Below are 72,089 nucleotides of genomic sequence, written 5' to 3'. Positions count from 1 at the left end.
TAATTTTTTGGGATTAAGTGGTATGTTAATTTGAGCTTTAATGCTTTCTTAATTGATGGCTGCTTTTAGGCCTACAATGTTTTTGTAAAATTTTCATTATCCGCTAAGTAAGTTTGTTTACGTGTCAAAAGAGATGTCCCCCTTTTGATTATCATTTAAATTTAAGTTAGGTTTTCAGGTACTTTAGTTAAATTTAAAGTTGAACTTAAATTCGTTTTTTGGACAAACAGCTATCATTAAGTTCGATTAGGCTTTTCACCTCTATTGTAAAATCATCTCACTATTTTGCCACATAGACGAGTTCGTTCTGTCAACTGTTCTACAATAGCTCACTTAATTTTGGGAAATTTCTAGGATATAGTATAACACATTTAACATTTATGGGATTGCCTGCTATCTAGGGGAGAGGGTGGAGGGAAGGAGGGGAAAATTCAGAATAGAAATGAGTACAAGAGACAATGTTGTAAAAAATTATCCATGCATATGTACTATCAAAAAAAATATAACTATAAAATTAATTTAAAAAACAACATTACAAAAGAAAGAATTCTCCAATCATCTCCTAAAAGAGACCCCAAAATGAAGAATGCAAGGAACATCAGATCTAAATTTCTGAATCATTAAGTCAAGGAGAGACTATTGCAAGCCACCAGAAGCAACCAATTCAAATATTGAGAAGCCACAATCAGGATTACCCAGGACCTGGCAGCTTCCACTTTAAAAAATCAAAGACTATGGAAGCTGATATTCAGAAAGGCAAAGGAATTTGGATGCCAGCCATATCACATGTCAGGCAAAGATGTGGTCATTCAGTGAAACAGGTGAATTTCATCAATTTCTGATAAAAAACCCAAGGGTGAATAGAAATTTTATCTTGAAATACAGAACTGAAGAGAAGCATAAAAAAAGGTAAAAAGGAAAGAAAAAATAACTTTCTTTTAAAAGTGACACGGTGGATAGAACACCAGCCCTGAAGTCAGGAGGACCTGAGTCCAAATCTGGTCTCAGACACTTAATAATTCTTAGCTGTGTGACCTTGGGCATGTCACTTAATTCCAGTTGCTTCACCAAAAAAATAAAAAAATAAAATAAAATAAAATAAAATAAAAATGGCATATCCTTATATGGGAAGATGATATGTTTAACTTCAATTTTGTATCTCTGTTATGGGTATACTTAGAGGTTGCAGGTATAATATGATTTTATTGTGAAGATGTAAAAAAGAAATTAGGGGAGCAAAGATGCTTCTACTGGAAGAAAATGGAAATGGAGTTGAAATGGGGATAAATTACATCTTATAGGGAGTCAAAAAAGACCTATTACTATTTAGGGAGAGAGGGGAGCAGGATGAGCATTGCGTGGATCTTAATTTTCATCAGATTTGCCTCAAAGCTGCACAGAGAAGCTTGTTTTACCCTATAGGGAAGTAGGAGCAGAAGGAAGGAAAGGGGAAGCTAATCGAAAAAGGAGAACAGAAATAGAAGGGGGAAATATATAAAAAAGGAGGAGTGGCTTCAAAAGGGGAGGACTGTTTAAGGGAGGGGTGGTCAAAATCCCTGGGGAGGGAGAAGGAAAGGAAAGAGAAGGAGTAAAAAAGATGGCAGGAAAGACAGAGATAGTAATTTTATCTGTGAATGTGCATAGGAAGAGCTCTCCCATAAAATGGAAGTAGATAGCAGACTTGATTAAAAGCCAGACTCCTACACTTTGTTGTTTATAAGAAACTCATTTAAAGCAGAGTGATACATGCAAAGGTAAAAGATTGTAACAGAAATTTATACTTCAGATGGAATTAAAAAAAAAAAAAAAAAAAAAAAAACTAGGGGTAGTGATCCTGATCTCAGATTAAGCAAAAGCAAAAATGGATCTAATTAAAATATATAAGAAAGGAAACTATATCCTATTTAAAGATACCATAGATAATGAAGTAATATCAATACAAAACAAATATGCTGCAAGTGGTATAGCTTCCAAATTCCTAGAGAAGAAGTTAAGAGAACTTCAAGAAAAATTAGACAACAAAATTATAGTAGTGGAAGATCTCAATCTTGCTCTCTCAGAACTAGATAAATTGAACCACAAAATAAATAAGAAATAATTTAAGGAATAAATAGAATCGTAGAAAAGTTAGAGATGATAGGCCTTTGGAGAAAATTAAATGGAGATAGAAAGGATTATATCTTTTTCTCAGTTGTACATGGAACCTATATAAAAATTGACCATATATTAGGGCACAAAAAGGCATTTTTTCTCAGATAATGATGCAATAAAAGTTACATACAATAAAAGGCCAAGGAAAAATAGACCAAAAATAACTGAAAACTAAATAATCTAACCCTAAAGTTTGAATGGGTGGAACTAAAATCAGATACAATCAATAATCAATAATTAGAAAACAGTAATGAGACAGCATACCAAAATTTGTGGGATACAGCCAAAGCTTTAGATGCTTGCTTGCATACGATGAGAAATAGAAGATCAATGAATTGGTCTTACAACTAATAAAGCTATTGAATACCAAATTTCTAAACCTGAAATAAAAGGGGAGATTAATAAAATTGAAATTAAGAAAACTTGAATTAATAAATGAAACTAAGAATTGCTTTTATGAAAACAAATAAAAATAGATAACCCTTTAATTGATTTGATTAAGAAAAATGAAAGAAAATAAAATTGTTAATATAAAAAAATGAAAAGAGATAATTTTCCACTAATGAAAAGGAAATTAGAGAAATATTTCAGAATTATTTTGCTTATATGTTGATAAATCTGATAATCTAAGTGAAATGGAGGAATTCCAACAAAATATAGATTTGCTCAGAAGAGGATATAAATTATTACTCAAATAACCCCATTTGAGAAAAATAAATAGATCAAAATATTAATTAACTCACTAAAATGGATTTACATGTGAATTCTATCACACATTTAAAAACAATGAATTCCAATAGTATTGTAACTATTTGAAAGAATAGGAAAGAAGGAATCCTACCAAATTCCTTTTATGACACAGATATGTTGCTAATACATAAATCAGGTAGGGTCAAAACAGAGAAAGAAAATTGGATATCAATTTTCCTAGTGAATATTGATGTAAAAATCTTAAATAAAATATTAGCAAAGAGATTATAGAAAGTCATCCCCAATACAATACACTGTAATGTTAATTTCTAAAGTGTAATATTTTCTGGGAGCAGATTTTTTGGGGAGCTTCTGGAGGCAGCCTTCGTTTCAGTTCGGTTCAATCATCCCAAATGCATCCAGGGATTAAAGTACAAATACTTTATTGTGTCCTTCAAAGTCTTATCTCTTTTCCTGAGGCCAGTTAGCTTTGTTAGAGGCCTATCTCTCGCCTTAGCTCCAAGACCTCCCTCTGAATGTCTCCAGCCATCACAAAGGTGGAAGTTGGAATGAATCTTCCACCTCCTAGAGTGGGATTGTGGGTTTTTGACTTGTGAAACTCCAGGAAGAACAAGAGCAGGATTTTCCTTTTTGAGCTTGTCAACTCCTCCTTATATATGCTCTCTTACAGGTGTGAATCTTGTGGAATTATAGTAAGTACTAAGTACATGTAAATTAGAGAATCATTATCTCATCAATTCCACTGAGTACTATGTTTCAAGTTTTGGCCCATAACATCTCCTTGTAGGATCAGATCAATCATACTGAACCATGCTAAATTAGATAATTATTTTCTCTATCAATTTCAGTGACTTAGGACCTTGTAAGAATCCTAACAATATACCACAACCAAGTAGGATTTATATCAGAAAGGCAGAGTTGGTACAATATCAGGAAATTTTTAGCATGATTGACTATATCAATAACCAAACTAACAAAAATCATATTATTATCTCAATAGATAAAGGAAAAAAACCATTTGATAAAATCCAACATCCATCCTAATTAAAACATTTGAGAGACTAGGAATTGATGGAGTTTTCCTTAAAATTATCAGTAGCATCTACTTAAAACTATCAACAAGCATCATATTGAACTGGGGACAAAATAGACCCATTCCCAATAAAATCAATGGTTAAACAAGGTTTCTCACTATCACTATTACTATTCAATATTGTATGAGAAATGTTAACTTTGGCAATAAGAGAAGAATAAGAGAATAAAGGAAGTAGAGTAGGTAATGAGGAAACCAAATTATTACTCTTTGTAGATGATATGATGGTGTAATTAGGGAACCCTAGAGAATCAATTAAAAAACCACTAGAAATAATTCATAACTATAGCAAAGTTGCAGAATACAAAATAAATCCATATAAATCATCAACATTTTAATATATTACCAAAAATGTCCAGCAGCAAGACGTACAAAGAGAAATTCCATTTAAAATAACTTTTGATAATGGAGTCTATCTGCCAAGACAAAGTCATCAATTATATGAACACAACTACAAAACACTTTCTACACAATTAAAGTCAGATCTAATCAAATGGAAAAAATATCAAGTGCTCTTGGGTAGTCCAAGCAAAAATGATAAAAATCACAATACTACTTAAAGTAATGTGCTTATTCAGTGTCATACCAATAAAACTACCAAAGAAATTATTTTATATATCTAGAAAAAATAATAAACAATTTTTTTTTTCTGGAAGAACAAAACTCAAGAATTTCAAAGGAATTAAAAAAAAAAAAAAGATGCCAATGAAGTTGGCTTAGCTGTGCCAGACCAAAAACAAACAAACAAACAAACAAATAAACAAACAAACAAACAAACAAACAAACAAACAAATAAATAAATAAATAAATAAATGAATTAATGAATAAATGAATATATATATATATACATATATATATATATATGTGTGTGTGTGTGTGTGTGTGTGTGTGTGCGCGTGTGTGTGTGTATGTATGTATATATGTATATTTTACAAAGCAGCACTCATCAAAACCTTTTGGCACTGACTAAGAAAGAGAGTAATGAATCAATGGAATAGGTTAAGTTCAGAGGACAAAAGAGTCAATGACTATAGTAAAGTAGTGTTTAGCAAATACAAAGATCTCAGCTTTTGGGATAAAAACTCACTATTTGATAAAAATTACTGGAAAAATTGGTAGTATTGGTAATATCTAGTATGGTAGAAAGTAGGCATTGACACCGTATATTAAAATAAGATTGAAATGTATTCATGATTTACACATAAAGAGTGATACTATAAGCATATTAGTGGAACAAAGGATGCTTTACCTCTCAGATGTATGGAGAAGTAAGGAATTTGTGTCTAAAGCTTTTTTTCTGATTTTTTTTCTGAGAGCATAATAGTACAATATCAATATTATATATATCACAATCTATTCAGCCATTCCTTAAATGATGAGCATCCCCTCAATTTCCATTTCTTTTATCCCATTAATATTTTTGTATATATAGGCCCTTTCATTTTTGTTTCTTAACTCTTTGAGGACAAATACTAGTAGAGCTATTGCTAGGTCAATATTATATGGTTTTATGGCCCTTTTGTAATAGTTCTGAATTGCTTTAAAGAATGGTTGACTCACTTTTTAATTCCCCTAATAATTCATTAATGTCCTCCACATCCAACATCTTACTTTTCTTTTCTGTCCAATTAACCTGTCTAATAGGTATGTGGTAGTATATCAGAACTATACTAATTTGCCTTTCTTTAGAAAATAGTGAGTTGGCACATTTTTTAAAGATGATAACTATCTATGATTACTTTATGTGAAAACTTTATCACTTTTGATCATTTATCATTTGAGGAATGGCTTTGATTTTTATAAATTTGACACAATTCTCTATGTGTTTTAGAAATGCCTTTATGAGACAAATTTACTTTAATGCTTTCCCAAAAATTACTCTTGCTAATTGCATTTTCCCACTATTTTTTCTATTGTCTCTCTCCTTTTATCCTATCCCTCATAAAATATTTTTGCTTTTGACCACCTCCTCCCCTAATTTTCTCTCTCTTCTATACCTCACCCAACCTTGTACCCTTCCCCTCCTACAGTCTTATAGGGTAAGATAGATTTACATGCTCAATTGAGTGTGTATGGTTTTTTTTTTTTCCATCTTTGAGCCAATTCCGATAAGAGTAAGGTTTAATCTCATCCCACGGCAATTTTGCTTGCTTCTTTTATGTATGATAATTTACCTCATTCTACCTCTCCCTTTCCTTATCTACCAGGTCATTCCTTTCTTACCTCTTAATTTTATTTTTTAGATGCTATTGCTTTCATTCAACTAATACCTGTGCCCTCTATCTAAATATATTATTTCTACCCAAACATTAACTTCTGGGATAAGAACACAATATTTGAGAAAAATTTCTGGGAACACTGGAAAACAAAATGGCAGAACCTAGACACTGGCCAACACATAATACCCTATACCAAGATAAGGTTGAAATCAGTTAATGATTTCAACATAAAGAGCTATACTATGAGCAAATTAGATGAACAAAGGATAGTCTAAATCTCAGATATGTGGATAAGAAATGAATTTATGGTCAAAGAAGAAATAGAGTGCAGTATGAAATAAAAAAATGAATAACTTTAATTATATTAAATTAAAAAAAGTTTAATACAAATAAAACCAATGCAGAAAAGATTAGAAGAGAAGTAGAAAACTGGGGAAAATATCTTTACATTTAAGGGTTCTGATAAAGAACCTGATGAAGGCTTCATTTCTAAAATATATAGAGATTTGATTCAAATTTATAAGAATACAAACCATTCTCCAATTGATAAATGGTCAAAGAATATGAACAGACAATTTTTAGAGAACAAAATAGAAACCATTTCTAGTTATATGAAAAAAGTGCTCCAAATCACTATTGACCAGAGAAATACAAATTAAGACAACTCTGAGGTACATGTACACCTCTCAGATCTGATGACAGGAAAAGATGATTATAAATGGTGATGATTATAAAAGATGGTTATAAATTATAGATGTGGAAAAACTAGGCCATTAATTCATTGTTGATGTAGTTGTCAGCTGATCCAACTATTCTAGAGAGAAATATGAAATTATGCCCCAAATCAATCAAACTGTGCATACTGTTTAAGTCAGCAGTGCCTCTAGTAGACCTGTATCCAAAAAAAAAATCATAAAAAAGGACCTCCATGTGCTAAAATGTTTGTAGCAGCACTTTCTGTAGTAGCAAGGAACTGGAACTGAGTGGATGCCCATGGGTTGGAGAATGCCTGAATAAGTTATGGTATATAAATAATAGGAATATTAATGTTTTATAAGAAATGACCAGCAGGATGATTTCAGAAAGCCCTAAAGAGGGGGCAGCTAGGTGGCCTGAGTGGATAGAGCACCAGCCTTGAATTCAGGAGGACCTGAGTTCAAATCTGGTCTCAGACATAACCCATCCTAGCTGGGTGACCCTGGGCAAGTCACTTAACCCCAGCCTCAAAAAAACAAAAACAAAAACAAAAAACAAAACAAAACAAAACAAAAAAAACAAAAACAAACAAACAAAAAAAACAAAAACAGAAAGGCCTATAGAGACTTACATTAACTAAGTGAAGTGAATAGAACCAACACAACATTATATATAAAAACAACAAGATTATGAGATGATCAATTCTGATGGAAATGGCTCTTTTCAACAATAAGGTTATTCAGGCCAATTCCAATAGTCTTGTGATGGAGAGAGCCATCTCATCCAGAAAGAAGAATATGGGAACTGAATGTGGATAACACAATGTTTTCATCCTTTTTTCTTATTTTCTTGCTTGTTTTCTTATTTTTTCCTTTTTTGATCTATTTTTTTTATAGCATGATAAATCTGGAAATAAGTATGAAAGAATTGTACATGATGAATATATATATATATATATATATATATATATATATATATATATATATATTGGATAATTTGCTGTGTAGGGGAGGGGATGGAGAAAGGAAGGGAGAAAAATTAGAAACACAATATTTTGTAAGGGCAAATGTTGAAAATTATCTTTGTATGAATTTTGAAAATAAAAATCTATTATTTAAAAATTAATAAATAAATATGTTCCTTCTAACTGCCTTAATAATGAGAAAGAGTGATGGATAACAAGTATTATCTTTTCATGTAAAAATATATTAACCTAATTATTTTTTTTTTGCTTTCTTTTTTGGGGGGGGATGTGGGGAAGCAATTATTTTTTCCATGTCCCATTTTTCTTTTTATTGAATTTATTTTGTTATTTGTTTTTCCTCAGTTATAGATAAATCATATTTTAAGAGAGGGCACCTAGGTGGCGCAATGGATAGAGCCTCAGTCAGGAGGACCTGAGTTCAGATCTGACCACAGACACTTAATACTTCATAGCTGTGCAACACTAAGCAAGTCATTTTACCCCAATTGTCCCGTCAAAAAAAAAAAAAAAAAAAGTTTTTTAAAATTTGAGTTACAAACTCTCTCCATTAGTCTTTCCTCTCTATTGTCTACAACCTTTTATTGAGAAAGTAAGCAATTCTGTATAGACCATGTTCAAATTAGTCATGTTGAGAACAAAATATAATCAAAAAAATAACGAAAAAATTTTAAAAAACAATGCTTTACAATATATTTAGACACCATCAGTTCTTTGTTTTGTGCTCTACAGAATGATTGAATCATTTCACAACTCCACCAACAATGTATTAATATGCCAGTTTTCCTACATCCCCTTCAACATTTATCTTTATCTTTTTCTGTCATCTTAGTCAATCTGAGAGATGTAAGGTACTTTCAGTTATTTTAATTTGCATTTCTCTAATCAATAGTTATTTAGAGCATTATTTCATATGACTATAGATAGCTTTAATTTTGTTACCTGAAAATATTCTGTTTATGTCCTTTGATAATTTATCAGTTGGAATGACTTTTATTCTTACAAATTTGAAATAATTCTTTACTTTAGAAATGTTTTTGGCAGTTTGATTAGTATGACACTGAACAAGTAGACCAATTTAGGAAGAATTGTAATTGTTATTATATTAACTCAGCCAACTCATGAGCAACTGATATTTTATAATTGTTTAGATCTGAATTTATTTGTGTAAAAAAGTATTGTGTAATTGTATTCAAATAGTTCATGGGTTTGTCTTGTCAAGTAGAAATACAAATATTTACTTTTTCTACAGTTACTTAAAATGGAATTTTTTTTTTTCTATCTGCTGCTGCTGAGTTTTTTCAGTTATATATAGACATACTGATGACTTGTGAGGGTTAATTATATCCCCCAACTTTGCTAAAACAATTTTTTTCAAATAGGGTTTTGTGTGATTTTCTAAAGTGTATCATCATGTCATCTACAAAGAATGATACATTTATCTCCTCATTGCTTATTCTAATTTATTTTTCTGTGTTTAGTGCTAATTCCATTGTGTCTAGTACAACACTGAATAATAGTAGTAATAATGGTCATCCTTAATTTCACTCTAGAGCTTATTGGAAATGCATAGAGTTTCTCTCCATTAAAAATAATGATTGTTATTGGTTTTAGAAAGAGACTGCTTATTATTTTAAGGAAAATTCAATTTATCTCTATGTTCTCTAGTGTATCTAATAGGATGAATAATGTTTTGTCAAAAGTTTTTTGTGCCATTTTTGAGTTTATCATATGGTTTTTGTTGGTTTTCTTGATATGGTCAATTATGGCAATAGTTTTCCTGATATTGAACCAGCCCAAATTCCTGGTATAAAACCCATTTGGTCATGGTATATTTTCTTGCAGATGAGTTGATTGATGAGAGATTCCAACTCTGTCAATATTTTATTTAAAAATTGATGTAAAATTCTTGCATTGTTATTCATTAGGAATATTGGTCTGCTATTGTCATTGTTTAGATACTTCCTAGTTTAGGAATCAGTACCATATTTGTGTTATAGAAGGAATTTGACAAAATTCTTTACCTATTTTTCCAAATAATTTACATAGTTTTAGAATTAATTGTTCTTTAAAAGTTTAGTAGAGTTCACATGTAAATCCATCTGGCCCTGGAAATTTTTTTTTAGGAAGTTCATTGATGGGTTGTTCAATTAGTTTTTCTAAAATGGAGTTTTTAAAGCAATTCATTTTCTCTTCTGATAATATGGGCAACTTATATTTTTGTAAATATTTTACAGTTTTGGCTAGATTTTCTGATTTTTTGCCATAGTCAGACAAAATAGCTCCTAATAATTATTTTAATTTATTTTTCATTGTTAGAAAGTTTACCCTTTTCATTTTTAATGCTGATCTGTTTTTTTCTTTCTTTATTCTAATCACATTAATCTAAGGTTTATTTATTTATTTATTTATTTTAGTTTTATTAATTTGTTTAATAGAATTTAATTTTCAATTGGTTTTAGCCTTTTCTTAGCCAATTTCAAATCTAATTCTTATTACACTGTGGTCTGAAAAGGAAGAATTTATTATTTCTGCCTTTTTGCATTTGATCATGAGTTTTTTATGCCCTACAATATGGCCAATTTTTGTATAGGTGTCATGTACTGTTGAGAGAAAGGTTATCCCTTTCTGTACCTATTTAATTTTCTCAAGAGGGCTGTCATAACTAGGTTTTCTATTATTCTATTAACCTTCCTTGCTTATTTTCCAAATAGATTTGTTTGATTCTGAGAGGGGAAGGTTGAAGTCCTACACTAATATAGCTTTGCTATCTATTTCTTTGTGTAACTGGCTTAATATATTCTCTAGGAATTTGGGTTTTCTACCACGTGCTGCATATATATTTAGTATCTTTATTACATTATTGTTTAAATTATCATTTAACAATATGTACTTTCCTTGCTTATCTTTTAAAATTTATTTATTTTTACTTTTCCTTTATCTAGGATCAGAAGAGGTACTCCTGCTTTTTTTTGTTTGTTTGTTTGTTTTTCTTCAGCTGAAGCACAATAAATTATTCCTCAGTCTTTTATCTTTACTCTATCTGTGTCTCTCCATTTCAAATGTTTTTTTTATTATAAACATTGTTGGCTTCCATTTTTTATCTACTCTGTTATTTGCTTATTTTATGGGAGATTTCATCCCATTCACATTCAGTTATGATTACCAGCTCTGTATTTTCCTCTATCCTACTTTCTCCCCTATATACACTTTTGTTCTCTCTTTCACCTGTCTCTACTTAGTATTGTTTTTAAACCAACTTCATCATCTACTTGCTCTATCTTCTATCACCCTTCCCCCTTCTCTTATTGCTTTCTTCTAGTGTTCCTGCCTTTCCTTTTATTCACTCCTTCCTTTTACTTTTCTCTTTCTCCTGTTACTCTTTATAGAAAAAGATAAATTTCTATACCTTACTGAATAATTGTTATTCCCACTTTGATCATAAAAAAGAAAAAAAAAATGCTCCACATGTGCAAAAATGTTTATAGCAACCCTTTTTGTAGGTGTATGGAAATGGAAATTGAGTGACTGTCCATCAGTTGGAGAATGGCTGTATAAGTTATGGTATATAAGTGTTATGGAATATTACTATTCTATAAGAAACACTCTGCAAGATGATTTCAGAAAAACCTGGAATGACTTACATGGACTGATGCTGTTAGTAAAACCAGAAGAAAATTATATACAGTAATAATAAGATTAAATAATGACCAATTATTATGAATGTCACTCTATTCAATAGCTTGGTGATTCAGGTCAGTTCCAATGGTTTTATGATGAAGGGAGCCATCTATGCTCAGAGAGAGATTATGGGAAATGAGTGTAGACTGCATAGCATTTTCACATTTTTTATTTGTATTTTGTTTTCTTTCTAATTATTTTCTTTTTTGATTTAATTTTTTTCTTGTACAGCATGATAATTGTTGAAATATGTATAGAAGAATTGGATATGTTTAACATATATTGGATTACTTGCAATCTTGGAGGGGAAAGGGAGAGAGAAAAATTTTTGAACACAGATTTTGCAAAGGTGAATGTTCATTAATATATATATGCATTTGCTTTTAAAATAAAAGTTTTTTTTAATGAAAAAGTTATTCCTTCTTTCAGCCAAAACTGACTAAATTAAGCATCAGACAATGTTTATCACACTCCCTTCTTTTTCACTTTTGTAATAGGTCTTTTATGCCTCTCCATGTGATGTGACTCTTAATATTTCCCTTTTCCTTTTCTTCCAGTATAATTCTTTTTTCACCTCTTAATGTCTTTTTCTACCAAATTCTATGGAACCCTGACTGTTGCTTCTTGATATTTGAATTGCTTTTGTCTGGTAGTTTGCTGTATTTTTTTCCTGAGATTGTAGTTCTCTAGTTTTGTAACATTGTTCCTTGGGGTTTTCCTTTTGGGATCTTTTTCAAAAAGTGATCTATAGATTCTTTAAGTGACAATTCCCCCCACCTCCACCCCTATGATTCAAATGTATCATGGCAGTTTTTTCTTGATGATCTCTTGAAGAATGTTATCTAGGCTTGATTTTGTTTGTATGTTTGTTTATTTGTTTTTTTTTTTTTTTTTTTTTGTGTGTGTGTGTGTGTGTGTGTGTGTGTGTGTGTGTGTGTGTGTATCATGGCCTTCAGGTAGAGCAATAATTTTTAAGTTGCCCCTGTATCAGTTTTCCAGATTAGCTGTTTTTCCTATGAGGTATTTTATATTCTCTTATATTTTTTCCCCTTATTTTTATTTTGTTTGACTGTTCTGTCTCATAAAATCACTAGTGTCCATTTCTCCCATTCTAGTTTTAGTGTGTGATTTTCTTGCTACATTTTATATCTTTTTTTCATTTAATTAATTCTATTTTGGAAAGTGTTTTGTTCAATGAATGCTTTTTTTTTCTTCTTTTTTTCTTTTTTTCTTTGAACAATTGTAATTTTTAAGAAATTGCCTTCCTTTTCCAAACTGTTGACTTTCTCTTGCATACCTCTCATTTCTTTTCTCATTTTCTTTTTCATCTTACGTGTCTTACTTTACTTTTTACATTGTTTTTTAATTAGAACTTCCAAGAAAACTCTGGGCTTAAGTTCAATTCATATCACTCTTTGATATTTCCTCTGTGGACATTTTATTCTCATCTCACTTGGTATTTTGGTCTTTTTTTTTAATCACCATAGTAACTTTCTATAGTCAAGGTCCTTTTCCGTTTCATACTCCAACTCTTTCCTTTTTTTAGTATCTTCTCTCTCTCTCTCTCTTTTTTTTTTTTTTTTTTTTTTTTTTTTTTTTTTTTTTTTTTTTTTTACTTTTAAGGTTGAGCTCTGCTGCTGGGATAGAGTGAATGCTGTCCAAGTTTCCTGGGCAGCTCTGTCCCTTTGATTTGAGCAAGAAACTTCTTGTGTTTAGTATTTTGCTACCAACAGGGGGTGACTTTACCTGCTCTTTCCAAGAAACACACTATTTTTTTTCAGAATTTGCTTTTTGAGCTTTTATTGGGAGCTACTCCACTGGTGTGCTGTGCTACTGAGCCAGGGCCAAGGGTACTTGCTAACCTGCTATGTTTAAGACCCTCTCACTGGCTTTCCCAAATTTTGTATGAGCTGCAATGAAAACCTTTCACCTCAGTGAGACTGCTTTTTTTTTGAAATTCTTCCAAACTATCTTGAGCTGGAGAGTGATTTCATTCCATTGGACTCTGGTTGAGAATTGTTTTTTTTGTGGTTTTTGAGAGAAACTGGGAGAGCTTAAGCAAATTCCTGGCTTCACTTTACCATCTGGGTTGCAACTCTGGAAATGCCAGCTTCAATCTGTTTTCAGACACAATAAGTTCTTTTTTCTGTGTATGGATAGCATTTTTCCCTCATAAGTCCTTTCAATTATGCTTGGATCATTGTATTTTTGAGAACAGTAAAATCATTCATAGCTGATCAGCCTACAACATTGCTATTACTTTATTTACATTACATTTTAATGTGTCTGAGCTCTTGGAGGACTTTCTAGGTTTTTATGAGAGTAATCCACTCATTGTTTCTTGTAAAACAATAGTATTCCATCATTATCATATACCACAATTTATTCAGCCATTTACCAATTGATGGATATCACCTCAATTTCAAATTATTTGCCCTGAAAATAGAGTTGATATAATTTTTTTGTGCATATACTTAATTTTCCTACTTAAAAAAACTTTTAAAATAAATGTCTATATATATATATATATATATATATATATATATATATATATATATATATATATATATATATATGTATATATATATATGTGTTACATATAAGAATTTATTGCCCTTTGAGCATAGGTCATATTTTTTGGTAATTTGTCATTTGGGCAATAGCTTTTCTTTTTTTAAATAATTTTTGACTCAGTTTCCTATTCATTTGGGAAAAGAGGGTTAAACAGAAAAACTTGCTTCAAAATTCTTTACACAGTTACTGTTGATTTTAATTTCCTACCCATTTATTCTATCCTTTCAGTCTTTCACACTGTCCCTCCTCAAAATTGTTTTTTTTTTCTGACCACCTCCTCTTGCAATATGTCCTCTCTTTTATTATTGTCCCTCCTTCTCATATCCCCTATCCCTCACATTTTCCTTCAGGTTAAAATAAATATCTACACCCAAACTGAGCATGTTGTTGTATGTTATTTCATTTTTGAGCTAATTCTCATGATAGTAAGTTTCTCTCATTTACCTACAGTGAAAGCTTTTTCTTGACTCTTTTTTTTTTGGCAAATAATTTATAACTTTTTACCTCTCCTATTCCCTTTCTCAAAGTACGAAAACCCCCTACTTTTTATTTTTGTAGATATTATCCCTTTATAGTCAACTGACAACTATATCTTCTGTCTATATATATTCCTTCTAATTAAGTTAGTAATGAGAAAGTTCTTATGACTTACATGTATCATCTTCTCCTACAGGAATGTAAACAAATTAATCTATATTAAATCCCTTATTGATTCTCTTCCCTTATTATCCCTTTATGCTTCTCCTGAGTCCTTTATTTAAAAATAAAATTTTCAAGTCTCCTCTTTTCATCAAGAATGCTTGAAAGTTCTCTGTTTATTTGAATGTCTGCATTTTCCCCAGACAGATTATATTCAGTTTTGCTGAGTAGGTGATTCTTAGTTGTAATTCTAGATCCGCTTCTCTTCAGAATATTATGTTCCAACTCCTCCATTCCTTTAATATGCTAAATCTTGTGTTATTCTGACTGTCCAAGTGTCCACTATACTTGTTTTTTGTTTTTTTTTCTGAATTTTCACAATATTTCTTCTTGAGTTATTTGGTTATAATATTTCCATGAATCTTCATTTTGCAATTTATTTCAGGGAATGATCAATATATTCTTGCCATTTCTATTTTCTCCTCATATATCACAATAGTTTTCCTTCATAATTTCTTGAAAAATGATGTCTAGGCTCCTTTTTTGTATCATGGCCCTTAAATAATCCAACTGTTTAAATTATATCTCTTGTATCTATTTTCCAGGTGAGTTGTTTTGCCAATGAGATATTTCACATTTTTTTCTCATTATTTTTATTTAATTGTTTCATGCTTTATGGAAATATGTGTAAAAGAATTGTACATGTGTAATCTATATCAGAATGCTTCTTGTCTTGTTGATGGGAAAGGGAGGGGAGAGAAAAAAATTTGAAACACAAGGTTTTGCAAAGGTGAATGCTAAAAATTATGTATTTGGAAAAACAAAATACTATTAATTGTTTCTTGATTTCTGATAAAATAATTAGCTTCTATCACCTCAATTCTAATTTTTAAGGAATAATTTCTTCAATAACCTTTTATACCCATTTTTCCATTTGGTTACTTTTACTTTTTAAGGCATTTTCTCCTCATTAGGATTTTATATTTTCTTTTGCATTACTTTAATTTTTTTTTGCACTGCTTTCATTTCTCTTCCCATTTTTTCCACCTCTCTTACTTCATTTTCAAAATCCCCTTTGAACTCTTCCATGGCTTGGGACCAATGCTTATTTTCCTTGGAGACTTTAGATGAAAGGGGGTTTTGATTTTCTTCTTCTGAGTGAATATTTTAATACTCTTTATCATCACAGCAGTTTTCTAGGGTGAGAATCTTTCTTTTTTGTTTATTCATTTTCTCAGCCTAATTCTTGTCTTTTGCCTTTTTGTTAAAATAGGTCTTTGTTTCCAGTGTGAAGGATGTGATATCCCAAGCTTCAGTGGTTTTGTGCAGCTCTTTTCAGAGATTCTTTTAGGGACCTGTACTGTGAGCTAGCATTGCAATCTGGATCTGAGTATGGGCAAAGCAATGAAACCTTGCCTCATAGCTAGGAAAGATAGCTCCATGGTCTTGTGACAAACAGTTCTCCTCCCTTACCTGTGGGCTAAAACATCATGAAGCCACTGCTATGTTGCTACTGCTATTGTTGCCACTTTTACTGCCATGCTGCTGCTGTTGACTTTGCTACTGCTGTTGATTCAATGGTTCCCAAAGCCAATTCCTGTTTTCCTGGGGGTCTATCTTAAAACTAGTGTGATTAAACCTACATAAGTCATCAGCATTCCTATATATCACTAACAAAATCCAACAGTTAGAGATACAAAGAGAAATTCCATTTAAAGTTACTACCTATAGTATAAAATATTTAGGAATCTATCTGTCAAGGGAAAATTGGAAACCATATGAGAAAAACTACAAAACACTTTCCATACAAATAAAGACAGATCTAACCAATTGGAAAAATACTAAATGCTCTTGGATAGGGCAAGCAAATATAACAAAGATCATAACACCACCTAAACTAATCTATTTATTTAGTGCTATACCAATCAGACTCCCAAAAAATCCATTTTAATGACCTAAAAAAATAACAACAAAGTTCATATGGAAAAAATAAAAGGTCAAGAATTTCAAAGAAATTAATGAATAAAAAAATCAAATGAAGGTAACTTAGCTGTACCAGATCTAAAATTATATTATAAAGCAATGCTTACCAAAACTATTTGGTATTGGCTAAGAAATAGACTAGTTGACCAGTGGAATAGGTTAGGTTCAAAGGACAAAGCAGTCAATAACTTTAATAATCTAGTTTTTGACAAATCCAAATAACCCAGATTTTGGGATAAGAACTCACTGTTTGACAAAAATTGCTGGGAAAATTGGAAATTAATATGACAGAAACTAGATATTGACCCAACTTAAATTAACACTGTACACCAAAAATAAGATCAAAATGGGTTCATGACCTAGGCATAACGAATGAGATTATATATAAATTAGAAGAACATAGGATAGTTTACCTCTCAGACCTGTGCAAGAGGAAGGAATTTATGACCAAAGAGGAACTAGAGATCATTATTGATCACAAAATAGAAAAATTTGATTACATCAAATTAAAAAGCTTTTGTATAAACAAACCTACTGCAGACAAAATTAGAAGGGAAGCAATAAACTGAGAAAACATTTTTTTACAGTTACAGATTCTGATAAAGTCCTCATTTCCAAACTATAGAGAACTGACTCTAATTTATGCTTGATTTCTTATAAATGGTCAAAGGATATGAACAGACAATTCTCAGATAAAGAAATTGAAACTATTTCTAGCCATATGAAAAAAATCCTCCAAGTTATTATTAATCAGAGAAATGCAAATTAAGACAACTCTGAGATACCACTACACACTTGTCAGATTAGCTAGAATGCAGAATATTGGAGGGAATATGGGAAAATTGGGACACTGTTACATTGTTGGTAGAATTGTGAATACATCCAGCCATTCTGGAGAATAAATTGGAACTATGCTCAAAAACTTATCAAACTGTGCATATCCTTTGATGCAGCAGTGTTATTACTGAGCTTATATCCCAAAGAGATTTTAAAGAAGGGAAAGGGACCTGTATGTGCAAGAATGTTTGTGGCAGCCCTCTTTGTAGTGGCCAGAAACTGGAAACTGTGTGGATGGCCATCAATTGGAGAATGGCTAAATAAATTGTGGTATATGAATATTATGGAATTTTATTGTTCTGTAAGAAATGACCAACAGGATGATTTCAGAAAAGCCTGCAGAGACTTGCATGAATTGATGCTGAGTGAAATGAGCAGGACCAGGAGATCATTATATACTTCAACAATACTATATGATGATCAATTCTGATGGACAACAACCTCTCCAACAATGAAATGAACCAAATCAATTCCAATAGAATAGTAATGAACTGAACCAGCTACACCCAGTGAAAGAACTCTGGGAAATTACTATGAACCATTACATAGAATTCCCAATCCCTCTATTTTTTCCACCTGCATTTTTGATTTCCGTCACAGGCTAATTGTGTACTATTTCAAAGTCCAATTCTTTTTGTACAACAAAATAATTGTATAGACAAGTATACATATATTGTATTTTACTTATACTTTTTACATATTTAACATATGTTAACCTGCATCAGGAGGAAGGGTTGGGGGGAAAGAGGGGAAAAGTTGGAACAAAAAGTTTTGCAATTGTCAATGCTGAAAAATTACCCATGCATATATCTTGTAAATAAAAAAGCTATAAAAAAATAGTGTGACAAACTTATCTTCACAACCTTCCAAGTTGTCTTTGGTGGCTGTGTGCTCAAATATTGGAAAACTGCCACTGTTGCCACTGATTCAGAGGCCCCAAGGCTTACTACTTGATTTTTGGGCTATGCTAATGGGGTTTCTCCTGAACTTTGCACCATTCTTGCACTGGTGTGAGAAACCTTTCCTGTCAACCATCCAAGTTGCCCTGAAGTGAAAAATTGTTTCAATCCATCTTTTTGCAGACTCTGATGCTCTTAAACATATTGGAAATAATTATTGAAAGGTATTTAGAGATATCTTGGGGGAGAGCTCAGATGAGTACTTGCTTTTACTGTGCCATCTTATTTCTGTCTTTGAGATGCCTTTCTTTACTTGCACAGACTGCTTGATCCAGTAACACTGTCGTGATTGAGAGTTCATGAAGAAGACAATCCATCATTCAATTCCAGGCATTTTTTCTGATTGATCCTTATACCTGGAAAACCCTTCTTTTTCCACCATCTATTAATTTCTCTAGCTTTCTTTAATACTAATTAATACTGCATTATTGCTAGAAATCTTCTCCAAACCCACCTTGCATTGCTAATTATTTCCTATTTATCCTGTATATAGCTTGCATTGCACATGTGTGCATGAGTATATATGTATGTATATATATATGCATATATTTATATATGTACATATATGTATTTGTATAGGTATATCTTATGCTATGCACATACTACGTGATTAAAGGAGGGTTATTGAATGATTGAATGATTATTTATAATATTCCAAAGTAAAGGGACCATTGCACCACCAAAGTTGTGGAGAAAAAATTTTTTAATCATGCAAACATTTTGCAGATTGACTAAAATGATTGGAAAAGATAATAATTTTTGGTGGTAATGTAAGAAAACTGGGACACTAATACATTGTTAATGGAGTTGTGAATTGATCCAACCATTATGGAAAGCAATTTGGGACTATGCTAAAGAACTATGAAACTCTACATCCTTTGATCAAACAGTGTATCTATTGGGTCTGTATCCCAAATAGATCATGAAACAGGAAAAGTACCGCATGTGCAAAAATGTTTGTAGCAGCCCTTTTTATAGTGGCAAGGTACTGTCAACTAAGTGGATGCTCATCAGTTGGGGAATGGCTGAATAAGTAATGATATATGAATGTAAGGGAATAATTATTTTTCTAAAATAAACTATCAGCAATATGATTTCAGAAATGCCTGGAGACACTTAAATGAATTAATGTTAAGTGAAATGAGTAGAACCAAGAGAACATTCTACACAGTTACAACAAGATTATGTGATGATCAACTCTGATGGATGTGGCTCTTTTCAACAATAAGGTGGAAAGAGGAATCTGCCTCCAGAAAGAGAGTTATGAGGACTAAATGGAGAGCACAACATAATATTTTTACCTTTTTGTTGTTATTTACTTACTTCTTTTCTTTATTATTTTTTTCTTTTTGATATTATTTTTCTTGTATAGCATGATAAACATTGGAAGTGTGTTTAGAAGAATTGCATATGTTTAACCTTTATTGGATTATTTGCTGTTCAGAAGAGAATGGGAAGAAAGGAGGGAGAAAAGTTCTAATGCAAGATTTTGCAAGGGTGAATGTTAAAAAAAATATCTTTACATGTATTTTGAAAATAAAAGGCTATTATTAAAAGTTTTTTTTAAATAATATAAGCAGTTTGCTTATGAATAGGATTTTTGAAGTTGCTAAGCACTTTAAGTGTTCACAGTTAAGTTGTGAGAAAGATGTTGTTAAAATTAGCCATGTTTGGCCAAGGCATCAATTAAAATTAGAGAGATTATTTCCCTAAAATCATAAAATAGAGAAATAAGAACTCAAACTAAAGCATTGTTCCTGAGGAAAGTGTTTGGGAAAAGATCATAAAAGATTAAGTATTATAAACTACCCAATAATATACTATAGTAAGTGGCTTACTTTGATGTATTCAAGTTTCAGTAGTACTTTATCATCTAGCTAACTACTCTATAGACTTTCTTTTAAACACTGCAAAGACTAAAAGATTCAAGATTCCTTTCCCCAATGAGGTATGAAATATAAAGGTAGAAAAAGAACAAAACTTTTAGAAGTTCCTTCCCCTCTCCATATTTTTTCCATTCTATTCCATTTGAACATACTCAAATGTAAATCCTTTTCCAGCAGGAAATCCACAATTTCCTTTATACTAGAGTAGTTTAGTAATATGTCATTTTCTCAGTGCTTTGAATGTTAAATAATAACCACAAAAGTGATAATCATCCATGCAATAAAGAAGAGAAATTTTGATGTACTGGAATGTGAAAAAAAAAATTTGAAAGGATAAGAGGCTTAACATCTTTACAGATGAAAAAAAGTTCCTGATTTGTTATGGGGATTTTGGGGAATGCCTTCTTTTCCTTGCCCATAATAATTAATGGAACTAATTTGCATCACCTGAATTATATGTTACTTTTGCCTGCAAAGTCTCTATAAAAGAGAAAAAAAAAATTAAAGTCAAGGTTAATTTTAGAAAAAGACAAAAAAAAAAAGCAAATTAATCTTATAAAGTAAATAATAAGTAAATTCCCAGTTTTACATTAAAAAAATCCGTCAAATGAATCAAAATGTGATATGATAATGCAATTCAATCTGAAGTAAAGACAGTATGTGATTAATTCAATCTATTACATAAAGGCTTTTCAGAAACTACGATTGTTCAGCAGACTTAAAGCAATTATTATTGTTCTCTTATTAGGAGAACAGAATCTGTTAAATGAAACTAAATGTTTATGACAAAAATAATAATTTTACCTCTTAAGATCATTTCTGAAATTATCCAAAACAAAACTCATATTCATGGATTACATGGCTTTTTTTTTTTTTTTTGAAAAGAAATGTGATTTTTGTCATTTGTACCCAAAAGACAGCTCTACCTCCCACTAAATACAAGTGGTCCCTTTATTTTTGCATATTTAATATAAACATCAAAGTGATAATATAATTAATATTTCTAGCATTTTTCATACTTATGAAACCTCTCTTATTAATTCCTCCAAGGGTGTAATTTTTAAAACCATACCTTCATACCATGAAGGTCCTGGTTGAGTAAACAGGAAACAGTGTAGTGGAGAAAGCACTGGATTTATCAGGGAAATTTACAGGTTAAAATATTCACACTTATATAGCAACTTAATGTTTATGAAGAATTTAACTTTGAGCAATTTTTTTTTCGAGATTGATAATGTAACTATTATTATCCTCATTTGTCTGATGGAAAAAAAATGAGGCTCAGAAAAGTTTAGTTCCTTGCTCCCCGATACATAGCTCATTAGAACAAAATCAGGATTTGAACACAGCTTGTAATTTTTTTTTCTTAACTATTACTTCTGTTTTTTTAAGTATTTTTTGAGTATTGACTCTGACAATAATTACTCAATTAAGTTGAACAAAACACTCAAAGTATTTAATTCAGTACTGTGAACTTAAAAAGCATTGCACACAAACATCTGAATCTTTGAATATAATAATATTTTTAAATGAGAAAGACTATAAATGTATAAGTTAAGGATTTATAATGACTGTAAATGTCGAAGATTTTAGAAACATAACTTATTTTTATCATTAAAAAGTTTTATCCCTCCAGAAAAAAAATCAGGGAATAGATAGTTAGAATATTCTTTCTTAGAGAAAAGAATTTCCCTCTTACTCTTTCTCTACTTTTGATACCCAATAGTCACACAAGTGTTACTTGTGTGATATTGGACAAGTCATTGAACCCCTTTGGTCCCTATTTTCTCTATTGGTAAGATTAGAGTATGAGAGGAGCACTAATGATTCTTCTGCATTCTATTTATGGTCTCTTCATCCCAAAATAATTTTATAAGTAATACATCCCAGACTTCAAATTCTGATCAATATTCACTGGTCTATAAAAGTACAACTTGAGATAAGATAGTATTTCATAATTTCATACTGACAGTATTAATAATAGGATATATGTTTTGATGTGACCAAATTTCAAATAATGTTTGCAAAACCTTGGATACTACTGAATTCTACTGAATCAAGGAAAATACTACTGATACTACTGAATAGGGAAATGGACTACTTTGGATGGGTCTTAGGCTACTTAACTCTCAGGGAGTTAAATATCAAGGCAATCAATAAAATCCCTTTGACAAATCCTTGATGGGTGACCAATGGAGGAAAACTGAAATACTATAAGAATGCTGAATTGCCAGGGCAGTGTGTGTGTGTGTGTGTGTGTGTGTGTGTGTGTGTGTGTGTGTGTGTGTGAAATTGGCTAGTTTTGAGGATAATGTTGATCTTTGGGAGAAATAAATAATGAGTCTCCAAAGGGATATCCATAGGGAAAAGAGGAAAATGGAGAACTTAATAATAAGAATAACAACATTAATATAGCACTCATGATACAAATTAATAATTAATAAAACTGCCCTAATATGCTAGAACCAGAGGGTAAAATAGTCATTGAAAGAAGTCACTGATCACCTCCTGAATCAGATCTTAAAAAGAAAAATCCAAGAAATATTGAATTCAAATTCTATTATTATCAGGTCAAGAAAAATCATTACAAGCATCTAGAAAGAAACAATATATCAAGGAATGAGAGTCTGGATTGTACAGGACTTACCAGCATCTATGTTAAAGAATTGGAGATCCTAAAATATGATATTTCAGAAGACAAAGGCTCTTGAATTACATGTAAGAATCAATTACCCAGCAAAATTGAGTATAATCTTTCACGGGAAAAGACGGATATTTTGCAAAATAGGAGAATTTTGAATTTTTCTGATGAAAAGGCCAGAGATGAATAGAAATTTGATTAATATACAAAACTTATAAAAAGCTTTTTTATGACAGGAGAGAAAAAAAACATATTATTCAATAAGATTAAATTTACATCCTTATATAGGAAGATGATACTTGTAATAGAAGAACTAAATCTCTTTTAAGTAAGTTAGAAAGAATATACATATAAAGAGGGTATACATATAAGTTTTTGATGATATGAAATGATGAAGAAGCACAAAAGATATATTACCATAAATGAAGAGAGAATTTGAGCTTTTCTTGAATCTTACTGTCATCTGATTTGGCTCAAAGAAGGAATTAAGAGAGACAATCAGTTAAAAAAAAAAAAAAAAGTTATCTTGCCCTACAGGGAAGTAGAAGAGGAATGAATAAAAAAGGAAATGGGGAGGCTAATATCTAGTATGACAAAAGTCAGAGAGGAAAGGGGAAAGAAAAAGGAGAGCTGATTGAAGGGCAGATTGAATGATGTGGTGATCAGAAGCAAAATACTGGTAAGCAGGGACAGAATAAAAACGAGAGCAGAAAATATAAATGGGGAAAATAGGATGGAATGACACATAATTAGTAATCATAATTGTGAAGTGAATGGAATAAACTCTCCAATAAACAGAAGTGGATAGCATAATGGATCAAAACAAGAATCAACAATATTTTATTTACCTGAAACTTGTTTGAAGCAGAGAAATACAAACATAGTAAAGGAAAACCACTGGAGAAGAATATATTATGCTTTAGCTGAAGAAAAAAATAATAATAAGGGTAGTGGTGCTGATCTCAGATCAAGCAAAAACAAAAGTAGACCTACAAGAAATTTATTTTATTTATTTTTTCCTGAGGCTGGGGTTAAGTGACTTGTCCAGGGTCACACAGCTAGGAAGCGTTAAGTGTCTGAGACCAGATTTGAACTCTGGTCCTCCTGTATTCAAGGCTGGTGCTCTATTCACTGTGCCACCTAGCTGCCCCTGACCTACAAGAAATTTAAACTAATTGTTGACAATGTACAATTTGTGAAAGTCTACCTGCCAAGATAAATTCAATACCTCCATTAAATACACTTACAGATCATTTTTCTCCCCCAAAATAATGTCAGGTCTAAACAACTAGAAAAATATTAATTATTGTTGGTAAACTGAGCTGATAAATTACAATTCTATCTAAATTAATTTACTTATTCAGTCACCTACCCACCAAACTAATATCAATGAATAAGTGGGAAAAAATGCAAAAGGAAGATAGTTTACCCATAACAGATTTGAAATTATATTATGAAATGTTAATCATCAAAACTATTTTATATTGGCTAAGAAATAAAATGATGGATCAATGGAATAGTTAGAGACACAAGATATAATAATCTATTATTTGATAAATCCAAAAACTCTAGCTTCTTGAATTGGACCTCACTATTTGATAAAAACCTGCTGGGAAAAATTGGAAAAATAGTATGCCAAAAACTAAGCATAATGTGTTCTTTTACACCCTATAGCAAGACAAGGTCAAAAGGTACATAATTTAGAGATATACACCATTTACTAATTGATAAATGGTTAAATGATACCAAGAAATTAAAGCTACCTCTAGTCATTTGAAAAAAATGCTCCAAATAACTATTTAAGAGAGAAATTAAAAACAAAACAAAACAAAAACAAACAAACTGTAAGCTACCATCATAAACCTATAAGATTTTGGCTAATGTGACAGAAAAAGAAAATGATAGTTTTTGGAGATGTGAGAAAATTGGGACCATCACACATTGTTGGTCAATTTGTAAACCTATTCTGAATAAGAATTTGGAATGAAGCCAAAAGGTTTATAAAACTGTGTAAGCTCTTTGATTTAACAATACCACTACTACCACAACAGCAAAAATGCCAAAAAAACCGGGGGAGGGGAAAGGTTCACATGTACCAAAATATTTTTTGTGATAGCAAAGAATTTGAAATTGATGGGGTAATCATTAAGTGGTGAAGGCTGAACAAGTTATGATATATGAATATAATAATATATGAATGTGGTATGTCTGCTGTATAAAGGTAATGCTATTGTTCTATAGCAAGCAGATTTCAGAAAACAAACAAACAAACAAACAAACAAACTTCAAAGGCTTATATGTACTGAGTGAAGTGAGCAGAGAACCAGGAGAATATTGTATATAGTAATGGAAACATTGTACAAACTATGACATAGTTAACTCTTCTCAATAATACAATGATCTAAGACAGTTACAAAGTTACAAAAGCCTCATGATGGTAAATGTTATCTACATCCAAGGAAGGAACTATGGAGTCTAATGCATATTGAAACATATTTTTACTTAACTTTTTTTTTTTCTTTTTCTTTCTTGTTAGGATTACTAGGTGAGAACTCAGGTTGTCTGGACAGTGACAAGGTGAGAATTCATGTTGTCTGGACAATTACAAGGTGAGAACTCAGGTTGACTTGACAGTTCTCTGGCTCAGACCTTTGGTTTGGGCCTTTAAAGGGAGTTTACACCTTAGGAATTCTAAGAGAAGCAAGCTCATTGGTTGAAGTGGTTCTTCCCAGAAGCCCTTGCATTATCCCATGCCCATTCTCTGGGAGGATAAAAAGAGGCAACATTGAGCCTGGTGAGCAGTCTGGACTGGGGAAGGACAAGAGCTGGAGGAGATTCAGAGCCAAGATTCAGGAAGAAGAAGAGGCTGGCTGGAGGCTCCAGAAGCCTCCCAAGAAACCTGCTCATAGGGAAAAGATTATACAGAAAAGAAACCTCCTCCCAGAGAAGGATTACAACTGAGAGAAGATCAGAACATTACACTTTCTCATGTTTTTCTCCCTTTTATTCAGTTCATTTTTCGCAATATGACTAATGTGGGAATATATTTAAGGTGACTGAACATATATAACCTATATCAGATTGCTTGCTGTTTTGTGAGGAAGGAGGGGAGGAGGGAGAATTATTTGGCACAGAAAATCTTACAAAAATTAATATTGAAAACTATTTTACTTATAAATGAAAAAAACTCACAAGTAATATAAAAATATATAAAGTAATATAAAAAGAAAAACAAATAATACTATGACCATGAATGTCAGTGTATTAAATATTTGTAGCAATTGTACCCCATTTCTCTTCTGAAAGAACGCAAATATATTTTTATCTGATCTTTAATACAAAGTTTGTCACTTAGAATTATAGATTTATTCCTTTAGTGATTTGTTTGTTTAATGGATTTAATTTTACTATTATATTCAGTTTAAATATAATTTCCTCATTCTACTTACTACATTTTGCTTTATAGAAAGTTTAGTATAAATAAGAATTGGAATATGTTACCAAAAGCTTTCTGTCTTAGCCTTTTGATGAAAAAAAGATGTTTTATTTCTTTGTTTATAAGAGTAATTGTACTTATTTGCTTCAAAATGTTGAAAAATCATTTTTTCCTTGCTCCAGATAGGAATTTATTGATTATTTTTATTTGATTTTTACATAAAGCTCTAGGGACATTGAGTCACTCAGTTACTTCTATCTCACTTAAAGCAAGTGAAAAATTGTCATGTTCTTTGATATCAAGTGAAAACAGCCAATTAATCAGAGATATAGACTAGGTATGGACTAGTCCTAGATATCAATTGACTTTAGGCTAAATTAGAAAGTTTTTGGTAGATTTAGAAGTCATTGAAAGCTGTAAAACAAAGTGATAAGATAACTCAAATGAGTGTTTATTTTGTCTTTTGAAGAGTAAGTAAGTCTACAGAGTTGAATAATAACCTCAATAGTAATCAGAGATTGAAGTGTCTGGCAGTTTAGTATGGAAATCTTCCAGCCCAGCCCCAGAAAGTAATGCCTTGGGGGAGAAGATCACAGTTTCAGCTTTAACTTTGGCTTAAGTCCAAAACTTCCTTCTCCTCTTTACCTTAGTGTGAATAAGTAAATTTCCATGGAATAGATTATTTAGATATCTTTGTTAACTTTTTGCTGGTGTTTTAGGGACAATAGCAACTGGAAGAAATCCTCAAAGTATCAGAAACCAAAGATAACTACTTATTCCCAGCCTCAAGACTCTCCAAGGAATCTAGTAAAAAACAAAACAAAACAAACAAACAAACAAAAAAAACTGCATAGTGTTTCAGTAACCACATGAAGGGAAAAAAGTGCCCTCTAGAAATCAGAAGTTATATCATCCTTTTACAACATGTGTTATAAACTCAGCAAAATTTCCTTACTAAAAATTAATAAATACTAGCTAACATTGATATGTATAATTATAGGGCAAGCATACAATTAGAGGTCCATTAGCTCTAGAATTATTTTTTTTTATGTCAATGACTTATCAGGAATATATCTAAAAAACTGTAAAATAAGTTTTGCAGTGGTTGGTGGGAAGTGTGGCCCCAAAGTTTGTGTTATGTATGGCTTTTCTTCTCTGTTTTCTCTCTCCCTATTTTGTATGTTAGAAAACTATAAAAAAGGGTTAAGTAGTATTTAATCATTTTAAATTATGGATTTAATTTTTTCAGTCACATCATTATAATCACCAGATTTTTATGTATACAATTGCAAGTTAATAAGTTCTTGGAATATTATAATTTGGCACTTTTTGGCATATGTTAGTTTCAAATAAGTTTTATCTAGAAGAATTTATAGAAGGTAAAACTGAAAACTACAGAATAGGCATGTAAAAAATTTGCAACATGGAAGATAATTAAGTTATTTTGAGTCAATTAAGCTTTGCTCCAGTATTTATTTATAGTGCTACCTTTAGAAAGAGATTTACCATACCTTCAAAACAGCCTTCAATTCACCCAACAGTGCTTTAATTTGTTGACAATATGGTTGTCTCCAGCTACAGCTATATAGTTTTCATTCTATGATCATAATTTTCTTACATTGTCTAAATTCAGCAGGTGTACCATTGTAATTACAATTTTGGCAATTTCCTGCGTCAGTGTGTTGTCTAATGGTGGCAATCCATGAATCTAAGAATGGATAAAATTATGTGTTTTCTTTACAGATCCTCTTTTGCATCTTAGTGCAATTAGGACTCAAATGTGTCATTAATATGAATGGCAATCTTTGTTTTCTTAACTGGGGCTGGGTATAACATTGTTTACATACATTTTCCCAAAGAAACACTGTGGTCTATTTCTCTTAGCTAACAATGCGTTGTAAAAGCTTTTCATCTCTGTTAATGCAATGAACTGAAGTCAGGTGTATTGAAGAGCCTTGTTCATTTTTCCTATCAAGAACCAACCAAATGAAGTACATTTTGTTGAGGGCAAAGACAAATTTAAAAGAATTTAGTTCATGAAGGAAGTCCCTGCTTTCCTTTTAGTACTTTAGTACTTTTAATAATTTCTTGTAAATGATGTTTTAAGTGAATATTTTAAGAGCCATAGTTTCCTTATGTCTTTTGTCTGATTATAATTTCAATTGGCATAGAAGTTTACATTACTGGTAATGTTACAAAGGGCATATCTACATGTGAAAATATCAAAAGCAAAAAAAAAAAAAAAGTTTTCTTTTTTTCCCTTTTTACTTGAAATATATGGTTCTACTATAATAGGTTCCCTTTAGTACACATTACAATGATTATAGAGTATTAATTGTTTATTTCTATATTTAAATCTTGAAGTACATCCAGCTATAGCAGATGCACTGTGAAAATAGAAAAAAATAGCACTAATGACCAGATAAATTTTAAAGTCTTAAAAATAGTATTTAACTTTTAAAAATAGATTGAACATCACATTTAATAGTGCCTGAGTTGATACAAAAAAAAATATAATTGGGTTATGTTTAATTATTTAATTTTGAAACTAACAAATCACAATGGACCTCTGTTATTGGTGTTCACAAGCACTTATATTTTCAGTTGTTCATAGGATTCTTCTATTTAGTAACTTTTTGTTATAAAATACTGTGCCTGGTCATAATCTGGTTTTTAGCCATATTTTTCTTTTCTTTTCTTTTCTTTTCTTTTCTTTTCTTTTCTTTTCAATTATAACTTTTTATTGACAGAACATATGCCTGGGTAATTTTTTACAACATTATCCCTTGCACTCACATTTGTTCCGACTTTTCCTTCCCTCCATCCATCCCCTCCCCTAGATGGCAAGCAGTCTTATACATGTTAAATATGTTATATTTATCTAGGATATATATATATATATATATATATATATATATATATATATATATATATATATATATATATATATATATCCTAGATACAATATATGTGTGCAGAACCGAACAGTTCTCTTGTTGCACAGGGAGAATTGGATTCAGAAGGCAAAAATAACCTGGGAAGAAAAACAAAAATGCAAACAGTTTACACTCATTTCCCAGTGTTCCTTTTTTAGGTATAGCCAATTCTGTCCATCATTGATCAATTGGAACTGAATTGGATCTCCTCTTTATGGAAGATATCCACTTCCATCAGAATACATCCTCACACAATATTGTTGTTGAAGTGTATAATGATCTCCTCGTTCTTCTCATTTCACTTAGCATCAGTTCATGTAAATCTCTGCAAGTCTCTCTGTATTCATCTTATTGGTCAGTTCTTATGGAACAATAATATTTCATAACATTCATATACCATAATTTATCCAACCATTCTCCAATTGATGGGCATGGATTCATTTTCCAGTTTCTAGCCACTAAAAAAAGGTCTGCCGCAAACATTTTGGCACATAGCCATATTTTTCAACTGAAATTGCACTCTCCAAAATCATCAATATTTCTTTAATTATCATAGGCCTCTTTTTCTTTACTGCATCTCTTGATGGTGTTAATCATTCTCTTCCACTGAATACTCTTTCCTATACAAATTTTTGGGTTCTTTCTCTGTTCTGGTGATCTTTTTACCACTCCTTAATCTTCTGTGCCAGATCTTAATACAAATTTTACCAACTAAATGTGGAGCCCAGAGTCTGATTTAAACCCTCTTCATTTCCCCCCATATACTTTCTCATTTGGTAATGTTGTTCACCCCAAAATGGTAAATATGTGTATGTGTAGTCTCTTCTTTCCACTCACAGTTACATCCTGATTTAGAGACTCTTTGACTCTTACTTAAACTATTGGTATATACATTTCATTAGTTTCTTGGCTTCAGATTTCAACCAAATTTATTCCCCACACAGCTATAAAAAATGATTTTCCTAAAATTCAGATCTGAATATATTACAATTATAGTAACTCGCTATTATTTCAAGCGCCAGATGTACACTCCTGTGTTTGACATTTAAATGTTTTTTATACCCTGATTCATTCCCACCTTTTCCATTTTCCTATTCCATACTTTCTTCCATGAAATTTAACATCTGGTTGCATTTTATTTTATTGTTTCATTAATTTTTTATTTTAATAATGGGCTTTTTTTTTTTTTAGTGAAACTAGCCCACATTTGTCTGCTTTATTGATTTTTAAGCTCTTTTACTTATTAGTACAATGGCTTTTTTGCTTTCAGTTTCATTAATCTCTCCTCTGATTTTCATAATGCCTATTTTAGTGTTTGAGGGAGTTAATTTGTTTTTCTGATTTTAGTTATATTCTCAGTTCTTTGACTTATTCTTAGGATTACATTACGTAGTTTTTAATATTTTTTTAATCTATGCTTAAAGGAATTCTATTAACTATAATCTTATTGTATTGTGGTCATATGTACATACTAGATTTTGTAAACTGTGACTCCATTCCCTCTGGTCAGGTAGAAAACTATGATCTGATTAATCAAATTGCCAATTAATCAACAATTATGCTATCTGTCTTAGTGACACCCTCTAACAGCCTGAGTGATGATAAACTTTCAAAGTATGATATATATGTATATATGTGTATATATATATATATATATATATATATATATATATATATATATATATATATATATATATATATATATATACATATATATATCCACACACACACATATATATATCCACACACACATATATATATCCACACATGCACACACACATATATATATATATAGATATATATATTTATATCTATATCTATATATATATATATATAATCTTTCCATATTTAAATTTTGAAAGTTTAATGTTAATCACATAATTTCTCATTCATTAAATAAATGTTGTTTTCTTTTAATGTTTCTCTCAAAATTTTTGTTTCTTTGAATGTCAAATCTATTCAGCTATGATCATTATATCAGAAATACCCAGAAGTACTCTATTTGATTAAATAGCAAACATAGGTTTTGTTGACAAGGTTATACTTCTGTTCCTTTTTAGAGGTAGTTGTTAAATCACACCTGATCCTGATTATGACATCATGCTATTTTAATTTTTTTCTACCTGCTAATAGTATTTTTTCCTTAATTATGAAGTTTTGAATTTTGTCTACAATATACTTTGAATTCTAAATTTTAGTTTTCTTTTAGGAGATAATTAGTGCATTCTTTGCGCTTCTACTTTTCCCATTGGTTCTAAGCTATTTAGAAATTTTTCTTTGTAATATCTTGAAATGGGATGCCTAGATTCTTTTTCTGTGAAATGAGACACCAGATTTCAACAATCTTCAATCTCCTTTAGTTTTTTGGTAAGACATGCTGGCTGGAAAAACAAACAAAACAAATTCACTGTGATTTTTATTGGCTTTCTCAATCACAATTTGTTTTCATTCACTTTGTAGGTCATTAAGGAGAATACTGAAGGATCTAAAGCGAAATTACTCCCTCACTGACTCTACACCTAACTCCATTGATTTTGATTTTCTTCAAACATAACACAAAATCTCCCTATTTCATTTATTTTTTATTAACTGCTCCCTATGACAGGATAATTTTCTTCCATTTTATTTTGCAGTGGCACAATTCTTAATTGTCCAGAAAAGCCTGTAATACATTAATTTCTTCATGAAAACGACCAGGAAAGAATAATAAGGAGCCATTTTGATGGTTGATAGTTTTAAATATATTTATGACCCCTAAACCAATCTCAATATTCCATTTTTATGGGGCTGTATCAGTGTAACCTTTGTTTTCTTTTCATTAAGGAAGAAATGGTGGTCAAAAAAAATCTTTACTCTTTTATGAGATATATTATAACCAGCTATACATTTAATAGAATTCAAATTAAAGAATATTCAATAAGCCTTATACTTCTAGATTATATGATAATTTAGACTGCTAAAGAGTTCCATATAATTAAGACTGAAATTCTAATCTGCTTCTGAGATACCACTGAAAAGATAATCACAAGGAATGCTTGAATTCTTTTAATAAATCCAAGTATTTGATCAGAATTAACAGACAGTATGAATATTGGTTTGTAGTAATTACTAGAAGTGGTTGAGGTACCTTCATGTCAGTTCTTCATTGAATACTACAGAATAATTTTACTACTACAGATTTTATTTTTAATATAATTCAATTTGTTCACTATATTTTTTATTATAATTAATGGATCCTTATCTTAAAAAAAGTAAAATGGAATATCATGTAATTAAATTGAAATGTAAATTTGGTCTTAAGTTAAGTTAAATATAGTTATATATAAAATTAAATATAAGTTAAATATATTTTAAAAATCTGTACACAAATGTCTCTGGCATATTTGCTTATATAATTCAAATAATTTTTTTCAGACATTAGTCATATGTAAAGGGGAAATCTAAGGGTAATGTGATATCTCAAGAGGGGGAATGCATAATACAAAGAAATACATTATTTTCTCCACATAATCAAATGTAAACCCTTGATTTAAGAAAACTGAATTCAATTATAGTAGAGCCAACATGGTGATAGCAGACTTGGCTTTCTGTGATCTCCTCCAACCTTTTTTCAAACCAACAGCAGATTAAACCTCTGAACTGGTTTTGGAGTGGCAGAAATCACATATATTTGGCATTTCCAGAAGATACTTTGGAAGAACTTCAGAACAGATCTGTTTCAATCAGGCAGGGAGACAGTCTGCTGACTCCAGATACCCAGTGTAGGGAGCCTGAGGCAAGGAGCTGGAGTGGGGAACAGAACATTGCAGCTTTTGAACACTGGATAACTTTCTGTGAGGCTCTTAAGCTACTCTCTCCTGAATACAAGCAGGTGATTTAGAAGATTTGTTGTAAAATACCCAAAAGCAAATCCAAAAAGTAAATTGTAAACCACCAATATCCAAAAGAACATGAGACTTGGCCAGGATTATCCAGTATCAAATGTCAGTAGAACTGCCTGAGGGTAGACTAAAGTGTCTGTTCTCCCTTTGCCTTAAAAGTAGATCTCAACAATTAAAGAAAATGAGAAAAAACAACAACAACAACAACAAAAACAAAAACAAAAACAAACTCATATCATACTTTTTTGGAGAGAGAGAAGAACAGACATCAAATGCTGAGGTTCCTAAAGGCAAATCAATTTAAGATGATGCCCCAAAGGAAGATACACATTGGTTGCCATATCACAAGGCTTTCTTGGAATATTTCAAAAAGAATCTTAAAAAAAGAGTTAGAAAAAATGGGAAAAGGAAATGAGATATTTGTAAGAGGGTATGGAAGAGGAAATACAGAAATTTTCTGAAGAAAATTATTTAAAAATTAAATATGATGAAATGGAAAATATAACTCCTTTCATATCTATAAAATAGATATGAAAAAGAAATCAATTCATTGAAAAACAGAGTTTGTTGGATAAGAAAAAATGCAATGAACAAAACAATGCCAAAAATCAATTGACTAAATATAAAAATAACTAAAAAAAGGTAACTGAAAAAAATGATACACTAAAAATTAGAATTGAACAAATGGGAGTGAATGACTCAATAAGACTTCAAGAATCAGTCAAATTAAAAAAAAAATAGAAAAAAAATGTAAAATACCCCCTTGGAAAAATAACTGACCTGGAAAATAGATCTAGGAGATGCAATCTAAGGATTATCGGACTTCCTGAAATCATGAAGAAAAAAAGAGACTAGAAATCATCTTTCAGGAAATCATCAAGGAAAACTGCCTCGATATCCGAAAACCAGAAGATAAAGTAGCCATTGAAAGAATTCACCAATCTCCTCCTGAAAGAAACACCAAAATACAAGTTCCAAGAAATATAGAGCTAAATTTCAGAATTATCATATTGATGAGGGTTGGGGTCCCTTTAAGATTCCTAATTGCCCAAACCATGACTGACCTTCATTCACAAATCCCGGTCAAAGGCACCCTTTGAATATCCCGGCCCAGCCCCCTCACTCTCAGGTCAGCTTCCCCCAGTCCTCACCTGATCTGGGCTTACTGAAAAGCCCCCCATAACGGGGTACCGCCCATCATCTTCTAGGTATAAAAGAAACAAGCTGGAACGCCCTCTTTGCAGGAGCCCTCCCAGCCAACACATGGTATCCTTCCAGCCATATAAGGGTCTCTGCCCACCTAGCGGCCACCTTAGGCCCTAGCGTCTTTCTAACTGAGCCTTACTTCCAAATTCCTACAATAAAACTTTTATTTATCAATCTAGGTTTTCGGGCCTGTAAATTCATTTTACAGGGGACACTGCGTCTCATGGGATTATCTATGCACCGAGAAATAGGATTGTCACTTTCCTTTCTCTCATTAATATTGAGGGGAAAAAAAAAAATTCCATGCACTCAGAAAGAAAATAATCAGGATTACCTAGGTTCCAGCAGCTTCTACCTTAAAGGACAAAAGAGCCTGGTATCTGATATTCTGAAAGGCAAAGGAAATTTGATTACAGCCAAGAATAAACTATCTAGATAAATTGAGCATTATCTTTCAAGGAAGAAGATGTATATTTAATTATACAGGTAAATTTCATTTATTTCTTATGAAAATATCAGAACTGAACAAAAATTTTGATCTACAAACAAAGCACTCAAGAGAAACATAAAAAAGTAAAAAAAAAAAAAACATAACTAACTCTTGAGAACTATATTTTTGTTATGAGTATCCTTGGTCCAGGTATAATTTTATTTTATTGTGATAATATGAAAAAGAAACTTGAGGTGGAAAGGGGATTGTACTGGAAAAAGAAGAAAATGGAAGAAAGTTATATCTCATGAAGAGACAAAGAAAAAAAGGGAGGGGGGTGAGCACTTTGGGTCACACAGAGAATATCAGACATATTTGGTTTCACAGAGAAATTTGTCTCAATTTATAGGAAGTAGGAGAGGAAAGGGAAAAAAAAAGGTGAAGTCTAATGGAAGGGAAAAGAAGTAGTAGGGGAAAGATGTAAGAAAGAGGGAATGGCTATTAAAAAAGGAGGCTAATTTGAGGGAGGTGGTGGTCAGGAGCAAAATACTGAGAAGGAGAGAAGCAGTAAAGGAAAGAGAAAAGCCTAACTTGGAGATAAATAACGTTGCAGGAAATACAGAATTAGTTATTTTAACTATGAATGTGAATGGCATGAACTCTTCCATAAAATGGAAGCCAATAGCATATTGGATTAAAAACCAGAATCTTACAATATGTTGTTTACAAGAAACATATTTAAAGCAGAGTGATAGAATCAGAGTAAAGGTGAAAGGGTGGAGCAGAATTTATTATGCTGCAGGTAAAGTAAGGAAAAAAAAAAAAAAAAAGCAGGGATAGCCATCCTGTTCTCAGATGAAATAAAAGCAAATAATGGATCTGATTAAAAGATATAAGGAAGGCAACTATATCATGCTAAAAGGTACTATAGATAATGAACATATATGCACCAAATACTATAGCATCTAGATTCCTAAAGGAGAAGTAAAAAAGCTGCAAGAAGACACAGATAGCAAACCTATACTAGTGAGGGATCTCAACCTTATCCTCTCAGAAGTAAATAAATTGAACCACACAATAAATAAGAAAGAAATTAAAGATATAAATAGAATTTTAGAAAAGTTAGTTATGATAGATCTTTGGAAAGAAGAATGGAGACAGAAAGAAGTATACTTTTTTCTTTGGTGGTTAATGGAACCTATATAAAAATTGACCATGTATTGGGACATAAAAACCTCAACATCAAATTCAGAAAGGCAGAACTGGTAAATGCTTTTTTTTTTAAGATCATGATGTAATAAAAATCACATGTAATAAAAGTCTAGGGGAAAATAAAGAAAAAAAATAATGGAAACTAAATAATCTAATCTTAGAGAATGAATGGATGAAACAAGAAATCATAGACACAGTCAATAATGTCATCCAAGAGAATGACAATAATGAGACAAGATACCAAAATTTGTGGGATGCAGCCAAAGTGGTAATTAGGTGAAATTTCATATCCTAGATGCTTACTTGCATAAAACAGAGAAAGAGAAGATCAATGAATTGGACTCATAACTAAAAAAAGCTAAAAAAAAAAGTACAAATTAAAACTCTCAATTAAATGCCAAATTTGAAATTCTGAAAGTAAAAGGACAGATTAATAAAATTGAAAGCAACAAAACTATTAAATTAATAAATACTATTAAAAGTTGGCTTTATGAAAAAATAGATAAACCTTTAGAATTAACTAATCAAATTACTGATTAGAAAAAAGGAAAGAAAAAAAATCAAATTGTTAGTCTCAAAAATGAAAAGGGAGACTTTCCACCAATGAAGAGGAAATTATAGCAATAATTAGGAGTTATTTTGCTGAACTACTTGTAAATACATTTGATAATCTAAGTGAAATGGAGGACAATCTATACAAATATAGATTTCCCAGGCTAACAGAAAAGGAAATAAATTATTTAAATAATCCCATTTTAGAAAAAGTAATAGGAGAATATATTAGTCAACTTCCTAAGATAAAATTTCCATTTCCAGATGGATTTACATGGGAATTTCACAAAACATTTAAAGAACAATTAATACAATACTATATAAAATATTTGAAAAAAATAGAGATAGGAGTCCTACAAAATTCATTTATGACACAGATATGGTGCTGATACTTAAACCAGGTAGGGTAAAAAGAAAAAAAGAAAATTATAGATCAATTTCCCTAATGAATATTAATGCAAAAATCTTAATTAAAATATTAGCAGAGAGATTATAGAAAATCATTCCAGGAATGCAAGGGTAGTTCAATATTAGGAAAACTATTAGCATAATTGATCATATCAATAATCAAACTAAAAAAAAAAGATCATATGATTATCTCAACAGATGCAGGAAAAACATTTGATAAAATCTAACACCCAGTCCTATTAAAAACACTGGAGAGTGTAAGAATAAATGGCCCTTTCCTTAAATCAATCAGTAGCATTTATTCCAAACCATCAGCAAGCATCATATATAATGGGCACAAACTAGAACCATTCCCAATAAGATCAGGGATGAAACAAGGTTGTCCACTATCACCATTACTACTCAATATTATTTGGGAAATGTTAGCTTTTGCAATAAAAGAAGAAAAAGAGATGAAAGGAATTAGAGTAGGTAATGAGGAAACCAAATTATCACTCTTTGAAGTTGATGTGATAGTAATTTAGAGATTCCTAGAGAAAGAACTAAAAAACCTCTAGAATTATTCAACAGCTTTAGCAAAGTTGCAGGATGTAAAATAAATGCACATAAATCATTAGCATTTCTATATGTTAAATTCCAGCAGGAAGAGATAAAAAAGAAAATTCCATTTAAAATAATTGTAGATAATATACAATATTTGAAAGTCTACCTTCTAAAACAAAGTCAGAAAATTTATGAGCACAATTACAAAATGCTTCCCACAAAAATAAAGGTCTGATCTAATTATTTGGAAAAATACCAAGTGCTTATGGGTAGGATGAGCCAATTTAATAAAAAAAAAAGACAATATTACCTAAATTAATCTAGCTATTTTAGTACCATATCAATCAAACTCCTAAGAAATGATTTTACAGATCTATAAAAAAAATTACCAAGTACATCTGGAATAACAAAAAGTCAAAAATTTCAAGTGAATTAAAGAAAAACTGGAAATGAATGTGGCTTAGCTGTAAAACTATATTATAAAGCAGCAATCATCAAAACCATTTTCTACTGGCTAAGAAATAGAGTAGTCCATCAGTGGAATAGGTTAAGTTTACAGAACAAAGGAGTCAGTGACTATAGTAATTTAGTGTTTGACAAATCCAAGGTCCCCAACTTTTGAGATAAGAATTCTCTATTTGACAAAGACTGCTGGAAAAATTGGAAATTAAGATGATAGAAACTAGATACTATCCCACACCTAACATTGCATATCAAGATAAGGTCTAAATTAATTCATGATTTAGACATTGAGTGATATTATAAGCAAATTAGAAGAGTAAAGAGTAGTTTACCTCTCAGAACTATGGAGAAGGAAGGAATTTGTGGCCAAAGAAGAACTGGAGTAAATTATTGAATATGAAATGGATAATTTTGATTATATTAAGTTGAAAAATTTTTGTACAAGTAGAACCATGCAGAAAAGGTTATAAGGGAAGCAATAAACTGGAGGGAAATTTACATTCAAGGGTTTTGGTAAAGAACTAATTTTTAAAATATACACAGATTTGACTCAAATTTTTAAGAATTCAAGCTATTCTCTCATTGATAAATGGTCAAATGATATGAACAGATTATATTCAGATGAAGAAATTTAAACCATTTCTAGTCATATGAAAAAGTGCTCTAAATCATTTTTGATCAAAGCTCTGCAAATTAAGAAAACTTCCTAATTGCCTCTGTGACTAAAAGGGCTGGTCTCCAAAGCCTTACTCCTTTTCCTTGGAAGGTTCTAGAATTAATATCGAAGGTTCAAGGTTTTCTAATTTTATCATTCATATTTTCCAATCATTGAAATCACTGCTTATTTTCAATTAGTCACTAAGCTTTTAGAGCAAATGTCTATCCAGTTGATATAATAAAAATAGTTGATATACAAACTTCCTCCCTAAGAGTCTTAGATACACATTCCACCAGTACATCTATGAGGAAATGGTCTTGAGATTAGAGAGCACATATGGGAAAAGAACAATTCACAGTTTCTATTAGGATGAATTTTTTTTTTCTCTCTTTATCCTATTGGTGAGTTCTTTCTAGTTCTCCATCTGGGGAGTGGGTCCATGTGACAATGCTTTATGTAGGCTAAGATTCTCCCTTTTCTGACTGTGACACCAGTAGTCCATTTGGGTGAACTCTGCCCCCTCTCTAGCTTTTTAGTTCCATTTTAGATATTCTCTACTCTCACTGGAATATAAATGCTTCATGGTGAAGAATTTTCTGTTTACTTATATTTGTGTTCCCAGTATTTTACCACAGTGTCTGATATATAGTAATGTTTAATAAATTCTTTTGCCTGACTGTTTTTCTCCTATTTTAAATTTCTGTGATGTGTCTATAGATCTTTGTAGGACCCTAAGGCCTTAAGGATAAGCATTCAGATTGAGATTTGAAGTTGCTCTTCTTCCTGCCTCAAAAAATTCAAGATCTCTGAGGCTTGTTTTTCTTAACATGTTGTGTGTATGTATGTGTGTGTGTGTGTGTGTGTGTGTGTGTGTGTGTGTGTTTTCCTTTTTCAGAAGAATGCATTGTCCTATATTGGTTCACATTGTTTGTCATATGGTTCCCAATGGCAAAAGGGAAAATTAGAGGGATACACCTTTTGCCCCATCTCATTGTTATCTCTTACATACAAAATTTGGCTCTTCAAAGGACTACCTATTCTTAATTGCTTTGTCATCCAGTTCCTTCTCTGATATATGTGGTTCTTTGAAATACTATCAATATATTTTGTCATCAGATTTTATTCAATTGTGTAAAGCACTGAACTCCTTTTACTTAGTTTATACTTTTAATTGATTTAATAGAGATGTCTAGGAATCATTTCACTTAATTTGTATACATCTGATTGATATTTCAAATTGAAATGGTGTTTTTACCTGATAAAGAAAAAGAGTATATAACATCTGTGTGTGTGTGTGTGTGTGTGCGTGCGTGCGCGCGCTTCTGTATCTGTATTATGGGGATGTGTGAATTACTCCTTTTATGTATAGATAAGAAAATTGCCCTCTACAAAGGAAAATTAACAAGATCACACAAATATATGTCAAAATGAGAATTAGAATCCTCTTTCTCTGAGTATAAACCCAGAATTCTTTCTTCAGCATTAAATGGCTATAGATGCTTTGATTTTTTTTTTTTTTTTTTTGTCAAATCCATTTTTGGTTTTCCACATTATATTGAATTGATTACAATTTTTATGAGTACAAAGCTTTTTAATCATTACTCTCATTTCAACTGTTTTAGAGTAAATTCATGCACAAATAAGTGGGCACACATGAATATGTTTGCTCATATTTATGTATTATTTCATTGGCTTCCTCTCATGTCATATTTTGGCAATATGTAATATTGAAAATTAGGTTCCAACTCCTACCTCAACAGCACAACTGGGATGCCATTTTGAAAACACTTATAATTTTCAGTTTGAAAAGAGAATATTTGATACTTACATTAGAAAAGAACTTGCAGATCATTTTAGTGTACCTCTTGAAATATTCAGGGCTATCCCATCCAAATATTTATGACATAGTGTTTTGAATCTTTCTTATGAAGATACTTTTATGACTGACCTTTCAAGATTATTTCACATTCTAAGGACTCTTATTTTTTTAAAATGATTTCTGGTATTCAGGTCACAATTATTTTCCTATATTGATAAGATCTCATATTTTTTTAGCCATTATCTGTATGAAGTGAATCTACAGTTTTAAAAGTTAATTGAGAATCATCGTGGCAGAGTAAAAAGCATTACTTTTATCATTACCTCAAAAAGACTAAATATAATATATGGGTTAAAACCCTGGCAAAGGAAATGGAAAGGCTTGATTTTGATTTGGTTATAGACCCAATTATTTTAACATTAGAAGTAGAGGACACCATTAGGATTTAAAAGTTTTTAATAGCTTGATAAATATTCAACAAAGTTGAGAGATATGTTGACTATTCAACTTCAATTTCAGATGATAAACCATTCCACTTGTAATAATTGTGTCCATATCCAATAAATGTATAAATATCTTTCAGATATTCTCCAATCTCAAAATGATGGAAGGTATTCTGAACAATTGAGTTGACAAAATTCTACTGGGGGAATGGTGAATTGTGTCTTAAAAGTATAATTTTCTATTCCTGATAGCACTTTAGAACAGCAGCAATAAACAGATATACTTGCTTTCTCTCCCCACCCCCATATTGCTATCCATCCATTATAACAAGATCATTGCTTCATCTGGGTGCTAATTCAGGTCACTTTTCAAGACTCCATACAGGCTTATGGTGAATTCCAAAATGGTGAATTCCAAAAGAAATGTGGTTCTAGTTAGGTTTTCTAAGAAAAATTCTTTGACCCAGAAGTTCAAATATTGTTCTTTTTTTCCTGAGGACTTTGGATTAAGAAACAAAAATAGTAAATAAAGAACAAAGAGAAGCACAAGGGTACACGCAAACTTCTACATGAAGAGAAAAAATGAGAAAATAGCTGAATGAATTGATTTAATCAGATCTTGTATTGAATGTAACTGAATATTTATTGAAAATTATCTGAAACTTTTGTTTCCTTTAGGAGTTAGTACAAATAATCTAATGTCTCAACAACCTAAGTACTTAATAAAGATTAAGCTTTCTTTAAGGCATCCTATTTGATCACATGCACATTGTATTAATATGTAGGATGCCATGAAAGTTAGCAACATGTGGAATGACAAAGAATAAATACCCTTATTTTGAAAAATTCAAAAAGGAAAGATGTTGTAAACTTCCAAGACTAAGAAATTTTTTTGTTTCTTCCAATTCCAAAGAATGTATAAGTGTGGCTATATAACCTGAAAACTTCCCTTGGTGGAATTGCCCAGAAGAATGTAAGCTTCTTGAGGTCAGTTTCATGTTACCTTGTCTTTATCTTCCTAATGCTTATCATAGACTGTGAATTATGACTACTTCGTGTCATAGAGATATCAGAAAGATGAAATGCACTTGATGCAGACATATAGTTATCTGTTACAGAATCTCCCCAAAACTTCATATAATGCCCCACATATCCTAACATAGAAGAATCTATATTTACTATACTTAGATATTTGTGAGCATTATAGGGCCATTTCAGAAGATACAGAGAGAATAACAGATCCTCAAGCTTCATCCTGCTCTTGTTTCACCAAAGGAAGATGCCATTTCAGCTTTGTACAAAGGTTAGAGGAAACAGTAAACAATAAAGTGATCAAAGTGCTTGGGAACATTAACCATATAAGGCATTCAGGGCTGATTCATTTATTTGAGTCTAAGAAAAGTATCTTTGTGTAGCTGGATCTGTCCTTGTTGAAATGTGGACAAGGAGTCAAATACTGTAGTGTCCTGTTGTCTCTCAATTGTAATCCTTCTCTTGGAGAAAGTTTCTTTTCTGTAAATCCTTTTTAATGTGAGCAGGTTTCTTGGGAGGCCTCTGGAGCCTCCAGCCAGAGTGAAGGTAGAATCTCGAATCCTTTTCTTGAATCTTGGCTCTGAATCTCCTCCAGCTTCCCTAAATCCTCCTGGGAAGTCTTGTCCTTGACCCAATCCAGACTGACTCTCCAGACTCAATGTTGCCTCTTTTTATCCTCCCAGAGAATGGGCTTGTGGATACTCCCAGGGGCTTGTGGGAACTCCTACAACCAATGAACTTGCTCTTTTTAAAGGTGTAAACTCATTTTCAGAAGTCTAAAGGTATAAACCCCTTTTAAAGGTGTGAACTAAAGGTGTGAACCCTGAACTAGAGAATTGTTAAGTACTGAATTAGCACCTGGTAAGAACCTATCAAATACTTGAAAAAAGTTTCTATGAAAACTGTCATTATGTCACTGAGCAACAGGAAATGATGACAAAAGTTCTGGCAATGGATTGTTCCTATGGTGAGCCAATCCTGTCAGTTTCCCTCAGCATCAGAAATTACAAGGCTGAACAAATATATTTTTTTAAGTTAGAACATTAATCTATATTAAAAGATATTTCAAAAGTCTTAAATTATTTCAGTTAAATTGAGTTATTTGATATATTTGAGTTATTGTTTCAGATTATATGTAATCTCATGGCCTATTACTGAGTCATAAAGTAGTCATTTGATATTTTTCTTATTTTTTGGTGACTTTATCAATTTGGTTTGACCTGTGATAAGAAAAGAGCTAACTAAAGCATAAAGAGAGATAATTCCTATCACTAAAAGGAAAATCAAATTTCCTACCTGGGAACTACTGAAAGAATAAGTGAAGTAATACAAAGATTCAGAATGTGGCTAAGTCTAAGAATAATCAAAGAATTAAGCCAAGAAAATGAATAGAAGTAAGAGAATAAAAGTGTTATATAGGTAAAATAGAAAGAGTATGACTGTTTCAACGTAATTGAAATAGTAAAATAATGAAAATTATGGAACAAAAAATCTCTAGGTCCAGTTATTGCTTCATCTCTTTCCTCTCTTTGACTAACAAATTTCTAGAATATGAAATATATGCTTGCTCCTGCTTTTTCTGCTTCTTCGACTACGTACTTCTCAAGCCTATTGAGATGTTTTCCATACCAAAGGATCTATTGCAACTGTGCTCTCCAAAATCATTATATTGTCTCTGTTATTGCCAAAGCCACTTCTTTTTTTTTAAAGTAGTTATACTCCCTGACTTCCTTTACCAATTTGTACTGCTGAAGCACTTCCTATTGGCTTGTCACATACTGGATTGTGAGATATTAAATCTAAAAGGATTCACTTCTCCTTTTCTAAGCATGTTTCATTTTTGTTAACTTCTCACTTTCATTATACTTCTAATGTTCCTTCCATATTTTTGGCTTCCACTATTTTTTTTTTTTTGAAAATTGCACATTGCAATTAAAATTAAAATTTATAATCCTCAGCCTCTTTACAGCAAGAACATAAAATTCAAATATAAATGCACACTTGCAAGCTTTATATTGACTTAGAAAATAAAAAAAAATAACAAGCATAATGAATTTCTTAATTTATTTTGTGAAACATTCAACAATACTTAAGCAGTACTCATAATGATAAAAGGGTTCTATGAATTTGACTTTCCTAGCTATATGGAATTGCAAATCTGTATTCACATTGCTTTTTGTATATCTTCACCAGAATCTACTGTATATCTAAAACTCATTAGACTCAAAATGATTTTCAATCCCAAGATTCTATTCCAACTGCTGCCCTATTATTTTGGCTAAAACTTTCAATTGATATTTTTGGCACAATGGTTAGGACTTTACACAAGAAGTTAAAGACTTGAATTCAACTCTGTAATTAAGTACTTACTAAGTATGGGAACTTGGACAAATCAGTGAACATATCTTGTACATGAAAAATGCTTTGCAAACCTAAAATCACTCTTTAAATATCAGATACTCTTGGTTTTTGTTATTTGTGACCAGTTGCCATGTCTTTTCAATTCTGGTTCTACAATATAACTCTTTCATCACTGCTAAAATTACCACACTTCAGGATGACATTTTCTCTTACAGTAGATTGCTTTAATATCTTCGTGATGTATCATTCTGATTATCTAGTCTATTTGATTTGTAGTTGTTCCTTTTCTCTGATTTATAAATATTCTTTCTAATAAATGTTTCTTATCATCACATCTAAAACCATTAGTAACTTTGCATTATCAACCTAAGTATAAAGTCTTCATTATGAAATTTTAAGCCCTCCATTATTTACCTCCAATTTGTTTTCCACCCTTATTCATAATATTTCTTTCAATGTGCTCAATTGAAAGAGATACAAATTTTGAGGAGAGGGACATCATTCTTTTTGTCATGGACTCATGTCCCAGAATTCTGTTTCCTTTCTTTGTTTTAACTCATTGTTTTTTTTCTTATCTTCATATCTAGCTATATAAGTATATATGTTGACTCTGGATTGAGTGCTTGCCTCCTGAAATCTGGCAACATTTTGAGCAATATTTTTTTTTTCTGCTTTTCACTTCTTTTTATTTTTTATTAATTTTTTTTTTAAATTTACAAAACATATGCATGGGTAATCTTTCAACATTGACTCTTGCAAAACATTCTTCCCAAAACACTGCTGAATTAAAGAGTATGCACAATTTGATAACGTTTTGACCATAGAATTGCTCTCCAGAATGGTTGGATCAGTTCACAGTTCCACCAACAATGTATCAGTGTCCTAGTTTTCTCACATCCCCGCCAACATTTGTCATTGTCTTTTCCTGTCATCGTAGCCAATCTGTAGTAGTATCTTGAAGTTGTCTGAATTTACATTTCTCTGGTCAATAGTGATTTGGAGCCCTTTTTAATATAATTATAAATAGTTTCATTTTTTTCATCTGAACTTTGTTCATATCCTTTCACCATTATCAATTGGAGAATGGCTTGAACTATTATAAATTTGAGTCAATTCTTTATATATTTTAGAAATGAGGTCTTTATCAAAACTTTTGAATGTAAAATCTTTTCCCAGTTTACTGCTTCCCTTCTAATCTTGCCTGGATCTTGTGTTCATCTTCTCTGCTTTGTGTTGTATCTAATTCATCATTTGTTGATCTATTATTCACCATGATAATATTAATCATCATATTAAATAAGATTTTTCAATCTCAGTATAATTTTATGGCCTTTTATTGAATTTTTGTTCTCCCTGAGATTATCTACATCAATCTTTTATTTCAAACTATGCAATTTGCTTCACAAATACTTCATTCTATGAAATATTTTCATCCCCTGTCTTTTAGTCATTATAATCTGAACAAGAGCACTTATTTTTCAACTTTGTAATTTAAAAGATAGGAAGAATGTTTTGTATTATTTTAAATCCTTATAAAAATATTTCTTAATTTTTGTATTTTGATTCCTTAGAATATTTTTCCAAGAAAACCAAATTATAGTTAATATGTTTTTCAAAATGCGTATTTAACTAAATCTTCATTAATTAGGAACTAAATATTTTGTCACTAATAGATGTATTTGGAAACAAAATCTTAGGTAATAAGATAATGAATAACCTTCACTATCTTAATGCTTACAAAATTTTTTTTCTGTTTCCATTATAGTTCTACACTGAACATGAAATGGTCAGAAGGAAGTTGACAGAAAGTTGCTTTGATTAAATCCTAAATTTAGTAAGATTTTCACATGAATTTTCTCTGTTCTTTGCATGAAATTATGCAAAAATAGTACAGATCATTTTCAATAGTAGAGTGAGAAACTACAAGAAAACTTAGAGATTATCTAAAGTGTATCTCCTATATATTAATTTTAAAACACAAGTTTTAAACAGGAGGTCTATTCATTAAACATAAAAATTATCACCATTATACTATTGATTCAGAATATTTTCCTATAGATAAGATAACAGAAATAACTGTCTTATTACTTGGAGAGATGTTATATATTTTATCATAGGTAAATTGATATCATACATTTCTATGAAGTGGTATAACTTCTCAGTTCTCATAGCTATATCTAGGAAATACTAAATATTAAAAATAAGAACACAGCCATTCAGATATTGAGAAAATATTTGTGTGAGGGTGGGGGTCAAGAAAGAGGTATTGTCATGATTGCCAGACTTTTTCAACAAATTATCGATATGTTTTGGGTCACTGAAAAATAGGGGAATTTATATGGGATGTAAAGGAAAGCATTACATCAGGAGTCAGCCAGGAAATTCCATTTTAGTGACATTTTGTAGACAAGGCTGACCAACATGGTATGTCTGTATCAAGGAAGGCACTGTACTTTGAGTAAAGAAAGCATAATTAGAGTAGCTCAAAAGAGATCTGAAATGCACAAATTTAAAGTATGTTCACTCCAAATGTTCATATGGATTATTTGTTTCCAGTCAGCAGTAGAACATTCTGATCTCATTTTCATCTGATCAGCTGATGTCATTTTGGTTCTTTTCAAGAATTAAGAACAAAAACAAATTACTTTCAAAGTCATTGTGTTTTCTATGTCTTACTCTGAAAAAAGAGGACAGTAGTTTTGTGTTGTCTTTCTAAGGGAATATTGTCAGGGATATTTAATATAAACAGAAGCTTTCATAATGAAGTATATTTCATGCAAAATTTTTAAAATTTAATATTTTACAAAATTTCAGAATTCAATGCAATTGTGGGAGTTTATAAATTAAACAAAAGGTCATAAGGGGGATGTAAAAGTTTACTTCAACTACTATAAATCTGTGGACATATTCAAATAGCATGTATGCAAATGCATTGCTAAAATCACTTTTTTATAATTTTATGTCAATTAAAAACAAAAGAAATATAAGAGCACTCCTTGATTAAAAATGATTCTAATTTAATATAGTCATGTTACTCAATAATAAGGAATATTTTCCCCATTGTTATAATTAAAACGGTATTATATTGAATTAACAACTGAAATTCCCATTCCTGGGTTATGTGCATTCTGTACAGGAATAAAGATACATATATAGATGAAAGACAGGTAGATAGACAGACATTCAGAGAGATAGACATAGATAGATAGATATCAATACACATATGTATGTGTATATCCATTATCTAACTACCCACCTAATTACCAGAACATACCTAAAACTCAAATATATAGGTTTGGAGACAATTTGAGAGAAGTTCAAAATGATAAAAATATTTAACTGATGCTATAAGTGGAAATCTGACAGTTTAAGTATGTAATACAAATAAATTCTTAAAGTTTTTAAAATTTTATTTTAATGTTATTTTTGTTGTTTTTGCAAATGTTATTTTTTATAGGAAGGACCAGTTGGATGGCATAGTGGATAAAAATGTAGGCTTGGAATCAGGAAGAACTTATATCAATATCTGCCCTCAAATACAATAGCAGTATGACCCTGGGTAAGTCACTTCACCCTGTTTGTCTCAGTTCTTCTGTAAAATCTGTAAAATGAGCTGTGCATGTGTGCATGCACCAACACATGTGTGTGTGTTTGTGTGTGTGTATGTGTGTGTGTGTGTGTTTCTAAGCTGACATCTGTAAAATGAGCTAGAGTAAAAAATGGCAAACCACTACAGTGTCTTTGCCAAAAAGGAAGGAAGGAAAGAAGGATAAAAAAAAAAAAAAGAAAAGAAAAGAAGCAAATGTAGAATCATAAATCTGGTTACTGGACACCTTGGAGATTAATATCTGGCTAATAGATAGTCAATTATGTTTAAAAGTTACTCTTTCTACCACCTACTTTTTTCAATTGACAACCCAACCCAAACCTGGTTGGAAGATACTGAATTTTAGCAAGTTACCACTTGATCATATATATTTGAGCTCTAATCCTGAATTATTTTTGCAAGAGTCCTATTTTGAAAATATATTATTTTTATAGCAAGTGAATGTTCCAAAGAATAACCTTAATTTTATGCCATTTTCTATTTTATTTTCTTCAGTTTATTAGAAGGAAACCAACAGACTTAATTTACAAAATTATAATTTAGCATCTGTCTGATTTGGGGAAATAACATTTTTTTTTTCAGCTCAAACAGTTAAAGTTTGTTTTTCATATTTAAGAGGGGTTTATAGTCCAATGGGGGGAAAATTCTGGTAAACAGTAATGAGAACAAGGAGATATAATAGAAATAAGGCTTTCCGTGGTTGTAAAGTTGATAAAGCTTTAGAACATTTTAGAACACATGCATTTTTAAGTTATTCTGTTCTGTAATGAGTTAGCCATTTATTTAGCCCTACAAATTAATTCATATAATACCAAAACATTTAAGTTTTCTTAAAATATATAAAAATACATAGACTTTCATTAATACATTTTCATATTTTAATTTATACACAAGCTAACTGGGACTTCCAATTATATCAATTATCTTGATTTTGCCTAAATCTGCCTTTTCTTCCAGAGTATTCAAAGTAGCAACAAATTCAAAAATTTTAAAAATTTTGTAGAGAACTGGTGCAGATTAAAAACAGAAAAAACCAAGCAATCCCATTAGCAATACAAAATAAAACAGGGATGAAATCTTTACTTCCTTTTCCTTTTTATGTCAGTATTCTAGAAAATGTTAGAAACAGACATAAGATTTCTGGTAGACTGTCCAAGAACCTAGCTTCTGATTTCAGTTTCAGACTTCCTCCTATGGCTGTATTGACTTGTGCAGAATGATCTTCAAGTATGTGCTGCAATTGTAACACCTGATAAATAAGTTGGTTTTCTCTTTCAATTCTATGTGGTTCTCAAGCTTAACAGAATCCTTGTCAGCATTCATTAAGCTGGAATGTGAATTTTCTCTTCTGTATAGTGTCCTAGATTTAGATTTTGCTCGTCATTGAGCCTGGAATAGAGTAGGAATTAAGTGAATATTCATTTTTTCCCTAGTCTTTTGAGAAAATCCTTTAGCTACTTAATTCTTTGAATAACTCTAAGATTATTAAGTTATGGAGTAGATTCAGTCTGCTTCAAGACAGTTGTTACATACACCAAGAAAATCATAAGGCAGTACAGCATTGTCAAGAATGTTTGAATTCAGTGTGAACTTGATACAGAAAATACTATAGAGTAGAAGGAGCAGAAGGAGGGAAAAAGCTATAGAGGAAGAGGAGGAAAAGAAGGGAAGGGAAGAAAGGAAAAAGAGGATAAAAAAGAAAATAAATGAAGGAGAAAAAGGAGAAGGAAAAGAAGGAGATAAATGGAGAGGATGAAGAGAGAAAGGAAGAATAGTCAGACAAGAAAGGAGAGGATCATAAGGCTGCCACTTCTTTCTTCACCCTGGTTTTGCCAAATCTGTTCTCCTGATCATCAAGATTCTCACAGAGATGACTTCCTCAAGAATATTAAGATTATCTGTATTGAACTTTTCCTGTGTTTTATCACATAAAATGATTTTAGAAAATCTAAAATTAGAACTTCATATTTTTTCTTCACCAATTTATTCAATTATAGAGAAGGCTGAGCTGAAATTAACCTATACCAGCTCAAGGGAGCTGATTGTTAAATTTTCAGTGGGAGGATTTATTCCTTAGAAATTTGTAAATATCAAGTCTTGATCTATTTTTAGTTGTTTTTATTGATTAGATATACCTAAGAACATTATGGAGAAAATGTTAATAATGCAGATTAAATTAGTGTTCCATTAAAGCATTTTTCTCCCTTAAAACAATTTGATGAATATTTATCATTACATTACTGATTATCATTTTCAGTGCTGATCATTAAATAGCCCATTATTATATGTTACATAATATATATTATATAAGTTTCCTTATCACAACCAAAACTGACATGAGAGACGATGGAAGGTAAGCGAATCTAAAATAGCCTGTTATAATACCCATGACAGGTGGTCATTCACCATTGTCTGATTAAACCCTTAATATGTTTACCTCACAAAGTCACAAACTTCTCTGTAACTTCTATCTACTGCTTCTAATTCTGCTCTCCTTGTCTTTCTTGGTTTCACAATTAGGTGATTCCTTTAAGAAAGAATCATATAAATAGTAAACATAAGGGGCTCTAAAGAACAAATTTGTGGACAGAAATATCTATGAAGCATCCCAAGTAATAATATACTTAGGTGTTATGAAAATGGCTAAATCTTGTCTTTCAAAATAAATGTATACCATCCTTTAAAAAGAGCCTTTATGTATGTTCAATGCAATTTTGATTGTTAAATATGCAATGTTAGATGGTGAAGTTAATATAAGGTTGCTAAATTCCGCCCACTTCATATTTCTTTTTTACCTCCTACCAGGAATTTCACAGTAGCTTCTAATCTATAGCAGCATACGATTATTGTACTTGCTATCCTGCCTAATAAGTTATCATTAGAATTGTTTGGCATGGAAGCTTCCACCCACACCCTGGACCACATGCTGTCCATGACTCATAGACATGTATAATCTTTTCAGGTTAAATTACTAGTTGGGCCTTTCATTTTTCCCCAAGTATGTGTCAGCTTGGTAACACACACACACACACACACACACACACACACACACACACACACACACAAACACACACAAATTTTTCTAGAAAGTGGTATCTGCTAGACCTTACATACCTAAAGTTAAATGTGAAAACTCAATTATGAATCACTCAAACTCATATTGTAATAAAAAATTCATCCTAAAAAATATAACAATTAAGGAGAAAGTAGGGGGCATAAATAGAAAGAAAAATCATATAACCAAATAATAGCATAACACACATGGATTTTAAACAAAAATACTATGCCTTATTTTACCTTTATTTTTTTTCATTGTCTAACTTTGTGAATCTCAGAAAATATAAACAAATATATAATTAGCATTTCTATAGCCTGTTTAAGTTTGTGAAAGAGTTTACATTTTTTTCCTTTTTAACCCCATAGAAAACCTTGACAGAAAATGATATTATTTTCTCTATTTTATGAATAAATAACATCAAGTTGCCAGAAGTTAATTTACTTTATCAGGGTCATATAGCTATAAATTATCTAAGATTTAAACTCAGGTCTTCTTTATCCCAAGTTCAAAACTATTCACTGAATCAACTATCTATATTTAATAGCTAACATTTAAAATATACTTTATAAATGTTATCTCACTTGATCCTTCTAACCTTATTAGGAGATGTGTGTGTGTGTGTGTGTTTTTTTTACTATACCTATTTACAGATGGGGAAACTGAGGCAAAGGTTAATTTATATCAATCCAATTAATTACACAAAAAAATCCCTTTAAATGCAGCTGTTTCCAGAGAAATAAGGTCAAAATATACTTCTGAAAAACTGAGTAGCAAATGATTTATATGAACATCTGACTATGTTGTTATACCTTTGAAAGAATTGTACTTCCATGTCTTTGAGAAATATTAATAATCTAGCAAACATGTTAAATAGAAGAAAGTTGTGTGAAACAACTAAATCTAGAATCAGAGAACCTCAATTTAAATCCTCTATTACTAACATGATTGGATATATAATTTAGGAAAATCACTTTAGTGACTGAGAATGGATAGAAGTGGAGATAGATTTGAAGAAGGCCAACTCACAAAGAGGCCATTATTATAATACAGGCATGATGTGATGAGCTTGCTCTAGAGAAATATTTTTGTCAGAAGAGTTATAGTACAAAAGCAAAGTAGACAAATCTTGACAATAGATTTGATATGGGACTGTTAAGAGATGGTGATGAATCCAGATTGATGTCTAGAATGTATCTGAGAAACAGAGAAGATAATGTTGCCATCTATACTAATAAGAAAGTAGGAATGGCAGATGATTTGGGGGAAAATAATCAGTTTTCTGTTACACATAGTGAGTTAAGGAGCCTATTATACATTCAGTTCAAAATGTATGAAAGACACAAATGTAAGATCGTAGGTCATAAAAAAATTCAAGCAATATGGGTAGATTTGAGAATCATCAGCATAGAAATTACAGGATCTATTGAGAATGACAACACCCACACATACTCACACATATACCCACACACCCACAGGCACCTACACACCCTCATACCCACACATACATATATGTGGAGAGAGAGAGAGAGAGAGAGAAGAGAGAGAGAGAGAGAGAGAGAGAGAGAGAGAGAGAGAGAGAGAGAGAGAGAGAGAGAGAAGGATAAAAGAAAAACTGAGAGACAGTTTCGAAGATAAATGAAATAGAAGCAAAAGTCAGGCAGAAAGAAGAAGAACCTGAGAGAATGGTATCCTGTAAATCTCGATAGAAGAGTACATCTTTGATAGGCAGAGAGAGTGTTCAGCAATATAAAACACTGCAAAGAAATGAATGATATTGAGGATTTTTAAAAAGACCATTGAATTTGACTACTAAAAGACATTAGTAACTATATAGAAAAAAAATTCAGTGGAATGATAGAAGACAGAATGTAAGGGGATAGCAGAAGAATGAAAAGAGAAAAAGTGAAAGGAGCCATTGAAAATGGTCTTTTTGAGAAATTAAGCTATAAAGAGTAGGAGAGATATAAAATGATAGTGGGAATGGAAGGATCAAGTGAGTCAGTTTTCAGGATATTAAAGACATGGGCATGTTTCTAGGCAGTAAGAAATGAGTCAGTAGAGAAGAACAAATTTAAAATAAGGAAAAGAGAGGATTCAGAGAATACAGTTTGTTGGAAGACATAAGATGGAATAAAAGACAACAAGAAATGAATTTGCTTTGGAAAGAGTAATATATCTTCAGTATATAAGATAAGAGTGAAGGAGGAAAAAAAATCACAAAAGATATCTGAGTGATAGGAAATAAGGAAGAGGGCAGAAGAGGATATTCACAATGAATAGTTTCAATTTTATTTTATTTTATTTATTTATTTATTTATTTATTTATTTATTTATTTATTTATTTTTGTAGATTTTGAAGCAAGGTGCTCATTTGAGAAAGGGGTAGAAAAAAACATGGAAGGATTGAGAAGAGATTAAAAAGGTGTGCAAAGTAAAAAAAAGAAGAAGAAGAAGAAGAAGAAGAAGAAGAAGAAGAAGAAGAAGAAGAAGAAGAAGAAGAAGAAGAAGAAGAAATACCTAAAGGGAAGAAAATGAGCAAAAATTATAAAAGAAATTTGACCAAGGAAGACAAAAGCATCATCTCAGACGAGAAGAACATGTCCACAGAGGAAATCTCAAAAAGTGAAATGGTCTCAGGCTCAAAGAGGCTTCTTGGAAGTGCCCATAAAAGACTTTAAAAGAAAAAATAAGAGAGATGGAAGAAAAATTGGAGAGATATGCAAGAGAAAATCAACAACTTAGAAAACAAAACAAAAAAAAATCCACTGGAAAAAAACAACACTCAAAAGTACAATTAGCTAATTGAAAAATGAAAATGAGATTCAAAAGGTAAGTGAAGAAGTTCACACATTAAAAATTACAATGGGGCAAATAGCACATAATGAGTCTATGAGACATGAAGAATCAGTTAAACAAAATGAAAATAATGGGAAAAATGGAAGCAGATAACAGATTATATTAAAAGCAAGAATCCTACAAAATGTTCTTTACAGGAAACACATTTAAAGCAGGGAGTGAAAGTAAAGGGCTGGAGCAGAATCTATTATGATTTAGGTGAATTAAAAAAAAAAAGCAGGAGTAGCAATTCTGATCTCAGATCAAGTAAAAGGCTAGATAGCTCCAATTCAAAGAGATGAGGAAGGAAACTATATTTTATTAAAGGTTACCATATATAATGAAGCGATGTTAATACTAAACATATATGCACCAAATGGTTTAGCATCCAAATTCCTGGAGAAAGAGTTGAGAGAGATGCAAGAAGAAATAGCAAAACTATCTTAGTGGGAGATCTCAACCTTGCTCTCTCAGAACTAGATAAACCACAAAAAAGAAAGAAGTTAAGGAGGTAAATAGAATGTTAGAAAAGTTATGTATGGTCGTAGAAAGGAGTCCTACCAAATTCCTTTTATGACATAGATATGGTAGTTACCCAAACCAGATAGGTTGAAAACAGAGAAATAAAATTATAGATTAATTTCCCTAATGAATATTGATGCAAAAATCTTAAATATAATATTAGCCACAATATTTCAGGAAGTCATCCCCAGAATAATACACTACAATCAAATAAAATTTGAACCAGTAATGTAGGGCTGGTTCAATATTAGGAAAAATATTAACATAATTGACTGTATCAATAACCAACCTAACAAAAATCATATAATTATTTCAAAGTGGACAAAAAGTATTTGATAAAATAAAACATGCATTCCCATTAAAATGCTACAAACTAGGAATAAAAGGACTTTTCCTTAAAACGATCAGTAGCATCTATTTAAAATCATCATCACGCATCATGTGATAGGGATAAACTAGAACCATTCCCAAAAAAGATCAGGAGTGAAAACAAGTATGCCCACTATCAACATTATTATTCAATATTGTATTAGAAATGCTAGCTTTGGCAATAAGAGAAGAAAAAAAAAGATTAAAGAAAATAGAGTATGTAATGAGGAAAGCAAATTATCACTCTTTGCAGATGATATCATGCAATACCTAGAGAACTCTAGAGAATCAAGTAAAAAACTTGTAGGAAACAATTCACAACCAGGATACAGCATAAATCCACACTAATCATTAGTATTTTTATATATTATCAACAAAGTCCAGCAGCAAGAGATACAAAGAGAAATTCCATTCAAAATAACTGTTGATAGTATAAAATATTTGGAAAACTATTTGCCATGGGAAAGTCAGTAACTATATGAACACAGCTACAAAACACTTTCCACACAAATAAACTCAGATTTATTGAGTTGGAAAAATATCAAGTGCTCATGGGTAGGACAAGAAAATTAATAAAAATGGAAATACTACCTAAATTAATCTACTTATTTAATGCCATACCACACAAACTCCCAAGACATTATTTTACAGACTTATAAAAAATAATAACAAAGTTCATCTAGAAGGACAAAACATCAAGAATTTCAAGAAAATTAATGAAAAAAAAAACTGCCAATTAAGGTGGCCTAGCTATGCCAGATCTGAAACTATATTATTAAGCAGCAGTCATCAAAACCATTTGTTACTGGGAAGAAATAGAGTGTCAATCAGTGGAATAGGTTAGGATCACAGGACAAAATAATCAATATCTATTGCAATCTAGTGTTTGATAAATCCAAAGATCCCAGCTTTGGGGATAAGAATTCACTATTTGACAAAAACTGCTGGGAAAATTGAAAACTAGTATGGAAGAATGTAGGCACTGACCCACATCTAACACCACATATAAAAATGAGGTCAAAATGGGTTCATAATTTAGACATCAAGAGTGATACTATAAGCAAATTAGAATATAAGATAGTTTACCTCTTTGATCTGTGGAGATGGAAGGAATTTGTGTCCAAAGAGGAAATGGAAATCATAATTGAACACCAGACAGACAATTTTCATTATATTAAGTTAAAAAATTATACAAGCAAAACTAATCCAGACAAGATCAGAAAGGAAGCAATGAATTGGGAAAACTATTTTTTTTTTTTTTTTTTTTTTTTACATTCAGGTATTCTGATAAAGACCTCATTTCTAAAATATGGAGAGAAATTCCTCAAATTCATAATAGTTCAAGCCATTCTCCAATTGATAAATGGTCAAAGCATATGACCAGAAAAAATTCAGATGAAGAAATTAAAATCAATTCTAGTCATATGAAAAGATGCTTTAAAATACTATTAATCAGAGAAATGCAAATTAATATAACTTGAGATACCACTATACACCTCACAGATTTGCTTAAGTTATCAAGAAAATGTACTGATGAATGTTGGAGGTGATTGGGAAAACCAGGACACTAATACATTGTTGGTGGAATTGTGAATGGACCTAGCCATTCTGGAGAGCAAATATGCTCAAAAAGTTATCAAACTGTCCACAACCTTTGATCCAGTAGTGTTTCTATTGAGCCTATATCCCAAAGAGATTTTTAAAGAAGCAAAGGGAATCCCATATGCAAAAATGTTTGTGGTAGCCCTGACATCACATGCACAGAGGGTGTGGTTGTAAATGGACTCTGATGTAATGATATCAAAGAAAAAGACATTAAGAAGTGGGAAAAGATCTCTATTGGAAGAAGAGGAAGGGGGGGGTATAATGGGACAAATTAGATCACATGAAGAGGCACAAAACACTTATTACAATCTAGGGAAGAGGGAAAGGCATGAGCATTGTCTAAAATTAGATCTCATCTCTTTTGCCTATAAGAGGGAATAATGTAGTTATTCAGTTGAGTACAGAAAATGTATCTAATACTACAAAGAAGTAGAAGGAGAAAAAAAAAAAGAAAAGCGAGGGTCTGGATAGAAGGGAGGGAATAAAACAATGGAGACAGGTGATAGAAGATAGGGTATGTAATGCATAGAGTATATTAAAAATCAAAACATTTAAGGACGAATAGGATGGAAAGAGAAAAACATAAATCCAGGGGAGGAAATAGAATGGAGGAAAATACAGAACTAGTAATGATAACTATGAATATGAATGGGAAGAACTATCCCATAAAATGGAAGTGAATAGGAGAGTGGACTAAAAAACAGAATCCTACAATATTTGTTTACAAGAAATATATTTGAAATAGAGAGACACATAAAAAGTAAAATTAAAACGATGGAATAAAATGTATTATGCTTTAGTTGAAGTGAGTAACTATTCTGATCTCAGATAAAGCAAAAATGAAATATATATCTAATTAAAATGATAAGGAAGCAAAGTACATCTTGATAAAGTGTTCCATAAACAATGAAGTAGTAATGATATAAAATGTATATGCAATAGGTGATGGAGCATAAAAATTCCTAGAGAATATAGTAAACCAATTACAGTAAGAAATGGAAAACAATATTATATTGGTGAGGGACCTCAAACTTCCATGTTCAGATGCAAAGAAATCAAATCACAAAATAAACAAGAAAGAAACTAGGGAGGTTAATAGGACCCTAGAAAACCTAGATATGATAGACCTCTGGAGAAAATTGAACACAGATAGAAAGAAATACACTTTTTCTTGGCAGTACATGGCATCTACAAAAAGTGACCATATATTAGGGCATAGAAACCTCACAATCAAATGGAGAAAAGCAGAAATAGTAAATATTTCATTTAAAGACAGTGCAATAAAATTATATTCAATAAAGAACCAGGTAAAGATAAACTAGAATCCCATTGGAAAATTAATTAATCTAATTCTAAACAACAAATGGGTCAAACAATAAATCATAGAAGTAATCCATAATTTCATCCAAGAGAAAGACAATAATGAGGCTGTATACCAAAACTATGGGATTCAGCCAAAGTAGTTCTTAGGGGAAATTATATCTCTAAATAGTTACATGAATAAAATAGAGAAAGAGATCAATATATTGAGCATGTAACTAAAAAAGCTAGAAAAAGAACTATTTAAAAACCTTCAATTAAATACCAAATTAAAAATTCTAAAACTAAAAAGAGTGATAAATAAAACTGAAATTAATAAAACTATTGAACTAATTAATAAAACTGAGTTGGTTTTATTATTACAAAAACATCAAAATAGATAAATCTTAAGTTAATTGGTTAGAAAAAGGAAAGAAATAACCCATACCACTAGCTGCAGAAATGAAAAGGGTGTATATACTACCAATGAAAAAGAAATTAAAGCAATAATAAGGAGCAATTTTGCCCAATTGTGTGGCAGATATTATGAAAATTTTTTTGATATCATTGAATATTTTCAAAAACATAACTTGTTCAGGTTAACAGAAGAGGAAATAAATTTCTTAAATTATCCAATTTTAGAAAAAGGAGATTGAATAAATCATTCATTAACTGCCTAAGGAAAAAAAAATATACAGGGCCAGATGAGTTAATAAGTGAATTCTGCTAAACATTTAAGAAAAATTAACTCCAATATTTTCTAAATTATTTGGAAAAATAGATAAAGGAAGTTTGCCAAATTCCTTCTATGATGCAAATATGGTACTGAAACCTAAACCAGAAAAAGCCAAAACAAAGAAAGAAAATTAAAGACCAATTACCTAATGAATATTGTTGCAAAAAAGTAAATAAAATATTAGCAAAGAGATTAAAACATCTTATCAGCAGGATAATACACAATGGCTACCAGGAATGCTGGATTTGTACAGTATCAGAATACAAACAAACAAACAACAACAACAACAACAACAACAACAACAACAACAATAACAACAAAAACTATTTCCATAATTGACCATATCAATAACAAAAGCAACACAAATCATTCAATAATATCAATAAATGCAGAAAAAGCTTTTGACAAAATACTGCACCCATTTCTATTAAAACACAACAGAGCTTTGGAATAAAAGGAGCTTTCCTTAAAATAATAAGCAATATGTATTTAAAACTAACAGCAAGTATTACTTGTTATTGAGATAGAACAAAAATGTCCAATAATACTATTATTATTTATTCATCATTGTATTGGTAATGTTGACTTTAGCAATAAAAAAAGAAGAAATTAAAGGAATTAGAATAGGCAATGAGGACATCAAATTAACAACTTTAGCAAAGTTGCAGGATATAAAATAAATCCACACTAATCATTAGTATTTCTATATATTACTGACAAAGCTCAACAGCAAGAAATAAAAAAAAATAAATTCCATTTAAAATAACTGTGTGGTTATCTACCTGTCAAGACAAATCTGAGAACTACATGAACATGATGACAAAACATTTCTTAAACAAATAAAGTCAGATCTGAATAATTGCAAAAATATCAATTGCTCATGGACTGGCCAAACTAATACAATAAAATGACAATTCTGCTTAAATGGATCTACTTGTTCAGTGTCATAATAATCAAACTGCCAAAACATTATTTTATAGAAATAGAAAAAATAATAATAAAATTAATCTGGAAGAAAAAAAGGTCAGAAATATCAAGGGAATTAATGAAAAAAATATGTAAACAGTGGTAATTTAGCAGCACCAAACCTAGAACTATATTATAAAGCAGCAGTCATTAAAACCATTTGTACTGACTAAAAAATAGGATAAGTGGATCAATGGAATAGATTAGATACACATTGCATAATAATCAAGGCCTATAGCAATCCAATATTTGATAAACCTCCAACCTCCTGGTTCTGTAATAATCACTATTTGACAAAAATTGTTGGGAAAACTGGAAAATAATGTATCAGAAGCCTGGTGTAGACCTACATTTCATACCCCATAGCAAAATAAGGTCAAAATGAACATATGATTTGGGTATAAAGGGTGATACCATAAACAAAGTAAGTGAACAAGGGATGATTTACCTATCAGATTTTTTGAGAAGGGAGGAATTTATGACCAAAGAAGATCTAGAGAACATTATGAAAGGTAAAATGGATAAATTTGATTACATTAAAATAAAGTTTTTTTGCATAAATAAAGCCAACAGAAACATAATTAAAAGGGAAGTACAAAGCTAAGAAAAAAAGCTTTACAGCCAATATTTATTTTTTTATTATTTAATAGTTTATATATACATATATACATGGGTAATTTTACAACACTGACAATTGCCAAACCTTTTGTTCTAATTTTTCCCCTCCTTCCCCCTCAGATGGCAGGTTGACCAATACATATTAAATATGTTAAAGTATAAATTAAATACAAAATATGTATACATGTCCAAACAGTTGTTTTGCTGTAAAAAAAGAATAGGACTTTGAAATAATATACAGGCACACAAAAACAGAGGGACTGGGAATACCATGTAGTGGTTCATAGTCATCTCCCAGAGTTCTTTCATTGGGTGTAGCTGGTTCAGTTTATTACTGCTCAATTGGAACTGATTTGGTTCATCTCATTGTTGAAGATGGCCTAATCCATCAGAATTGATCATCATATAGTATTGTTGTTGAAGAATACAATGATCTCCGGGTCCTGCTCATTTCACTCAGCATCAGATCATGTAAGTCTCTCCAGGCCTTTCTGAAATCATCCTGTTAGCCATTTCTTACAGAACAATAATATTCCATATTATTCATATACCACAATTTATTCAGCCATTCTCCAACTGATGGACATCCACTTAGTTTCCAGTTTCTGGTCACTACAAAGAGGGCTGCCACAAACATTCTTGCACATACAGATCCCTTTCCCTTCTTTAAGATCTCTTTGGGATATAAGCCCAATAGTAACACTGCTTGGTCAAAGGGTATGCACAGTTGGATAACGTTTTGAACACAATTCCAAATTGTTCTCCGGAATCAGGCAATATTGCTGATAAAAGTTTCATTTCTAAAATATATAAGGCACTGTATCAAATTTATAAGAACACAAGTAATTCACCAATTGATATATGCTCAAAGGATGTGAACAATTTTCAAATGATGAAATTAAAGTCATCTGTAATCATATGAAAAAATTCTGAAAAACATTGTTAATTAGAGAGATGCAAATTAAAACAACTCTGCCATCTTAAACCTTTCAGATTGCCTAAAATGACAATTCTTTTCCTATAATGATAAATTTTTGAGGAGATATGGGAAAACTGGGATACTAATCTATTGTTGTTGAGGTTGTGAATGATCCAACCATTCTGCAGAGAATCTGGAAGTATGCTTAAAAGGGTATAAAATTGTGCATATCTGTTGACCCAGCAATGCCAGTACTGGGTCTGTATCTGAAGGAAATCACAAAAGAGGGGAAATTATCCACATGTGCAAAAATGTTTTAGAATTTTTTTTGTTTTTTGTGGTAACAAAGAATTGGAAAATGAATAGATGCCTGTCATTTGGGGAATAGATGAATGATAAGCTGACTTTAGAAAGACATAGAAAAATTTGTATGAACTGATGCTGAATGAAACAAGAAGCAAATTATATGTTATGCAATAAAAGCAAGAATATGTGATGATAAATTATGAAAGATTTAATTTTATCACTGATTCAGTGATCCAAAACTATCCCAATAAAATGCCACCTGCTTCCAGAAAAAGAACTATGTTTACTGAATGGAAATCAATACATGCTATGTTCACTTCTTTTTTCTTTTTTTTTCCTCTTATGGTTTTTACCTTTTGTTCTGAATTATCTTCCCCAAAAAGATTCAAAGAGCAATGTGTATTAAAATACACAATTAGCTTTATTTATTATTATTATTATTATTATTATTATTATTATTATTATTATTTTTAATGCGCAAGTTGCTTAGAGAAGGCTATCACTGCTGGTACAAGGACTTCTGAACCTTTTTCAGGGCTTCTTACCTACCTTAGATGTCCACTTGTTACCCAACTCTCATCAGTGGCTCAAAGAATAAACACTCTGATAAAAATGCCTCAGGAAATGCGGTTAAGTCAGATTGAGGAAAACTGACAGGCCTTGACCCTTTCAGTGAAGTAGTGATACATTTATCCCATGCATTTGAAAACTTCCTCTGGTGTAATGGGCAGATGAGAACTTTTACTTCTTTTCCCAAGAAACATGAAGGCAGCTGAAGCAAGTACTGTGGAGCACTTGAACATGGTCAAAAGTGGAAGATATCAAGATCATCCACTGTATACAGGGTCATTGTTGGTTTTCTTGACTTTTGTTTTGCCAAAGAACTTCATTGACTCTGGAAGAAAAGCTGAGGCTGATTGCTTTATGCAACTATGCCTCACTTAAATCAAGTTCACAATCAAGTCAAGATATCACCCTGTGGTATCATTAGTTCTCTTTGAAATGAAGAACAAACAATAATAATCCTTTAAAGTAGTTACCTTAGAAACCCATATTTTTATACTAGGAACCCAGACATTTTTTTTTCATGTTCTTTCATATAATTGCCCTCAAAAAGTGTTAGACAAGAAAAATGATTTTATTATTATATTAGTTATACCTTTTGTGAGGATCTCAAATGGTCTAATCAAGTTTGATAAACCTTTTTATTTGCCAGTCTTGGCTCAGAGTAATGTCTGGCCATTATCCAGATTTAATTCTACCTTGAAATATGAAGATTTAACAGTAATAAGGATATTTAAATGAGTATTCCACTGGCTCTGAAGGCAACTCTAAGAGTGGAGAAACATAATGTACTTTGCCAATGGAATCACAGGAATAATATATCTCGATAAATGAAGGAGACAAGACTTGTTTGGATAGGTAAGTTCTAGCTTCTTTAAAAAAATGGACTTAAAAAGGCATTATACATTATTATAGAAGGTAATTCTTTATTGAAGTATGAAGGTGAAATAAATGACTTTGAATATCTTTTTGCACTCTAAAAATACAATATTGTATAATTCTATATTGCACAGTACTATTGACTTTCCATCTCCAATTCCCAATTTTTTTTTCCTTCTTTGTACAAATGTTTTAGTTGAGAATAAAGAAGAAAAGTAAAAAAGGAGGGGGAAATAATTAAATTTGTAATTCTGTGTTTCAAAGTGAGGATTTTACTAAATTAATGTTATTTAATATTATATGATGTAAATATTAATTAAGCATTTTGAAGAGATTTTTATCATATTAACACAGAGGCCATGGAGCATTTATAAGGCACCTACTATGTGCTAGGAACAATGCTAAGAACTTTGCTAATATCTCATTTATTGCTTACAATGACATATGAAATAGAGACCATTATTTATCTCATTTCATAGTAGAGAAAATAAAGGCATGTGGAATTTCCATTTTGCCAGGGTCACACAGCTAGTAAATGTCTGAGGCAGGGTTTGAACTCAGGCCTCCTACCTACTATTAGAGGAATAATTGTAGATATGCTTCAGTCTACAAGAAGCCTTCAGCCTACAAAGTCACATCATCTCCAACTTGTTGCAAATTATTTTGATATGTATTGCTCATCTTTACCATTTTTATAGCTATTAAGAAGTTGAAGGTTACAAGTGTTCCTTCTGAGTATCCTCTTCTCAGCTGTCATTCAGTCATTTATCTATTTGTTCACAAAAGCATGTTGTGAGTTCAAGAAAAGGAGCAACATTGCATAATAAAGCATTAAGCTTGGAGTCAGAAAGACCTGGCTGCATGTTCTGGTGCTCAGTCATATTATTTATGTAATTATTAGCAAGCCATTTAACCTCTCTCAATGTCAGGCAACTCCTTAATACTGTAAGGTATGGCATTGATGTGTACACATTTGTGTTTTATAAAATAAGTTTTGGAAGGAAGAGTTCTTCACATAAATGGAATAGTTCTGTTTAATCTATATACACTCTCAGTCTCTCTCTCTTTCTCTCTCTCTCTCTCTCTCTCTCTCTCTCTCTCTCTCTCTCTCTCTCTCTCTCTCTTTCTCTCTCTCTCACCCACACACTCACATACACACACACTCACATACACCATATGCAACATACTAAATTAGGTGTTGGGAATATAAAGACAAATGTGAAAATCCTTCTGACCTTAGTAAGCATTTGATCTGTTGGCAGGTCCTTTTAAAGAAAAGGAAGCATAATATAAGATAAATCTGAAGTTGGAGATAACACTAATGACTAAGAGGAATCAGAAAATCTTTTCTGGGAAGTAGAAGTACCTGAACTGAGCTTTAAAGAAAACTAAATGGTTATACATGGAAGCTAGGTGACACAGTGGATAGAGTACTAGCCCTGGTCTCAGGAAAATCCATCCTCCTAAGTTCAAATCTAGTCACAGGTATTTACTAGCTTGTTTGACCATGGGCAAGTCACTTAAATCTGTTTGCCTCAAATTACTCATCTGTAAAAAATGAGCAGCGTGATAAAATGATAAACCATCTCAGTTCCTTCACCAAGAAAACCCCAATGACTCACAAAATTTGATGAGATTGGAACAAAGAACAAAATTACATGGGTTATAAAAATTGGCATTGAGGAAGCCTTATATTATAAATATGTGGGATAGAAGAGTTAGTGGTAGAGGAGGTTGAGAGAAGGTCAACTTGATTGGGAATTAGGACACATGAAAGGGAATGATAAAAAATAGTGTAAAAGGAAATCTAGAGATTGGCTTCAGAACCCAAAATGTTAGACTGATAAATTTATATTTCATCCTAGTGTTATATTTGGGATCCAATAAGGTTTTGAAAAAAAGATGTGGCATGGTCAAAACTGTTTTATCTCTATAAAGCTTTATCTAGCTATTCTGCTGTGATGGTATAGTATATTAATGGACTCTCAGTGAACAATAACTGGATTTAAAAACTTCCTCAGACTCTTGCTAGTTATCTTGCCCTTGGACAAGTGATTTCATCACTCTGGGCCTTAGGCCACTTAAAATGAAGAGGTTGATATTGATTACTCCTACAGATATCCCTAAGTCTATAATCCTGTGTTCCTCCACTCCATCCTAAGCAGATAAACTGTTACAGACATTTGCTGACTATTAGTAGATCTGAGGAACTTAAATAATATAAATGTTTTATTATATACTAGAGTTCTCTAGAATAGATCAGAACCAAAACTTTTGAAGGGTTAGTTTTGTCAAAAGTATTGCTGGCTCAGCAAAGTAGCCCATGGTTTCCTGTAAGTAATTTCTTATTTTCTCCTGTGGATAATACTAAAGGCACATTAACACAAACTTCTGGACTTTGGTTGCTATTTACCACCTAACTGAGCATTTCCTGAGAGGAATGGATAAACAGTTCCACATTTGCCAAGGACAAATGCAACATCTTCAAAAAGAGGTTAATTCTAATGCAAATACTGTAAATCTTTCTGAAATAAAAGATAAAACTTTACTGATTAATTTTGCATGTATACTTTTCAGAAGATTATTAAAAATTTATATACTTACCCTCTCCCTGACACTTGTAAGATCCAACATTAGAGGGCAAGGCTCCAGTTGTCTAGAGTTATAGGGGCCATAAAACCAAAAAGGCCTAATTAGGAATAAGCAAATATCCTACTAGGGATACCCTTAAAGGCAATAAAACAGCAAGACAGTTGGGAGAAAGAAAAATTCTCTTATTTGTGGTCAAGTTTTTAATACGCCTTTATAGAGTAGGTACACTCTGCTAGGCACAAAGGATATATAAAGATAGACACACACATGATACACACATGTATATATATATATATATATGTAAACACTTCCATATATATATATATATATATATATATAAATTACTTTTTTTCCTTTCCCTTATTTAAGGAAAGAATGTTACAAAAATTAAGAAACTCCATCCTTTCATAGTCAGTGCTGATGTAGAATGGTTGGGGCTAAGCAGAAACCATGACACAATATCTTGATTTTGTGCAGCAACTTTGCCTGCACTCATATTATCCTAAAGCAAATCACAACCTTGCCCAACAAAATGTTTTACAAATGCTTGTGTAGCACTTTGATGTTCTCTGAGGTAGGACAGTAATTTAAGTAAATAGATTGCTACAGCATTAGGATTTGTTGAGAGTCTGAAAGAGAATGACATTTGGAAATTGAATTGGTAAGGCACAGAAATAAATGTTATGGAAACATTCCTCAGGTTTAGTTTAGAATTATATAAGTTCTCTTGAACTCACCCACCTGTGATAATTAATGTTTATGTGACTAATAGTTGTCAGAATACTTCTGAGTATAACTTAAAGGAAAACTACCCATTGCATAAAGTATTTTCAGGGACCCAAAAGACTTAGTTATATTGATCATACCACAAAAAGAGAGAGGTATTGTGCCTTAAAAGATCTTAGGAACAATTTGTGAATAGATCGTTTCCATGTCACTCATACTGATAAGACCATCAGGTTATTATAGTTTTATTTTCCTCAAAACCTCATTCAAACACTGGATAGTAGTAAAATGTATGCTCTTATATAAAAATCAAACTATTAGATTTTTTTAAAGACTTTTCAAATTTTCCTGTTAATATTAAAATGATGATTTTAATTTTTGCAGATTGAAGTTAGAAACAGTATAATCGTGAAATGTTGGTACATTAAATGATTCTCCAGATCTCAGCACAATCCCACATCCCAATTCCAATCTGTTATTTCAGCAATTAGAGTAAATACAAATTACTATTCAAACATGCTGGTCGTTCTATGTGAGTCTTGTACTTTTCCTCCTATAAACACATCATGGTGTATCCATCAAATATGTTGGGAATCTTCCTGATATTCTTTTAACAATGTATGAGACCTGTACAAGAATTTTCTATTAGCTATTCCTCTTTCTTGACAAAAAGAAGATAATTCTTCGATTGTTTGATTCCTTGGGGAAACAGAAATTTCCTAATGGGAATATTTTTCTCTAGGGAGAAATTTATTACATATATTTCAGAATGTATTTTAAAATATCTCAGAAGAGATCTGAGCTATCAGGTTTTTAGATTTGAACATATATGTAGTCTACATAATTACAGAGAAATAGTCTGATATTTGATAATGTCAATATTTGGTACCATTATCCTGAATTATAAGATTAACTGAGGGGTATGACTGAAAATTACTTTATTAGATATATATGATTCTGAGTTTAATAAAACACAGTTATGTATGGAAATTAGAAAGAACAGTTTGTTTCAAATGATGGAAATTTTTCCTCTGTCACTTAATTTCTGTTTGACCTTGGATAATTTAAATTTTCTCATCTGAAAAATGAGACCATGCAACTAGATCAGTTTTTAAAATCCCTTTTAACTTTTAATCTATTTTAAAAGGATCTTCAGCTGACTAGCTCATTTAGGGTGCTAGAGAAGGATGAAGCCCTGTTCTACTTCTGCAAAAGTATTGGAGACTACTTTGAACTAAGGGTGAACTAATTTCAATGTGTGAAAATGCTAAGAAAATACTAAGCTAAGTATTCTTCCAACTGCACCAAGCTGATTTGTTGTTGACTGAAGGGACCATTCCTTATTTTAATCTTGGATTTCTATTATGACAGCACATTTCTTGACACATTGAAATATTTAATAAATATGTATTAAATTGTCTTTAATTAAAGTTTCTTTTAAAATATGGAATATTAGAAATATATCTGCATACAATTATTTCAGATAGCCATAAGAACCTTTTTACATTTTCTAAAAAACACAATGTTACCAGGCTTATCAACGACTCCTGCAAAAGTGGATGTTCTAATAAATACCTGAGACAAGCTGTAACAGTGATGTCTTTTCCATTAAATTGTTATCTTCCTAAAGGGTAAAGGTTAAATGGCTTGCAATTATTTCATTTGCCTGAGTCTGTGAATTGCTATCTCCTCAATTAAGACCTTTTTTCACATATTCTTAGTAATGTTTCTCAAAATATTTTGATCCTGATGAATGCCTCCATAGCCTTCCTATTAAAACACTGTGTTTTATTTCCCTGTGCAGCATCCATCAGTGTCCAAATTTCATCTAAAGCAGTAGTGTAAATAGGAATAAGCAAGGTATCCATCATTATTAGGCTAAGTAATGAGGAACAATATATTTCAAATGGGAAACTCTACTCTGTATCTTATTGGAACCTTGAAAATTCAAGTTCTTCTGATACTGAGTGAAATGAGCAGAACCAGAAGATCAATATACACTTCAACAACAATACTGTATGAAGATGTATTCTGATGGAAGTGGATATCTTCAACATAAAGAAGATCCAACTCATTTCCAGCTGATCAATGATGGACAGAAACAACTACACTGAGAAGTAACACTGGGAATTGAATGTAAAATATTAGCACTACTGTCTATCTACCCAGGTTACTTATACTTTCGGAATCCAATACTTAATGTGCAACAAGAAAATTGGTTTTACACACATATATCATATCTAAGTTATACTGTAACACTTGTAAAATGGAGATTGCCTGTCATCTAGGGGAGGAAGTAGAGAGAGGGAGGGGAAAATCTGGAAAAATGAATACAAGGGATAATGATATAAAAAAATTACTCATGCATAAAAAAAAGAAAATTCAAGTTCTTTCACTACTAAATAAGCTTGAAAACATATAATGACAGTTTTAAAATATATTTTTTCCTCTTTCTGAGTCAAATTTATGAGTAATCTTGGGGAAATTTAGTGTTTATTTCCACAGTATATATTCACACACTAAAGTCTGAGCTTTCAGAGATTGAGATGGTTATAATCACAACCATTCAAATTTTAAGGAATTCCATATGTTTCAAATATTGAATATGTTGGCTATTTCCCCCCAGGAAGAGCCTTTTGTAGGTGGGCATTTAAAAATGACATACCCTAACAAAAGATATATTTCTATATATGATATTATGTTTATTTAAGTATTGAAGGTAAAGGAAACACTGCTATTCAATAGGTTAAGTATTTAAAATGGACTTCTTGTTGCATTGCCCTAACTAGTCTATTGGGAAACTAAGTCTTCTTTCTGAGATGACAAAGAAGTTTAATATATTTTATTACTAAGGGTACCAGTAAAGGTGGAGATATTTCAGTGAGCTTCTAATCACAACTCCCCCTATACAAGAAGTGTGAGAATCTGTTTCCAAGAGGATTATGATGGCATATAATGGAAGTATTATATAGGGACATTGGAGAATGCCTATGAAGGCAAATGGTAACTTGTTCTAGTCTTGTTGCAATGTGGTAATAAGGGGGCTTTTTTGATTGCGAATAACTTAAAAACCTAATGGTAATAAAAACATTAACCATTTTCTTTATGAAAACTAGCCTTCATTTCATTTACTAATGTAATTTTTTTCTATTATGAGTGGAGACTCCAATATGATGAATTTTACAAAGTCAGAATAGCATTTTTCTGGGAATCTGGAAATTTGAGCCTATCTTGGATTTTGTTCACAACTTTTCATCAGTCCCTTTCATATGAAGAAGTGACTTTTGGAACTTAATCCAGTCCTGTATGAGAACTTGACTCATCTAGCAATTGTAGTGCATGTGGGTATGCAGTAGTGGGACTATGTATTGTAGAAACTAAAAATTAGACTACTCACCCTAGAAATGAGGAGGCTTAAGGAAATTTGAGTGAGGCATTGGAAAATGGAAATGTATTTCTGTTATTCCTTTGTCTTTGAAATATTATCTATAAAAATACTAATCAATGTAAAGTATTTAAATGGAAATAAGATACTAGTTATAAATAAGATTTTGCATAACAATGAATAAAAGTCATTTAGGTTTCAAGTTAATAACAGTAGAAAAGAGAGCCAACTTCTCAGAAACTCCGAGGTTCCCTTTGGTAAGAAGGATAGAGAGAAGATGTAATAAATCTTATTCTTGACCATAGGATATTACGATTCAAAGGTGTATAACTTTTATTTCTTTGCTTTTTATTATCAAGGATTTCCATATTGTATTTAAGATAAACTACAAGGTACTATTAGACATTTATGTCATATGAACAGCCCCAGTCAACCCATTCAGACATTTCTTTTTATTCTCCTTTATGTCATCTACATTATAGTCAATCATTTTTTTCCCAAATTCACCATATCTTTTTGTTTTAAGTTTCATTGAGTTCACATTTTTACTTAAGTAAAATCAACCACACTGATATATCTGTTGGTATTTATAATATTCCATACCCTTCATTCCAAGCATTTTTACTTAAAAGAGAGAAATACCTCATTTAATATTCTTTGCCTCACTTAATATATGCTATATTACAAATAATTTACTTTGTTGTACTTTTATTGTATTTTTCCCCATTTCTTCTGTAAGTTACATATATATATATATATATATATATATATATATATTTTTTTTTTTTTTTTTTCAGTAATGTCCAAATCTTCATGATCGCCTTTGGGGTTTTCTTGATAAACATATTGGACTGATATATCATTTTCTCTTTCAATTTATTTTAAAAATGAGGTAGCTAAGGCAAATAGAGTTGATTGATTTACCCTGTGTCATAGAACTAGTAAGTGTCAGATGAGATTTAAACTTAGGAAAATGAGTCTTCCTGACTTTAGGCTTGACACCTCACCACCTATCTGAAATTGTATAGATTGTTTTCTAAATCCTACTTACACTACATAATGTCATATGTCTTTTAGTGGTTTTTTTTTTTTCTGAACTCTTTATTTTTATGCTTTTAAAATAATTTAATATTCCAATAAATTAAGTATTTCATGCTATTTAGTCATTTTCAAATTTACCAGTATCCATTTGTCTGATTATTTATTACCAGAAAATGTCATTTTATAAATATTTTTCCTAAATATGGGATTTCTCCTTTTGTCCATGTCTTCCTAGAATTATATTCCTAGCAATTAATGAATGAATGAATGAACAAGAACGCATCTATTAATAATGGAATGTGTGCCTTTTTTTGGGCTAGGCATTAGGGTTAAAAACACAAAACACCAGATACTCCTTTCCTTCAAGAATCTTTATTATAAGAAAAACAAGCCATAGAAGAAGGTAAGAGATGGGGTATTTTAGACATGGAAGTCACATAAATGTGTTTTTTTCCTAAGAAGGAGAGTATTGCATTTATTATAGTTTCAATATCTTTACATAAAAGTGTGGAATAATGTGTTACATAGGAGAGTATATCATGAATAACTCTGGGAAATAAGTAATGTGGTTAGTTTAGGTCAGGTGACATAAAAGTCTCACAATTTAGAAGTCTATAGAAACAGAGCATCAGCTAGAGGCTTATAGAGGCAAAAATGTGGGCACACAGTATGAAAATTGACAAGCAAAAGCAGTATAATGTACCTAGGTTTACCAATTGTTGTGTCTGGTCACTCAATGTTTAATAACATTCTTGCATTTCCACTTTTAGGATGAAGTCTGTCTTCTTCCTTCCAATATCATAACATGCTACCCTTATCCTTTCCCACATATCTTCATCATTTTATTTTATTTTAATTAAAGTTATTTATTTAAAACTAAATAGAAAATAAGAAAAAAAAAACATTAAAAAGAAAGTCAGGAAAAGGAAAACAAAATAAAATAATAAAGCAGAACTTTGTCTTGTGCCTAACAGAACATAAGGGAGGATTCAAAATATGTAACAATGAATTTCCATTTCAAAAAGCACATATAATAATAGAAGACATTATATGTATGATTGTCCATCTTTTCTTTGCTTCCTTGAAGGTTATTATTTTTTTCTCAGCTGAATTTTTTTTTACCTTATTCTTTTTTCCCCTTTCATCTTCCCTACCTCTCCCAAGCAAGCTTCAGTTAAACTCAGACACATCTATGTACACACGCACACACACACACATACACACACACACAATACACATCTATATATACATATACATACCTCTACATACATATATGCATTTATACAAATACAGATATGCAACTAAAACAATATAAATATTATTATCATATAATACAGATTTCTTTCTTAATTGAATCTTTAAGTTTGAACTTTTGTAAGGTCAATGATTAGTAGCCTTAATTTTTACCTAATAAATTATATTATTGATCCTCAATATTTTATTTGTGTATATCTCTTATTTCACATTTCTGCTAACTCTTCTACTTAAGTTCTATTACTTAACTTGCCTTGCTATTATTTAACCTCCCTCTAACATGAATTATTTCCTTTTCTTCTTCCCTCACACTTTCCCTCCCTTTTCCTGTTAATCTGTACACTGTGCCATACATCTACACACCCTTCTATTCTATA

The 72,089-nt window shown here is 31.2% G+C and overlaps 1 pseudogene; it reads right to left on the bottom strand.

Moving 5' to 3' along the window:
- Positions 1-49,117: 49,117 nt before the first annotated feature.
- On the bottom strand, positions 49,118-49,361 carry LOC141553579 (short coiled-coil protein pseudogene; annotated as a pseudogene).
- Positions 49,362-72,089: the final 22,728 nt, after the last annotated feature.

This window comes from Sminthopsis crassicaudata, chromosome 1 (assembly GCF_048593235.1).
Source record: "Sminthopsis crassicaudata isolate SCR6 chromosome 1, ASM4859323v1, whole genome shotgun sequence".
Classification (NCBI taxonomy): domain Eukaryota; kingdom Metazoa; phylum Chordata; class Mammalia; order Dasyuromorphia; family Dasyuridae; genus Sminthopsis; species Sminthopsis crassicaudata.
This window is presented reverse-complemented; position numbering and strand designations above follow the sequence as displayed.